At 39.8% G+C, this 60,948-nt stretch overlaps 1 protein-coding gene across 1 annotated transcript; it reads right to left on the reverse strand.

The window, feature by feature from the left end:
* Positions 1–33,257: 33,257 nt before the first annotated feature.
* Positions 33,258–41,383, reverse strand: LOC113646322 (rho-related GTP-binding protein RhoE). The gene is made up of 5 exons (XM_027152540.2): positions 40,961–41,383; positions 40,453–40,540; positions 35,900–36,009; positions 35,026–35,160; positions 33,258–34,937 (listed from the first exon to the last, which is right to left on the reverse strand). The coding sequence occupies exons 1-5, from the start codon at positions 41,096–41,098 to the stop codon at positions 34,689–34,691; spliced, it is 720 nt and encodes a 239-aa protein (XP_027008341.1). The 5' UTR covers positions 41,099–41,383; the 3' UTR covers positions 33,258–34,688.
* Between the last annotated feature and the right edge of the window lie 19,565 nt (positions 41,384–60,948).

Below are 60,948 nucleotides of genomic sequence, written 5' to 3' on the forward strand. Positions count from 1 at the left end.
TAACCTTCAACCCAGCGTCTTTTTTATTAAGGTTAATTCGAACTGTTCAAAATATTTTTGTTTGCCTGCAGGAATAAAATTTCGTTACTCGGTAGCAGTTCATCGATTTCATAAATTAACACACTACAGTTTTTTCTATACTTTCCGTAAAGGTAAAAAAAAAAAAACGATATATGCGGCGTTATCTTCATTTTAGATGTCAAAATGGGTTTCGTGGCTCTCTGTGTTTTTTTTTTTTCTGTGGGAAACGGGTCCAAATGGCTCTTTGTGTGTTTAAGGTTGCCGACCCCTGGCATAGGGCTACATAGAAATGAAAACATGGATGTTATCCTGTAATGTCTGTTCATGTGGTTTTCCCATGGATTTTAAATCCTCACCTACAGTATAATCATTCATATAATCTTTTTTTTTTTTTTTTTTGCTATTTGACCAGTTTTAACTTGCAAGGAAGTGCTTGTGAAAACATCCATGCTTTTTTTTTAATGTCTTTTGAATGTTCTGGTGCTTCTTCACGAAGGATCGTTTTTCTTCCACTACATTCTTGTCTGGAATTCCACATCTCTATTCAATGGGATGAGTGACAGATATTCCTTTGAAAGCGCACCCTTTAATGTAGCGCTGTACGTCCTGTTCCTGTCTCGGGACAAAGCCATCTTCCTTCTGCCTCAGAGCATCTATCATTCATTAAGCAGGGGTTAGACAGAGGTACAGACACTTGTACAGGTTTTCAAAGAGAATAAAATTTAATTTAAGAAACTGTCGATTGGGTATAAGCCTCACAGCACTTATGTATAGAAAACCTGAAGCGTAAAAGGCTTTAATATTGATCTGTTAGTGACTTTGAGGAAGATGAATCCTGTGGGAGAGGAGGCAGGGTGGTATGGCTGATTTATATGATTTTTTTGGCTGGCGTTGGAATCACCCTGCTGTTACTACTCGTGCCTCTCAGCTAGGTAGTATTACATCTGCCAAACCCGAACATTATTTTATTTTAATGAGACGTCGAGACCAGCTGATGCTGTTTAATTATCAACTGGAAAAAGCAGTAAATAATAACATCTGATGTTCACATGATATTTTTGCCCGAAAGGAATAAAAGGAATATTGACTCAGAGATTTCACAGAGCAAAAGAGCATAATGTTAAAGCTAATAAAAACACTACTGCTAAAAACAAGCAAGGAAATGCAATTGATTATGATAAACAACTAACCATGCTTGCCTTGTTAAAGTGCAATCCTTCATTCATTCATTCATTCATATCCGAACTATCTCGGGTCACGGGGAGCCTGTGCCTATCTCAGGCGTCATCGGGTATCGAGGCAGGATACACCCTGGACGGAGTGCCAACCCATCACAGGGCACACACACACTCTCATTCACACACACACTCACACACTACGGACAATTTCCCAGAGATGCCGATCAACCTACCATGCATGTCTTTGGACCGGTGGAGGAAACCGGAGTACCCGGAGGAAACCCACGAGGCACGGGGAAAACATGCAAACTCCACACACACAAGGCGGAGGCGGGAATCGAACCCCCAACCCTGGAGGTGTGAGGCGAACGTGCTAACCACTAATCCACCGTGCCCCCTAAAGTGCAATCGATATATCAATTTAAACTTAGTTACGCCGAGTCTCGGCCGTAGCTAATCACCGCCAGACCAAGATTCAGAATAACTACATGATAAAAAGAGTTTGTTCTACAAACACAAAATCAACATCGAATATCTGACATTTTGGACACGGAATAGATGAAGGTTATGTTTATTTTAGCTCGAAGAAACCTCACTTACTTACTGTGTTGACTAGCAGGCTAGCTACTGTAGCGCCAATTGAAATTGGCGTCCGTTTTTTTCCGTTTCATTTTCATCTGACTAGATTTCATATTTTAAGTAAAATTCATATTAATCAAAAACGTATCACTTGTCGTGTCTCCTGATGACGTCGCTAACTTTAGTGTAGTAACTGCTTAGAACTAGGACGCTGCTTGTCCAATCAAATAAGTGATAGCTGTTGAACAATAACTCTGTAGATGTCAGGGATCAGCGCAGATCCGTCAGGGATCAGCGCAGACCTATGGCCATGTGCGTTTGTGTCTGTTTGTGTCACGTGATTGACCCGTCCACGTCTGCTCCTCCCGGTCATCACACCTGTTCCCTATTGTTTGTGATTGTCCCTGTCTGTATATACGTGAGCCGCATTGCCTTAGGCAGCGCGGCTTCATTAATAATAATGTTAGTGCCCCGTGTAGTGTGGTTTATGTTTGTCTTCCTCATGTATTAAACCCCTTTCATTTGAAGCTATCCTGCGTATGGGACCTGACAGTAGACTCCTTCATTTAATTTATCTTCTACTACTTGCATGGTGTATTAGTTGAATACTTTGAGAAATTGTTTGTAGGACAAACTTAGACTTGACTCATTATGATATAAGCCACTACACTGTGTAACAGTACGGGATAAACTGGAACTCGACTCGACTCGATTGAACCGACATCAAATAAAGGTCATTAAAATTTTTTAGAAAAAAATACATGTTTAGACACATTGTTCATCATAATACAAACTCACAGTATCTTCACCACTGGCATAAATAACATCTGATTGGCCGATGCTTAGGAGATTTGGTTTTGCACTCTGTACACCGTCCCACTGGGGGAGATTTTTCACCAGTTCAGACAGTAAAGGGTCAGCTTCAGAGCACACAGCCTTCAGAGAAGAAATATTTGTTAACGTTTTTGTTTGTCAGGCTTTGCCTATTGAGTATAGGATAAACTGACATGTTCTTCCTACAGGGTCTGTCCCCATGAGGTCCAAGGCTACACACATCCCTCTGGTTGAAAATGCTGTCAACACCTAAAACCTCAGGGTTTAAAGTGACACGGAAACCAGAGACTGTAGAACACTTGCTAAAAGATTTCCAAGAACATTTCAACACAATATATTTCAAGTCATATCATCGCAAAGATGACTTCATTTTTATATCCGGAATACTGTACAGTATACTGTCAAGTTTTGAATGTTTGTGACATTGTAGTCTAAACTGTCTGGAGTGTGTCAGTGTGATTTTTCCCTGGCATGTGTTGGCACATGTCCAGAGTGTCCCCTGTTTTGTAACCCCTGGGATATGTTCAAGGTTCCGTGTGACCTTGTGTAGGATAAGCGTTACTCTTTCTAGATCTCTATTTAAGACCCTGTCTAGATCTCTATTAAATTTAAGCATGTTATATTGTACCGTGTTAACAGCATTGTGAAAAAAAAGCCCATATTTGTCTCATAATGTCTAATCTATTCTGCTGAAGCATGTTTTCGGACGTATCAGTAGGTTTCTCACAAGTCGTGGTGTCCTTATCAGCTCGATGTGACCCACCGAATACGTCTTGAATTCATGCATAAATATCGACTTTTCATATATAATTTGCTATAATTTGAAATGTAAATTGTTACATGAAATAAATTAAAATAAAAAGAATGCAAAATAGAAACATTTTCAGCAGTGTACCATTTTATATTATAATACATATTCATAATAATACATAATACATACAATACATTGATAAATGAGGCCCATTGTTGCATGGAAAGTTCCCTTAACTGTTCATAAATTGTGTCGATTTTACAAAATTATTTCTCTAAATGTTATATTTATACATAAGTCCTATTTTTCCTCGTTGAAACTGGAGCTTGTACTGCACATTTGTTCTCATTTCGTTCTCACACAAGCACAAACGCTATTAAAGCAGTCTATTGTCCATGTACATCGGCTTATAAACACCTCCTCGTTTTATACCCACAAGCTTCATTAAAGACATCTTGCTACACACATCACCAAACAGTTAATATCCTAGCAGAAAGTGCAAAATGATGGTCTTCTTTTTCTTCTTCTTCTTCTTCTTCTTCTTCTTCTTCTTCTTCTTCTTATTATTATTATTATTATTATTATTATTGTGCTTGAGTAGGAATAGCACTACTTGGAGTCCAGCGAAGGTCGAATGTGCATATTAAGAGTTTTCTAAAGTAACATGAACTTCTTTTGTTGGTTCCTGGTGATGACAATAATACAGTGTACATAGTTTTGGACCTAAATTTGATGCAGGATATTGCAACAAGACCTTCTAGAAATGCCTGAAGACTTTTACATCCTTGTTGTAACACCTTCGGCATTCTGTGTGTTTGTGTACAAAGGTGTGTTCTGTTTGTGTGCAGCTTCATGGGTGTACGTTGTTTTGCAACAACCTACAGTATGTGCATGGCTTAAATCTACAGGATTTTTGGATGAACACCACAAATCTATGGAAACTGTATTAATACCGAACTGAATCTGTTCCTGTTAAAACTTATACTTCTAGTGCGCTCGTCATGACTCGTTAATTAAACAGCAAGCTATAATGAAATAGAAATAGAAACTATAGGTGATTAATTTTAGAAAGAATAATACTTAATTTTGGGGGGCACGGTGGCTTAGTGGTTAGCACGATTCCCGCCTCCGCCTTGTGTGTGTGGAGTTTGCATGTTCTCCCCGTGCCTCGGGGGTTTCCTCCGGGTACTCCGGTTTCCTCCCCCGGTCCAAAGACATGCATGGTAGGTTGTTTGGCATCTCTGGAATATTCTCCGTAGTGTGTGAGTGTGTGTGATGGGTTGGCACTCCGTCCAGGGTGTATCCTGCCTCGATGCCCGATGACGCCTGAGATAGGCACAGGCTCCCCGTGACCCGAGAAGTCCAGATAAGCGGTAGAAAATGAATGAATGAATGAATGAATGAATCTGAAAATAATTCTATATGACTTTATAGATTTGTTTAATCTTTAGTTTAATATATACATATACTATATACAAATCACCTGATTTATTTTATGTTTATTCATTTTATCTGCTTAATTAGCTTAATTGTTGACAGGAACGTCAGGGACAATTCGCTTCCAGTCCACAAGGGGGGGTGTGATCCTGGCAGGTCTTGTCACCTGTTCGTAATCATCCCTAACGTGTTGCTCTATTTATACCTGCCCTTTTGTATCTGTCTTTCTTTGTCGTTGTTGCTTGTTTTGTTTGTGTGTTTATGTCTTGTATTCTATATCCTACATTTGGGCCTGGTTTTGTCTCTTCATTTAAGAATAGGGTTTTTTAATTTGGTCTAACTGACAAAAACTCTGACGTCCCTTAGATATAAGCTGCACTTGTATCATGCAAATGATTAAGCATTTAGAAACAAGACAGACCTTAGCTTTATATAAAGCTTTTCTTGGCTTTTCTTTCCTTTTGGTGGCTGCATTGTTTCGCGTTGTCGAAGTTGGATACCGGTCCGGAAAGAGCCTTACAAGAAATTTTATTGGTCCTAATACTGTTTAAATAGACAAATGGTTTACAAATGGACAAAGCTTCAGTGTATGTATATTGAGGCCAGGAGTACCGTGAGTACCGGTACTCAGATCGAGTTGGATTTCTGTCGATGTTTGTTTTGCTTCATATTACACACAACTCTAATTTATGCTGCAGTTAAATCAGACGGAGGTCAAAGATCACGTGCAAGTAAAATTGTGTATCTGTGTATGTGCAAGGTCATCCGTGCGTGTACCGAGCATCCATTTACGTGGACATTTAGCATAGATTTCAGAAAAATCTGTAAGCTAGTCACTGCTAGTCCTTTACTTCTGTCTGTCAACCTGATATCATTGCATTTGCTAAGAGGGCCTTCTGTAATCCTCATACATCATGAACATGACTTTAACCTCAAATACGGCAGTAAATTGTGAGTCAGAGATGGACTGCTTCCAGCAATATCAAGAATTAGAGGACTTTAATAAAATAAAATTGTATCCAGTGATCAGATTCATCTGACCAGAGAGCAGCTTTGGTAGGAAGCCTGGTGACATCATGTCTCCCGTAAATGAATTTAAATCACGATAATCTACTTAAAGAATATTGCACCGTTGACAATGTTAGATCTATTGTATCTAGTATCTTTTTCGACTGTAGGAAGGATTTTTATTTTGTTTTATTCAGTTTTCATGATGAGCACGTTTCATACCTTACCAGTTGGAGTAAAAAGAAAATCAGTTAAGGATCTCAAGTTATTTATCCATCCATCCATCCATCCATTTTCTGTACTGCTTATCCTACACAACATTGCTGGGAGTCTATCCCATGGGACTTGTTTGGGCTGTCAAATCTTCACTATGGACAGTTAAGTGCTGCCTACAACGCTTGCCTGCTAACCACAAAGCCACCATGAATAATCCTATGAGAGAAAAACAATACATATGCATAGGAAGTTGAAGCCTTACCTGAAAATTGCCCCTAATGATTCGGATAGAAATGTACAGGTAGTAGTACCACCAAGGACACATCTACTGGAATTTAAATATGAATCTTCCAGGTTAAAAATGAGAATATTGTCGTGTTTAAAAATAAGGCATAGGAGATATTTTACATTACAGACCACTGACACAGTGCTAAAGCTAATTAAAGATTCACTGCATTCACCTTCCCAATTAAGCTATATATACAGTAATACCTCGAGATACGAGTTTAATATCGTATAAAAACATACAGTAATAAAAGAGAATGTTAAAAAAATAAACTGGTTTTACTATAAAGTGGATTATTTACCTCGGAGATCAGACGACTCGAGCTAACGGAAGACGCGCACGGAGGTTGAGGGAGGAGTAAACAGACGGAGGAGTTAGGAGGAATTTTGTCTCGTACAGTACGTACACTTTCACTTCCGTTCACTTACTCGCTACTGTACACTCTTAATGTACTGTACACTTAAATGGAACTTAACTAAACTTCACTAAAATGAATGAACTTAACTGAACTTAAATGCTACAATTTCTGTTTCCTTTACATTCATTTCGCTTAATTTTCTTCATCGCTTTTCTTTTCACTTGTTTTTGCCTTTTTTGTCACTCTTTCCTCACTAACATCTGCCGGTCGTCTTAATAAAAACCGGCTCGGATGTTCGTATCTCACACGTGGTTGTTGGGGATCTTTGTTTCGGCGGCGGCGGCTCGGATGCTCGTATCTCAAAAATTTGTTCGTATCTCAAGGCAAAAATTCGAATCACAGCTCGTATCTCAAGGCAAAATTTGTATGTCAATGCGCTCGTATCTCGAGGTATCACTGTGTATATATATATATATAGTACAGAAGATACTGATGTCATAGGGCTTGAATATGGATTTGTAACGTACTATATAACTGATACTGATATAACTGATGTCCTGCCAGCAAAATGCCAAAATCATTAATAGATTGTATCGATGCTTCATAAGGTTGCCATGAAATGGAGTCTGGAGTCCTGCTGAACTTATGTCATCTAATTAATCTGACTGACGGTTATTTGGCTATTCTTTTAACCCGAGGTGGCTTCGGTGACCTTTCCAAAGTCTTGTTGTGTCTAAGTTGATTTACTTTTTTTATTTACTCCGGTCAGTTTCTAAGTAATTCGTAAGTAGCTTATAATTAATTAATAGGTACAATTACAACCCTAAATCATTATATTTCGCACTTTATATTGAAATAATATAACATACATGTAACATTTTATCCCAAGGTTGTGAATTGAAGTGTGAAATATATAATATAATATAATATATATAATATAATATAAATAAATGGTTGATACAAACCTTTAATCCAAACCCGACCCCTATCTTGTAAAACAAATGGCGCTAATTAGTTTGCCCTGTGTGGTTAGATATACACTAATTATGGCCAAAGGGATTTGAAATCATATCCACTAAAATAGATCGAGGTCAGGGAACATTTAAGGTGCATCCATGTATAAAATCTAGTGATTCGTACTTTATGGACCAGATTTTACAACATATGAGTATTTTATTAAGTAGGTGCTGCTCCCTGAGGACTTGGGCTGCTTTTAAAAGCTGCAAACAGAGAAAAGAAATAAAAAAAAATTAACAGAAAAGAAGCAGAAGGAGTGCATGATCTTTATTTGAGCTCAACCTTTATTTGACTGATTGTAATGTCACTGTGTCGTGACACTGTCAGATTCTAACTGGTGAAAATGGCAAAAGCTTTCCTTAATGTCTTTAGTAAGATGCTGGATGTCATGAAGTGTCGGAATTAATTCGTAGTGAGGTCAGAGGATTGTATGTGTGGAACTGTGAGGGCATTTGGCTCCCACCTGGCTAACCTTTACTTCCCTGGCTCTAACTCAATATTTTTCTGCAGTTCTGTCCTGTTTTCCTGTAACACACACGTCAATGTTGATCTGTCAGGTTCCATACAGTAGTTCTTATTTTAGTGCTATATTTAATATTAGACTCATATGCTTACATGTATTCATTCGAAGTACCTATTTATCATTCAGCCCATTGAAACTAGCAGAGTTAGGGATTATTGAGGTTAAGCATCGTTCAGTATGTCAAGTAAATAAACAAATAATAATTGGGATGTGCAATGAAATGTTCTGGAAAAAAAATCAAGCATGTTTTTAGTTAAATGAGTGTGTGTGTGCCCTGCGATGGGTTGGCACTCCGTTCAGGGTGTATCCTGCCTTGATGCCCGATGATGCCTGAGATAGGCACAGGCTCCCCGTGACCCGAGTACTGTAGTTCGGATAAGTGGTAGAAAATGAATGAATGAATGAAATGACTGATTTCTAGCATGTAATGTAATCTTAACCACATAAATAATTAATGCAGGTAACAGCAATAACCAAATATTTGCTGGTCTTTGACGTCCAGGTTTGTTGAACTGTTGTTTTTTTTTTAAGGAGGGGACTGAAAGAATTAGTCATCTGATATGAGGTTTTTGCTATTGTGGAACTTTATCACAGTAATGTCCCAAACAACTGGTCTAGAAACATTTTACATACACTCTATAGGTTAAATGTTGGTTTAAGTTTGTGTTGTTCTTTTTCCAGCTTGATTTACTAGCGGTTTTGTCATTAAAAGTCTAACACCATGCCAGGTTCGAGTGCCACGATGTTTCAGCTGAAAGACGTCAAAGATAGTGAACTGATTTATTTATTCGTTTAAAGGCGGGGTCACCGATTTTTGAAAGTCAATGTCTACATTTGAAATCACCAAAACAAACACACCCCTATCCCAAATGGGTCCCACCCCTGTATCGATAACTCCGCCCACACATGCATACGTAACCCGGGCGACTAACTGAAAGAAACGTGTCTTTATCATAGCTGAAGGTAAGAACGATACGATTGTAGATAAACAAACAAGCAAAAATGACACACAAGCATAATGATGTAAAGGACAAAGACATATATTAGTTCTGTGTAACAAAGCAAAACCAACGTTACTCACCTATCGAGAAGGAAAAAAGCGCCTCGGCGTCTTAAGTAAAGTCGGCCACATATTCACAGGTAGGAGTTTCCCGAGTCGATAACTCCTGAGCTAAACGCTGTTACTACACAAAACGCGGTTGTAGCTGCCTCTCTACATTACTACGATAGAAAAGAGGTGTTATTTGTGTAGTAACAGCGTTTAGCTCAGGAGTTATTGACTCGGGAAACTCCAACCTGTGAATATGTGGCCAACTTCCTGCTCCTTCAGTTCTCTCCAGCGCTGGAAAGCTGATCCTATATTAACACGTCCTACTTCTTGTCCTTATCGTAAGTCTTTCTTCTCTTTCTTTCTTTGTTTTTATCCTCCATGTCAATGTTAAAACCGCTTTCTGCTAATGTCACACATGCGCACTGAACACTCTCCGCCGCATATCGACAAGACACGCCCCTTTCTGCTCATTGGCTACACATTAGTTTTGATTTTTGTTTATTATTCGGCCCGACTCGGAGACCCTGCCTTTAATTGCATGTTTTTCTGGTGCAACTGTCACGAGCACTTTCCGTTTGCCTTTTATATTGCACAGGTTTCCTTCCTGCATTCTCCAAGTCCTGTGCTGAGATTTCCCATTCAACATGCCCGATGATCATTGTTAGCATTGTCACCAAGGCTCCTGAAGTTTTATGTAGGTTGGGCTGCCAACTGAATGTAAGTAAGAGTTTGATTGTATTTTTTTAATAGATATCAGACATCTCATTCTGTATGAAACTGCGTAGATGTAAAAAGTAAATGATGAATTACTTCCTGTAAGGGAATGACTCAGTGTAGTATAGCCAAGGAATATATAATGCACACACACACACACACACATACACTCACATGGTTGATTCATTACCAGCATTATATTCATCTTCGTCCTTGTCCTCTGAGCAAAATAGGGAGCACCTAAATCAAGAGCAAGAAAAAAGAATTAAACAGACTTTTGCTTTGTTAGTATTCCTGTTTCATCTAAAGGCAAAACTAAAGCCATTTTGTACATAAGAAAGTAAAGTCTGTTTGCTTAGAGATAAGATATGGATTGAGTGATTCTTAAGTTTGTTCCACTAGATCATTCATTCATTCATTCATTCATTCATTCATGTTCTACCGCTTATCCGAACTACCTCGGGTCACGGGGAGCCTGTGCCTGTCTCAGGCGTCATCGGGCATCGAGGCAGGATACACCCTGGACGGAGTGCCAACCCATCACAGTGCACACACACACTCTCATTCATTCATTCACACACACACACACACACTACGGGCAATTTTCCAGAGATGCCAATCAACCTACCATGCATGTCTTTGGACCGGGGGAGGAAACCGGAGTACCCGGAGGAAACCCCCGAGGCACGGGGAGAACATGCAAACTCCACACACACAAGGCGGAGACGGGAATCGAACCCCCAACCTAGGAGGTCTGAGGCGACCGTGCTAACCACTAATCCATCGTGCCCCCCCTCCACCAGACCAGTGTGGCAAAAAGAAAGCTCTTGTACTAATCTGAATCGAGGATTATCTGTACCAGGTCATAGAGCTGTGTTGGATTATAAAGCTGGCCATGAAAGCCGGAAATATTACGGAGTTATGAGTGACACAAATTCCATGATTTTATTATACTTCAGGAACAATTTTGGACACGATACTAGCTGGTAGTAATATTCCATATACTTTATTCCTGGGTATATTTCAGTGCTAATGCTGAAATGCTATAGAGTGGCACGTTTGCACGGTGGGTATCATTAATGTCTGTGCTGTGTTTCACATCTCCTCTCCATATCCATAACATTGGAGTTGGCTTTGGACCGCAACCATGACAATCAGTTTTCCACTCAAGTCTTCAACAAGACAGATTTAGTGTTAAGTTTTAGAAGGAAATATTTTTATAATCGCATCTCTAGTGTCACCAAGTTCCCTTCTGAGTCTGGTTCCTCTCAGTGTTTTTTACTCATATCATCTCAGGGACATATCATCCCATATTTTTCAGGGACTAAATATCTCAGCATTTCCCCTGAGTTCTCTGATTTCCTTCTATCACCCGAAAAAACGCACATAGTTTTATTAGCTACTATTTTAACCCTACATGGGAAAATATATGTGCACACTTTGCTCCGCAATGAACTCATGTCCCATTTATGGTGTGTTAGTGTTACTGTGATAGGATCTTCCATCACAGAAATACACTGTAGAAGAATGAGTAGAAAAATTACGTATCCTCATAATTATGATATGCTACTTTTTTTTTTACCTTTAACAAAAGCAACTAGGGGGGGCACGGAGGCTTAGTGGTTAGCACGTTCGCCTCACACCTCCGGGGGTTGGGGGTTCGATTCCCACCTCTGCCTTGTGTGTGTGGAGTTTGCGTGTTTTCCCCGTGCCTCGGGGGTTTCCTCAGGGTACTCCGGTTTCCTCCCCCGGTCCAAAGACATGCATGGTAGGTTGATTGGCATCTCTGGAAAATTGTCCGTAGTGTGTGTGTGTGTGTGTGTGTGTGAGTGAATGAGTGTGTGTGTGTGTGCCCTGCGATGGGTTGGCACTCCGTCCAGGGTGTATCCTGCCTCGATGCCCGATGACGCCTGAGATAGGCACAGGCTCCCCGTGACCCGAGGTAGTTCGGATAAGCGGTAGAACACGAATGAATGAATGAATGAATGAATGAATGAATGAATGAATGAATGAATGAATAGCAACTAGCTAGCTAGGAAATATTGGGAGCTGAGTACATCCAACTACATTTCCCAGAACACACCACAGTCTACAAAATTTTGACTAATTACTAATCACACACACACACACACACACACACACACACACACACACACACACACACACACACACACACACACACACACACACCTGTATTCAATTACATAAATAAAAGGCTTAGTTACTTACTCGCTGTGTTATAATGTTCAGTGTGTCCTTGCTAGACTTTAATAAGCTGTCTTGTCTCTCATATTTTGTACTGTATTGATTGTGGTTCAGGATTTTGTCCCATTGTTGATATTTACTAATCACCGAACCTCTGCCTTTTCTTGGATTACGGTTTTGAAAAACTATTTTGGATTTGTTTGGCTATTTCTTTATTAATCTTTCAAGCAGGACTTGCATCTGTTTTAGCAGTCCTTACCTTAACAACAAAAAAGCAATTCTATCCAGCTAGTCTATTATTATTATCGTTAGTATTATGTCTGATCAGCTTGCGTGGTAGCAGGCCAAGATGGTTATGTATGACTTTGCTCACTTGGCTATGAAAAAAACAACCAAATGTAGGATTAGTGATTCGTACATAAGTCATGCTGTGCCACTCCGTCTGGTGGAAAAGCAAATAGAGATATTTAAACACGGCACAGTTCTGTTCGATGACCTATTCCAGAATGATCTTTGTTAGCAGAAAGCCTTCAGTGTGCTCAGTTATTATCATGAAATCGGTGACATGAAGATGACATGATATAATTTGTCTCCTGGGTCTTTATTTCTGTCGGTACGATCGGAATATCGATCACGTTCCCGTGGAAGTCCTGCTTTTTTGAATCATTTTGTGAACCACACCATAAAATCAAAATAACAAAGGTAATGTTTGCATTTATATGGTTAAATCTTTATATATCCAGGTACAACAACTGAAATGAAATGAAGCCGCTTTACAACCAAAAGGAAGATATTTAAAGCTGCCACTGTCACAAATCGTCCCTTATTATGTGTGTACTGTATCTTTATTACCTGGTCTGTTTATGTACAGTATTTATTGTCTACTTTACATTTACATTTACAGCATTTGGCAGACGCCGTTATCCAGAGCGACGTACATAAGTCTCTGACATTGAATACATTAATGCTGGTTCATTAGGTTACATACTTAAGATACCATGAGTTTAAAACATTTGTTCAAAGTTACAATGAAAAAGTGTCAAAGTTGTTTTTTTTAATGCAAAAGATAAGGAAAGAAGTGCTAGTTGATGTGTTTCCTGAATAAGTAGGTCTTCCACCGCCGCTTGAAAATAGCCAGTGACTCAGCTGTCTGGACCTCTAGGGGAGGTTCATTCCACCACCTTGGTGCCAGAACAGAGAAGAGTCTTGTAGTATACTTGCCTCTTACCCTGAGAGATGGTGGAACCAGATGAGCGGTGCTGATAGATCGGAGGTTGCGCGGTGCAGTGCGAGGAGTGATGAGGGCTTTTAGGTAAGATGGAGCGGGTCCATTTTTGGCTTTGTAGGCCAGCATCAGTGTTTTGAATCGGATGCGTGCAGCTACCGGAAGCCGGTGGAGGGATCGCAGCAGCGGGGCGGTCTACTGAGTTCTAGCTGAACGTCTTTCTATCTAGGTAATGATATAGTAGAAATATAAATCTCTTTCTATCTCTCTTTCTTAAACTGTCGTGTCTGTCTTTTATAGCATAATCAGATTTCTTTTGTACCTATAATTGTGACATCATCCGAAAAATCAGCCAAAGGTTCACCACATAGATAGTAATAGTGGAGCTGGAAATCTTTATTATATAAGACTTTAACTTACTACACTAGCATCTTCCTGCAAACTGCTGTACAAAATCATATCCTGCCTATTATTTGTGTGCTTTCGTGTTCCTGAACCTTTAACAGATGTCTAATAATCGATATACGGTTTTAGACCTTTTGGTTTGACTACAAATCTGGACCAGACTGTTTAATCCATACCACAGCTCCACCGGTACAGTATTATAAAGGCTTGTGGAACATTTAAGCCCCAGATCACGTCTGCTACAAGCTGTTTTTCCTTGTAGGACTTGGCAAAAGATACTAAGCGCAGCATCAAAACACCAAACACCAGATTTGGCAGAGTTTCTACCCCCAGGCAATCTGCCTTCAGAAACATTCTGACTCATTTCCAACACAGACTCGAGACACCTCTTACAGATTTCCACTTCTGCGTCTATACTTAAACATTTTTGTGTGTTTTTTAAATCTCACCTGAGCTCCTTGAGCTTGTTATCAGTAAAATCTGGAAAGGATGTCTCAAGAAATAGACTGAAAGTGCACTTGCTGGAAGATTTGGCAGTCTTGCTGTCTATTAAGCGCTTTTGTTCTTGTATCTGTTTTATATACGGTGTGTTTTTACATTAAGAGGAGACTTTGATTGATATAGTGCTTTTTGATCAAACACTAGATAGATATTTTAGGAGCGATAAGCTGTACCATGTCTGGCAATTTAATTTAAAAATGCACGATGAAAGGAGGCTTAGTGGTTAGCCTGTTCACCTCACACCTCCAGGGTCGGGGGTTCGATTCCCGCCTCCACCTTGTGTGTGTGGAGTTTGCATGTTCTCCCCGTGCCTCGGGGGTTTCCTCCGGGTACTCCGGTTTTCTCCACCGGCCCAAAGACATGCATGGTAGGTTGATTGGCATCTCTGGAAAATTGTCCATAGTGTGTGAGTGTGTGAGTGAATGAGAGTGTGTGTGTGTGCCCTGTGATGGGTTGGCACTCCGTCCAGGGTGTATCCTGCCTCGATGCCCAATGACGCCTGAGATAGGCACAGGCTCCCCATGACCCGAGATTTGGATAAGCGGTAGAAAATGAATGAATGAATGAATGAATGAATAAATGAATGAACGATGAAATGAAAAGCTGGTGGGTCTTTGATGTAGACTGTGGCCATGTTGCTTGATTGTAAAGATTCAGACAAGATGATAATATTCTTCTGACTAATCATCTATATCCTATTATAGTCAAAAGTCAGAAATGATCAGTGTCGAATTATTGTAGCTCCCAAGATTCGTAGAGGGGGGCACGTTGGCTTAATGTTTAGCACGTCCGCCTCACACCTCCAGGGTTGGGGGTTCGATTCCCGCCTCCGCCTTGTGTGTGTGGAGTTTGCATGTTCTCCCCGTGCCTCGGGGGTTTCCTCTGGGTACTCCGGTTTCCTCCCCCGGTCCAAAGACATGCATAGTAGGTTGATTGGCATCTCTGGGTGAATGAGATTGTGTGTGTGCCCTGAGATGGGTTGGCACTCCGTCCAGGGTGTATCCTGCCTCGATGCCCGATGACGCCTGAGATAGGCACAGACTCCCCGTGACCCGAGAAGTTCGGATCACGGGAAGAAAATGAGTGAGTGAAAAATTCGTAGAATCTGTAACACACTTCGTCACACTGAAGCTGTTCTTGGGGTTATTGTAGTTTTTTTTTCCTTTAATTTATCACCAGTTTGTTGGTCCGAAGTAAGATTGAAGCTACGGTATGCCATCCAGTTCATTAGAAGGTCTTCATCACTTCCTTATCAAAGTCAATACTTGGAATGTGCATCAGTCTGCCAAACAGCTGGTGCCTCATAATGAATTAGTGTTTGAAATGGAATGCTGGATGAAGTTTAATCCAGAAATTTATATACAGAAATTAAATGTTGCGTACCAGACTCTATAGGGGGAAGTCTGAACCTGGTTAAAAATATGCAAGTGAAAGGAAAGCATTGTGAACAAGGCAAATTACGGTGCCTCGTGTGGACACTTCAGAACACAGAGACTCTATTTTCTTTTGGATTAAATGGAAATAATGTAAAATCTTAAATAGCACAGATTTGTTTTATTTCATACTCACATTTGGTGTCATATTTAATTCTTTGGGTTGTTGATCGGACGACGAGGCTCAAGCCTCACCACCCCTAATCTGTTTATAAATGCTAGTGTGTCATTTTTTAGCACAGGCTATTGGTGTATATCGTTTTGTCTTTTGAACATGAACAAAAAATACAAACGTGCAAGAAGACGGAAATGACGTGACCGCACGTGATTGTGTTTCAAGCTGTTCCTATGACTACGTGAGTTTGCAGATTGCTTTCATTATCAGTCAGCACACAGCGTCTGAGATCAAACCCGTCATGCTGCGGCTAAACCCAGCTCTCCTGCCAAAGATATCGATGCTGCAGTATATCGATAAAAAGATCAACCTACATCTGTGCTTGATTGGACCCAGACCGGCATTGTGTCCAAAAATGCGCTCTAGATATTAAAGCTTCTGCCAGCCTGCAAGTCCTGCACCACTTGCTTTTGGATGTTTGCAAAGAAGCAACATCAAGTCAAGTCAAGTCGAGTCAAGTCGAGTCAAGTCAAGAAGCTTTTATTGTCATTACAACCATATATAGCTGTTGCAGTACACAGTGACATGAGACAACGTTTCTCCAGGATCTTGGTGCTACATAAAACAAAGACAGGGCTATAAGGACATGTAAGTAGTCTTAGGTACATAAAGTGCAACTGTGCAACCTGGTGCAAACAGTGCAGGACAAGACAAACAAGACGGTGCAGGACAAAAAACAGTTCAGACATTAAGTTACAAGACAATACAAAAAGTACAAAAACTACAATACACAAAAGACAATAAACAGTAACAGAAACAGCGCCGACCGACTGGTGTATATACTGAATGTTCAAACAATATTTTGTGCAGTAAAAGAATGAACAGCAGCAGGTTCTTATCATCAGGTCCTTTGGATTATATATGGAGTTGTGCAAAAAACAGCAGATGACTGAAATATTGTATAGTATGTGCGAAATGGCTGAGATATTGTACAATATATGCAAAAACAGCAGAAAAGTGTGCAAAACAGTGTGTGTGTTTTGTGAGGGTCTGTGCAGTCCATACAGATCCGGTCGTGAGGGCCCGAATGCTTCGGTACCTTTTTCCAGACGGCAGGAGGGTGGAGAGTGTGTGTGAGGGGTGTGTGGGGTCATCGACAATGCTGTTGGCTTTGCGGATGCAGCGTGTGGTGTAAGTGACCATGATAGAGGGAAGAGAGACCCCAATGATCATCTTCGCTGTCCTGAACATGAAATTCCTTAGCCTTGTTCCTCACTGGGGGGCACGGTGGCTTAGTCGTTAGCACGTCTGCCTCATACCTCCAGGGTTGGTGGTTCGATTCCCGCCTCCACCTTGTTTGTGAGGCGAACGTGCTAACCACTAAGCCACCGTCCGTCCGTCCCCCGTCCTAAGCGTCAATTAATAAATTTAATTTAATCAGCAAATGACTGACCAGTGTGTCAGTTTGTAAATAAAGATTTATCCTAATATGATTTGCCAATACGGAAAGTGGGCGGCTGCATGGATTTGATACCTCTGCCCTAGAGTATTACGTTCTTCATCACTTGCACATCACTTGCACATCACATGCACATCACATGCACATCACATGCACATCACATGCACATCACTAGCACAATTTAGGACTAGGTGCTAGCTGTCCGTATATCATCCAATGGATATGCAACGGATATATAGCTCATCTTGACGATTAATTATGTAATAAATCTTGCCACTGGTTAGCTTTTAGTATAAAATAAAATCTAGCGGATTTGCTCGTGTTAATGTGATCTTCTCGGTCGTCATGTACTGTAAAAGCCAGAGCAGTTTCATTACTGGAGCGTGAAGTACTTTGACATCTAAGCAAACTGAAAAGAAAAGAAAAGAAAAGGCAGAGGAATTATGGGGCCTGTAGGACATTTTAAGAAAGTCAGCACTAGACAATAAACATCATCGTCCATTAAGGGCAAGTGCAGTGCTTCTTCATATGGTGTGCGGTCTGAAAGCCCTTTGAGTCACTGTTTAACCGTCACGAGGCTGACAAAAGAGGCCGAGTGCCAGCTTTATGGCATTTTAAGCCTCAAGCATGAAAGGAATGCTCTTTTTATTTATTTATTTATTTTTTTTATTTTTTTTAACTAATGGCCAGATGAATTTTCAGAGGTTTCCTTTTTTGACCCTTTATTAAGATGATATTTCAGCTGCTGGCCCTTTAATTCCAGAGAACTTTATATACACAATGATTCCCACATTTTGAGGTTTTTTTAGCCCAGACATTTGGTGGCACCAGACGTAACTGCTGTAAACATGTCTTACAAAATCCTTGTGGTACTGGGAACGAGAATAAACATCACCGATGGCAAAGACGAGCAGATACTCGAACCGGTTCGGCCGTTCGGCTATTGCCATCGCGTGTGTTAGTTTCTTTATTGCAAAAAAAAAACATGATGAGTGATGATTTGGGCCGATTGTGAATTAGTCTCCAAACTGTGACAAAATATTAGAAATGTATCCAGAAATATTGAATGATAATCAAATAGAAGAGCTCAGATGTTGTATATGACTTTTCGTTATGAGCGAATGAGCATAGTAACATTTATTAATAACACGATATCGGACATATTTTTGGGAGAACTGATTATTTTACATAGACGGAGATACGTACATTTTAGACACATGGAGACCTGCCAAATTTACTGGTGTTTTTTGTTGTGTTTGTGGATCTGAAATGTTCTTCCTCGAGTCTTCTCAGGGAGTTTTTCCTTGTTGATGCTGCTTCTGACTTGTTCTTTAGTGAAAGTGAAAGTGAAAGTGACGTGACATACGGCTAAGTATAGTGGCCCATACTCAGAATTTGTTCTCTGCATTTAGCCCATCCAAAGTGCACACACACAGCAGTGAACACACACACACACACACACACACACACACACACACACACACACACACCGTGAACACACACCCGGAGCAGTGGGCAGCCATTTATGCTGCGGGGAGCTGTTGGGGGGTATTTGGTGCATTGCTCAAGGGCACCTCAGTCGTGGCCGGCCCGAGACTCGAACCCACAACCTTTTGGTTAGAAGTCAGACTCTCTAACCATTGTTCATTAGGTATCAACAATACAAATCTATACATTAATCTAAACATCCTTCTTTGTTGCAATGTCTGTTCTTAAAAGTCTACCACACAACAGTATTGCAAAAATAAACATTTAAATAATAATTGCCCACTTGGATTAGTGAAGTAACATTCATTCATTCATTCATTTTTTACCGCTTATCCGAACTTCTCGGGTCATGGGGAGCCTGTGCCTATCTCAGGCGTTATCGGGCATCAAGGCAGGATACACCCTGGACGGAGTGCCAACCCATCACAGGGCACACACACACTCTCATTCACACACACACACACACACACACACACACACACACACTACGGACAATTTTCCATGGATGCCAATCAACCTACCATGCATGTCTTTGGACCGGGGGAGGAAACCGGAGTACCCGGAGGAAACCCCCGAGGCACGGGGAGAACATGCAAACTCCACACACACACAAGGCGGAGGTGGGAATCGAACCCCCAACCCTGGAGGTGTGAAGTGAACATGCTAACCACTAACCCACCGTGCCCCCTAGTGAAGTAACACTAAGTAATGATAGCCTTAGGCTATAGAATGTCCTTGAAAACAATTCTCCTGCCATTTAAATGCTAAATATACTGCCAATGACATGCTAACGTTCAGGAGCTCCCTTATTGTCCTGCATAACATGGTGCCATTTGAAACAGAGCAAATTAAAGGCTTGTAAAGTAAAATACCATCCTGTTTTCAGCATTTCATTACCGTATCCACTTCTAACACTAAAATAAGACAATTCAACTGTGTAAAACGTCTTAAAAACGGTGTATATGTTTACAATCCCAAAGGTTCCCAATACAATCCCTTGAATGTACCCGTAACTTGCTATGGGGTGAAAACGATTCAGCTTCATTACTTAAATTAGCTTGCTTTAATCAATTCAGACTTAATGATGAAGTTACAGTGTTCTACATCGTAGCATAACTTTTTTTTCCATTCGTGTCATTTCTGTGCACTGGCGTCCGTGGGATCTGAAGATAAAATGGTCATTGATCCATTTGAAAACCAACTCAAGCCAGCGATCAAGGCACTGAATAGACATGGAGTGTCAGCACAATTCCCATTCAATTGTCACAATATCTTCCCCAGTATCCGTATAAGTCACGGATAATGACCTCCAACAGCAGCACAGTTTGGTTCCAGTCTATAATGCGACAGGCCTTATTAATCACAGTCGACAAATCGTCAATTCGTACTCCATAGTGGTGCCTTAATTGCTTATTAAACACGCAGATAGCTGGAGCGAAACATAATTAGTCTTCCCCATGCATGGATGCATTGCAGCTGGGGGAGTGAGAAAGAGGGGATAGATATAAGTGTGGATGTTCAATCCACTGTAATTCACCCCCCACACACACACACGCTTTTCCCATCTCTCCCTAGTTCCTAAACCTACCCTGAGGGGTCTTCATTTTATAATTCTCTACCCCCCACCCCCCCCAATCCTGCCACAGCATGATACGTCTCCATGAGGCCTGAATGCTGTTTGGTCCTTCTAATAAATCTAAATAAATTATAGTCTTCAAGTGGAGCCAACTCCATGGGGGATTGTTATCTTTTGTCTTCATTTCCTTAATTTTTTTTTTTCTGTGTTCATCTTGCAACAAAGATGGATGAGACAGAGTATAGGATATTTACAGAAACCTCCAATGCAGACCCATTTTTCGAAGAGGGTTTATATTTCACGCGAACGGACCAGACGTGGCAAGCGACGCCGAACGGAGGGGTACGAACGGAGTATGAACAAATTCATCCGAGCCCCGCTTCTGCATCCACGAGAAGGGATTACGGAAAGCCGAATGAACGCGCACAGCAGGATGCGGTTGCCTGAGGTTTATCTTTCCTGGGCGAATTTCCATTTCAATGGAGAGCTGGAAAGAAGAAGACGCTGCTGTGGTGTAAAGAGTGACAGAAATAGAAGATACAAAGCTGACATCTATTTCATAAACAAATATCGACGAATGTTGCGTCTTCTAATAGCATTACGGTGATTTGCGCTGATTTTTTATACATTTATGTATATTAAGCTACTGATTTTTGACTCGGGTGGCAAACTTCATATGATAAACTTCATTTAAAGCTTGGGAACGGTCAGAAGGGACAGATCGATTAATTAATTAATTGTATATTAAGCTAATAATTGCTTGTAGCTTGAGGTGTGTAATTAGAATATCTTTAATCGTTCTGAAACGTCTCTATTATTTTTACAGAATGCATCATTTTACAGACTTTTCCGATTTTTCATGACAAATATCTCTAATCCAAATGACAAACAGTGAGTCGAAGTGTTGTCAGTGGGGGACAACCAAGGACATGCTGCCAAGGTTCTGCCCGGTAACAGTCTGGAAAATGGCCATGACTGGCATAGCAGGGGAGCAGATGGGCCGAAAGAGACCGAGAGACCTGGAGGTCAAACCTGACGGCAACATATGGGAAAAGAATCAAAAGAAAAAGCTGCATGAACGATTTTCTCAACCTTCAGACACTAAAGGAGATGAACAGGAATAAAGGAGAAGGCGATCAAACACATGATATATAATCAAAATCAGCGCCGCGTCGAGATTCAAGTGAGAATGCGTGGCACTGTGGAAAATCTTCCCATCGTACGAGAGGAGTGCGTGAACACAAACAACTCTGATTACATCATTTCACACAAAATACAACAGAACAAGGTGAACTCATTCCTGCAGCACCGATATATTTAACTCGGTTTTTTTCCCTCCACGTCGCACAAAGCCGTCTTCATCGGTTTTAATGACTTTCTCGACCGTCTTAAAATCTCCACTATATGTTATAGTATTCCGCCGTTTACTCTCCGAAGTGCCATCAAAGTGACGGCACTCAGACCTCCAGCCGCAAAGAGGCTTATATAAAACATTCAAGTCTCGGGTTCATGAACGAAAAAGTATTTTTTCTACCATTGAAAGTCAGCTCTTTAATTAATCACAAGACTGAAGGACCCAGTCGTAGCTATATATCCTTTTGGAACTTAAATGCTTCGTCTGTGTATGTCGGTGGTTCGTCCTCATTTTTCAAAGTCTCATGGATCAATGGTTTTCTCAGTAATGAGCACAACTCAGCTGTAGTATGTGGAGATATGGACTGGGTTACTACAGTAAACACTATAGTGAATACGGTATATGCAGTAAGTGAGCGGTTTGTGCAAAACTTACCATCTAATAAAGGCTTTATTTATTTAAGTGTCACATATAGATTACTTTACGGCAGAGTAAAATAATATTCTCCTTGCATAGCACAGCTTTGGAGGTTGGAGTCTGAATGCAGGTTATGCTATAGATGATCTATGGAGCGGAGACGGTGAATCCTAGCAGAGATCAACAAGCCAGAGCCTTAACCACTTGATCTACCACCAACCAAACAAAAAGTTTCTCCCACGACCCCATTTGTAAATCAAGTGACCCCACGTAGGGTTGTAAATCCCTGGTAAGGAAGTTAGTGGTCTGACCCATTCACTACAACCACCCGAGCAAATAACTGGGCTATTTCCTAAGCTGATTAAGATCACACGTGCTAGCTTCAATGGACAATGCAGAAGCTCTAGAGATAAGATCAATGTAGTAAATACACTGTTGGCCTTACACATGGTATAGACAGGAGGCACGACATACAGTATGATGCAGTGGGTCACCTTTAGATACTCTTGATTCGTGCTTTATGTCTTGGGTAGTAAGGTTTAAAACGACGCGACAGTAGACAGAGGGAGGAAGAGAGGAAAAATGCTTGTGCAAGATCACATTTAGACGGCTGGATTCACTGAAAAAGCGGAGGCATCCTGAGACCGTTCGTATAAACATGCGGTCAATGGTGGGCTGGTTATCCTCTATGTACTGTAACTGAAACAATGGAGCTTGATAACATCAGTGGCTCCTGAGAACACTGAGTATTGTTTACCGTTTCACCTCAAACACAGAGATTCCCATCCCATCTTCCAGAGGTCTTCCAGAGGTCTTCTATGCTCTTTCGCTACACATAAAGTATATGACAATTGGTTTGTGGCCATAGATCTACATGATTCACACCTTCACACCCATTACACTCTTAACACTTTACTCATATCAGCATATTTTTTGGGCATCAGTTGTTTCACAATCTAATCCAATGCAATGCAATGTACAGTAGGTACAGTAGTTCTTCTGCTTCCACACAAGCAGAACTATGAGGCTCTGTTTGGCGCTCGCAGGAAAGACGGGCAGCCATCTTGTGCCCCTTTTCCACCGAGGCAGTTCGAGTGCAGGTTCGGAGCCTAATTTAGAACCAATTCTTTCTGTTTCGACCGCCAAAGCACCGCCTCCGAACCAGGAAAAGTGTTTCTTAAGTAGCACCAAAACGTTACTGGTCTAGACTTAAGAACCGCTTGCGTCAGGAGCTGTGGGCGGGGCTACCGTTAGCGCGTTTGATAATGTACCTTAAGTATAATAATGTTTAATACATTTTTACTTTACCGCGATATGATACATTATCAGCACACATGATAGTAGGTAGCTACATGCTAAGGCTAATTTTTTTCTGTGTTAATGATAAAATAACGTTATGTACTTTATCGATCACAACCTCCGTTTATACAGATTACACAGAGCCGCACGTACACGTTTTATTCGCCGCGTTTGGATGCCGATGTGTATACAAATGTAGCCATGAGCATTAACAGTAAAGCAACATCCGCCATTGTTGATGCGTTTGTGTTTGTCGCTGCTGCGCTAACGTTGCTGTGTAACGTGACACGTATACAGTGAAGTCACACTCGGCGCTGTGATGCTCTCTAGCCGGTGGAAAGGCAAACCGGTTCTTAGAAGGTTCGCCAGTGGAACCAACTTTGAACCAGCACCAGTGCTAGCTCTGAACCAGCACCCGAGTCTTTCCGGTGGAAAAGAGGCATAAGTGGCCATCTTTTATAGACGACCCATTTGGTCATAGTCGTAGTCATAACTGATGACTGCTTTGACATTTGTATCTGCAGGTAAACGAGCACACGGAAATCTCCACTCATACAGTGCAGTGGTGGCTCAAGTGTTCAAGGCTCTGAGCACCAGCGCAGTGCTGGTTAAGGGCCATGTTCAAGGACCCATCAATGGCAGTCACTGATGGATCCTCGAACAAGGTCCTTAACCCTCTGTGCTCCAGTAGCGCTGTATCACGGCTAACTCTACACCCTTGACTCTAACCTCCGACGTTGGGTTATTTCACTGTGCTGTAATGTACATGTGACAAAATAAAGGCTTCTATTCTATACCAAAGTAAAACACCCTGTATGTGTACTTTAGTAAAACCTGCATAATAATGAACTATATGTTTGTTTGTAACTAGATTTCATTATAAAGTAAATGCATTTCATATTATAGCCAATCATATATAGTACATTTCTCTCCATATCTCTCTTTCTCACATTTCTTGAAGACGTAATTAAAGTGGGCTGTGTACCAGACTGATGCAATGTGTTCCTGTCATTCTGGTAGCCCTTGCATGGAAAATGCAGTCCAGACTAATTAGAGTAAAGTCTATACATACAGCACACACACACACACACACACACACACACACACACACACACACACAAGTGGTAATTACTATGCAGTGAAATTCAGCCTCAAATCCCTCATCACAGAAGTGAAGGTCAGAACACAAAGTGAATCATTTATTCAGCATCATGTGGCCATTTTATGGATGGAGTTGAAGACTCGAAGCCCAGATTTAATAAGCTTGTAAACATGCACTTGTCAGTCAGTGAAAAGCTTTTTTAAGCGTTGCGTTCGCCATTTTAGCTGCATCTCATACTTGGAATATACAATATATAAATATTCATGTTCGGTGTAGAAACACTGAATTAGAATCGCAGGTTTATGAACCCGGCTGTGCCTTTTTTCTTCCAGATCAGATGAAGGATGAGTCATTTAACAGGTGCACAGCTTTATTTAATTAAAGCAGCATGTCTAAATATAGCTCTTATAAATATAACCATCTGCCTGTTATGATGGCCGTACAGTACGGCAGCCCGCGGCGTTACCTTTGATTTTGTGCAGCTGTTTATTAGTGAAAATAATGGGAATCTTGATGATCACGTTAATCAATGTTTCTTGAACTGTGTATGCATGATTATGTAAATCCTGCGGGGTTTAATTGTTTAATTGTTTAATTGTTCATGATCCTTGGGACCGTTCCATGAGATCACATTAACGTAGATTCCTGAAGCCGAAACCCAAATTCCAAACCTAATTCTCTCCCAATGTGTCTTCTGATATCTGTCCCAGGTTCATCAGACGCTCGGATCCAGTAAAGAAATCTTTGACTCATGACTCAGACTCGAACCAAAGTATGAAGCTGATGATGCTAATTAATATTCATTCATTTTCTACCACTTATCCGAACTTCTCGGGTCACGGGGAGCCTGTGCCTATCTCAGGTGTCATTGGGCATCGAGGCAGGATACACCCTGGACGGAGTGCCAACCCATCACAGGGCACACACACACTCTCATTCACTCACACACACTCACACACTACGGACAATTTTCCAGAGATGCCAATCTACCTACCATGCATGTCTTTGGACCGGGGGAGGAAACCCCCGAGGCACAGGGGGGGAACATGCAAACTCAACACACACAAGGCGGAGGTGGGAATCGAACCCCCAACCCTGGAGGTGTGAGCGAACGTGCTAACCACTAAGCCACCGTGCCTCCCTTGCTAATTAATATGAACTAGCTTATCCGAGTTAAAGGATGTGATTTTATATGTATTGTTCTGTCAGGTGGCTCAAACATCCTTTCAAGACCTGTGAAATGGAGATCAGTGACCCCACCGCAATGGGTCAAGGCCAAAAAGGTTAATCTATATGGGTCAGTCATATTTTATCCCCTCTCCTGCTACAGTATTAAATCCATAAAACCATGTCCTGGATGACCAGAACAAAGCATGACCTTTTATTTATATCCCAAAGTCACCTTGTGTTGTGGGGAATGGTTGATAATTACACAGCGAGATGTTTTAATGGAGTAATAAGGCAGGGATGTTTATGCAGAAATGCACAGTAAAAGATAGCGATTTGTTCTTATTTAGAATGAACGAAGCTTTTGTTCAGGTTGGTAGAAGGTTTCCGTCAACGGTGCATCAATGCAAGACCCTGATTTGATGTGAGGTTCAATTGTTAATGAACAACAAAGATGGAATGAGAGAATAACAAAACCATCAGTAGATTTTTAGTACAACATTTCTAGTGTGGTGGATTGGGGGAACGTGGTGAGGGGTGTTCGTGTCTGCTCGGGTCCCTGTGGGTTTTTACTTTTTACTAGTTTTCTACTTTTTCATGATTTGGTATCTAAAATACTTTAAAAATCTCAACGTGGCATATGATTTTAATTCACTTTAAAAGAAAATAGAGCAAAAAATTCACCATGAAAGACATATAAATATATTAATTATATAATAGATTTATTGTAACATTTAAATCATTTACTGTGTTGGTAAAATTATTTAAAGACGTTACAGTTACATGACTAAAAACCAAAGGAATATTCCTGATATCACTGATTTACTAGTCTAGAGAAAAGGATGACAATGACAGACTTGTTTTTATAAAAAAAATAATAAGGTGGTGTCAGGAGGAGTGTTTAAACAAAATCTCTATTTCTATTAAATCTCTAAAAAGTTCTATTTAGCTTTCCTTTGTTCTGTACAGCTAATTCCATTTTTTATCTATATTTATTTCTATTTTCATTTTTTTCCTGTACAGCTAAATCTATTTTTTTTTATTTCTCCTTTTTTTCTGTACAATTAATTCCATTTTCTTAATTTTTTTATTTTGTTTTGGGTTTATTGTTTTTTTTCTATTTTCCTTTGTTCTGAACGGCTAATTCCATTTTATTTTGATTTTATACATTTTTATTTCCATTTAGTTTTCCTTTCATCTGAACAGCTAATTCCATTTTATTTTATTTTATATTATTTTATTTTATTTTGGCTTTTATAAAAATTTCTATTTAGTTTTCCTTTGTTCTTTCCTGCAAAAAATCCCATTTTTAATCTATATTTATTTCAATGTTCTTTTTTTCTCTGTACAGCTAATTCTATTTTTTTTATTTCTCCTTTTTTTCTGTACAATTAATTCCATTTTCTTAATTTTTTTATTTTGTTTTGGGTTTATTTTTTTTTCTATTTTCCTTTGTTCTGTACGGCTAATTCCATTTTATTTTGATTTTATACATTTTTATTTCCATTTAGTTTTCCTTTCATCTGTACAGCTAATTCCATTTTATTTTTTTCATTTATTTATTTTTTATTTTGGCTTTTATAAAAATTTCTAATTAGTTTTCCTTTGTTCTTTCCTGCAAAAAAAAAATCCATTTTTAAATTAAAAATTTTTTCAATTTTCTTTTTTTCTCTGAACAGCTAATTCCATTTTATTTTATTTTATTTCATTTTATTTTGGCTTTTATAAAAATTTCTATTTAGTTTTCCTTTGTTCTTTCCTGCAAAAAATCCCATTTTTAATCTATATTTATTTCAATTTTCTTTTTTTTGTACAGCTAATTCTATTTTATTGTATTTTATTTTATGTTTAAATTCCATTTTTGACTTTTTTTTTTTAACTCATCGCTATTTTTATGATGTGGACAGTCGAAAAAAAAAAAACTTTCACCGCATGTCACAGTACATTTTTTAATAAGTGCAATTCATCTAGGAATAATATTTTAATTAAACGAATAAAAAGATTTACTCCATTTGTAAATCGTTTGACTTCGCATGGGAGTCGTTAGAGAATTATTTTTTTTTTGCTTAGTGCTGTATTTCACTAATGTCATGAGAATGTTGGTAATAAAATAATAGTCTTGCAATGAATCATAAAGATATCCTTTAGCTCATTTTCACTCTAACCAAAACTGCCAAGGCCACAAATCCACATCTGGACCGTATCACAGTTATGATTTCATACATAAGTCTCCTCAGTTGTGATGCAGTTGAGATCCACACCAGTGGAACATTCCCACAGTCCAAACAAACTGACACCGTTTTCTAATTGCTTAATTACTGCTGAAAGATTTTTTTCCTTTTAAACTACAGTTACTGTTTCAAACAAGATTCTCGGGTTGGATAAAAACGGCCCGAGACGACCATCATGCTGTGGTCCGAATCCCCTGAGAAGTCCTAAACATCTGGAAAATGAAACAATGCTGCAGGAGATTATATTAAAAAGGAGTCAAAGTTAAAAAACTGAAGTAGAACACTTTGGTGTTGTCCTGGTGTTTATCTGGAGACACAGGGCTCTAACATAATTCTATATGCCAGAACTTCTAGTACAGCTTCTTTCTCAGGTTTGACTGACAGGACACACAGTGGCTTATATTCACCCAAGGTGACCAGGACGTCCATATAGCACTCTGAGAAACAATTTATCTGTGAAAAAGAGAGAGAGAGAGAGAGAGAGAGAGAGAGAGAGAGAGAGAGAGAGAGAGAGAGAGAGAGGGAGATTTTTTCTGCCATACGTCAATGCAGGAAATCATTACCTTTCACAGCTGTACGTTTAGAAACATGTCTGTTAAGTTGGACACCAAACTAAGACTCTTGTATAATATCTGCTGATTAATTACGGATCATACCGACATTAAGCCTCGATGTCTTACTTTCTTTCATGAAATTTACTATCTAAAGTCCACGGCCCATATCCATAAAGACTACAGATACAACAACGTTTATCTTAGAGAGAAGGCGGGGCTTAACCTGTTACTAGGTGACTTTCTTTTGAAGACTGTGATTGGTTGTCTAATAAAGAAAAAATTGGAGAGTTTTTAAAATCCGGTCTATTATAAACCTTCACTTTGTCTCTGTTTTAAAATATTAGAGACTATATGGTGTAGGGATTATGTTGGTGACCGATCGTATTAGAGATGTTCTAACATCTGTATGTTATAAAGGTAATAAATGTAAATGTTAACATCTCAGACACCGAGCAGAAATGTCATAGAGACAAACGGGAGATATTTCAGAGATATTAAGAGTCTCTCTAAATGACATGATGATGTCTGAGATGTGATCTGTAATCTGATCGGTCACAAAAATAATCCCTACACGATCTGATCTGTATCGTCTTATTAACTCGCTCTCATTATTAAATATTGTATACGACACATTTCTTCTCCCTCTTCACCTTTCAGCCATTTTCTCCTCTGATAAAGAAACTCTTCATCCTCTTAAAAGTCCTCCTCACTACTAATAACACTTTCTGACCTTATGAGCTCTTTTAAGGGTTAAGATGCTTTAGGAAGAACTTTTATCTTTACTACGATCTGCTCTTTCATTTTAAATGGAAATTTTTTTGGAATTTCATCACGGAGAAACTCTACGCACTAAGAATCTTCATGAATATCGGCCTTGAATTATAGTGATGAAATGGACAATAACTTAAAAAAATTATGAAATTGTAATGTTGCATAAAGTGATAAATATTCTGCATTCACATACTTTTAAACGACAAAAAGGTTCATCGTCATTAATTAGTGACTTAGTGGTTAGCACGTTCGACTCACACCAATCGGGGTTGGGGGTTCGATTCCCGCCTCCGCCTTGTGTGTGTGGAGTTTGCATGTTCTCCCCGTGCCTCGGGGGTTTCCTCCGGGTACTCCGGTTTCCTCCCCCGATCCAAAGACGCATGGTAGGTTGATTGACATCTCTGGGAAATTGTCCGTAGTGTGTGAGTGTGTGTGTGAATGAGAGTGTGTGTGTGCCCTGTGATGGGTTGGCACTCCGTCCAGGGTGTATCCTGCCTCCATGCTCGATGACACCTGACATAGGCACAGGCTCCCCGTGACCAGAGAAGCTCGGATAAGCGGTAGAAAATGAATGAATGATTATTACTCTTTAATACTCTATAGTAAGCCAAAACATAATAGTTTAGCCTTCACCCTCCCTCCTTGTGATAGTGGCAATCTAGACAGTGGAAAATCGTTGGACATGTGGACCATAGCTACGATAAAGTATGATGACGGGTTGAGTTGTGGATGTGTGTCTTGCTGATGTTATGCGTCACTGTGCTCTTTCTTCTACAGGTTAAATCGAAGGCTTTCAGAATAATAACCTTTCACAGAATATATGTGGAACCACAAAATAATGAATACAATTTCCATTGCTTATGGAAATATATATATATAAACTACTACATACATATTCATGGATCATTTGAAGCATCTTGAGTTTAATGATAATCTTTTTCCCAGAGTTGAACTGAGTCAAATTTAGCTCGCTATTATCTGCCTTTTATTATCTATGATAATTAACTGACTTGTCCCAACACGCATACCACAGCAGCACCGAACGCACGGCGGGATTCAGTGGTCGAGAAGAAACTGAGAAATTAAGAATTTAACGGTTCATATAATGGTCACGTCTTGGTCTACGTCTTTGTAGATGTTAGAATCAGGTTATCGTGTATTACAGCATACACACTCACTAGCTAGAGATGCTACTGCTTGACATCTACCACCCTGGGAGACAGAAGGCTACCATTTGTTCTTGTGACACATTCTGAAATCCAGCCATCATATGTTCTCTGTCACAGGACAGCTGAACCATCTAACGGCTGCTTTCATCTGTTGGTTTGTGTCACTTTTTCCACCAAGACAAAGACAGTTGCCTCACTTGGGGACCTCCCATGGACCTCCCACATCTAGATAAGTACCGAAGTGTACTGAAGTGTACAGAATCGTTTGATAGGAGCAGAGGCATTATTTGATTCTGTAAATCAGGCAAATGGTAATACATCAGAGGTATAAGTCTTTGTGAACCAAACAAAAAGGAGAAGATAAAACCATTTATTTTTTATTCCCAAAGGTCACATGTAAATTTGCCCTAAAGTGTCTGCGATTGAGGAAACCTGCTTACCCGTTAGCCAATCAGACATCTTTCGATGCGAGACAAGCATATGTTCGGATGGTGACGAGCTGCAGAAAGGCCATCATGGAGAAGATATAGAAGGGGGGCTGGAAATTTTCAACATAATGGATCAAATTCCACGGGAGCCGTCATGCACCGTGTCACACTTTGTTTATGGAAATCGTTTGGAAGGAAGGTGGCTGGAAATAGGCGAGTAAGGGAGAGTGATTGCGCAATGATAAACCCAGAGACTGGTCTAGTCTGGGTAACTCAACAAAGTCCCTTATTCTCCTTCAATAGACCAAATAAATGGAATACGGGCGAAAATCGAGATAAGCCTGGAATTGTAGATATCTTTTATTGCTAAGCATTGCTAAGGTTCACAAAGACACACAAAATACCATTTACGTCTGACTCATTCAGCCATAAACGTGTATACAGAGGGAATTATTTAGCTTTTAGCTTGGTTAGCTTTCTCATATGATAAAATAGTACAGACCTCAATCAGAGATGTTTGTGAATAGCTCTGGACAGCTGTGGGTGTAATCCTTCAAGGCCTTGAATATTATTCAGACAATGCAAACAAAACATTAGCGAGGCATGAAATTTTTCCATCTCGAACGTCAGCAGCAGTCCGCTCACAGTAAATCAGCCTGCATGCCAGAGTTAATAGAGGCGTTTTATTTCCAGCGTGACTTTAAAAGCCACCGTTTGCGTCTGATGACCCTAATTTAAATCATCCATCACACCACAGACTCGGTTTTTTTTTTTTCACTCTTATGTTTACAAAATTCAAGACATGGAATTGAGAAGCTGTTCATATCCATTACTAGCGGAGTTGAGCGCAAGACGGATACCGCTTTACCGTGGAAACGGCAAAGCGTGAAATGCTTTCTATTTAACTGCAGATTAAGCTGACGAAAAGCACTCATAATATTTGGGATTGATTAATTACAAATGATGCCTGTGTAGATGTGGGATTTACGGTGGATTTTTACGCTCGGGATTGTGAGCGCTCGCGCTATATTAAAAGAAATTCATCTTTAAAGATTTTTTAAATAATACATCAGTTGTTATTGTTGCCAACTCGAACAATAATCGTGATCCGTTTCGTTTATTTATCCGACAGTAAAAAGAAAAAAAATAGCACAGGACGAATCGTACTATACACTGCATTTTATTAAAAAAAAATGTAATAAATATTGCAGAAACATACCATAGAGACATACAAATGGATTCCAACATTCAAAATGTAAAAGGCTGACACGCTACAGCTAACACTGGATATCGGAAATCATGGCATAAACCTGCAAGCTGAATAAAAATTCCCAGGAGGACTGCGAGGCACCTGTCTGAACGAAGGTTAGGCCATCCATAAAAATATTCGTGTTTACCGTGACCCGACCGACCCAATTATTTATTTATTTATTTTTGCTTTAAGTCCGACCGACTTGCCGGTTGTAAATTTGCGTTAAGACCGACCTTTTTTTATTTACTCTTCAAACACTAATACAAAAGCAATAAAATAATAATAATTATTATATTTTAGTATTGTACTGTATATATATAAATCGCCTAGGCCTACATACAAACGAAGGCTACGTTCTTTCTTTTTAAATAAAAACCCGTGACATCATCTATGTTTACACTATTGGTTAACGGATGTCACACTACGGCCTGTGCGTTCGCTTCGTCTCACACACTCATTCACTGTCAGGGTCGACGGTTCGCGCTCGGTAATGATGGCTGCGACTGCAGTAAACAAAATGTTCGCGGTCACCGTTCAAACAAATTTGTTTGTGATCTATATAGGCAAGATCTATATTAGGGCAAGTCGTGGCCTAATGGTTAGAGAGTCTGACTTGTAATCCTAAGGTTGTGGGTTCGATATATGTCTCCTAGCATTCCTTCTCACCATATTCCTGAAGTGGGGGGTGTAGTAGCCTAATAGTTAGAGAGTTTGACTCCTAGCCCTATGGTTGTGGGTTCGAGTCTCGGACCGGCCACGACTGAGGTGCCCTTGAGCAAGGCACCGAACCCCCCAACTGCTCCCCGGGTGCTGCAGCATAAATGGCTGCCCACTGCTCCGGGTGTGTATTCACGGAGTGTGTGTATTCATGCTGTGTGTGTGTTCACTGCTGTGTGTGTGCGCACTTTGAATGGGTTAAATGCAGAGAACGAATTCTGAGTATGGGTCACCGTACTTAGCCGTATGTCACTTCACTTCACTTCATATAGCCTGCCTCAAAATGAGGTTTGCGATGATGCGCCCAAAGGCACGGGTTGAAGACCCAGTCAGTGACGTCACGATATGCTAATTTGTTTAAAAACAAATGATTACCAACGTAATCACCATCAACAAAATTGTACTTTATTTTATACATTGAAACTTGAAAAAAAATATATATATAGACCTACCTACTTACTGACCCTTTTTTTTTTTTTTTTTTTTTTTACTGTTACTGCAAACCAAAATATTTTTAAGGATGGCCTTATTTAAGGTAGTGACCGATACGTTGGGAAATAATCCCTTAGCTAGGTTGTGTTCCAGTTTGATACTGGGTCTACTGGTGCTTCAGGCTGTATGAGCATCGCTTTCAACGTGGACTAAGGATGTACTTGAATATTCCGTTCCCCTGACACTAGTCGAGTAGGTTTCTTCAAGGGGATATATATATATATATATACATATATACGGATTTCTTCAGGCTAGCCATTTTTCAAATTGCCAAAATGGGCCAAAGTCAGCATATTGCATAGCTGAGATGATTCTCTTACAGGAAATTCCAAACACTGATGGATTAGGCAGAGGTATTAAAAGGCTCTCAGGCAATACTTAAAACCCAGGCCATGAAAAGCTTGGGTACACCAACACACAAAGACAGCGAGGCACTGGAGTTGGACACAGTACTAAAGTTGGTTCCACAAGATCCAGTCACTCATAGAGATATGCTCATCAAGCCAAGCCAGAACTATCACCAATAATATATCAAACACTTAAGACTGCACATAAAGCATAACAGTTTAAACAGGAAACCCTGACACTAGAACACACACGCTTGACTTCGACGCTTCTTTGGCTTTTTCTAAAAAGAAAGAAGAGAAACACAAGCACTAAGGTTCTGAGGTTAGCATCACCACGAAGACAGAACCGCTGGAAAGCTCAGGCAGACTCCTGTTGTTTCCAGATCTACAAAGTATCGAGACTTTGACTGACACACATCCAATTCTCATCTGGACAAATCATCAAGGCAAGAAGATGGGGAAAAAAAATGGAAAGACAACCGAATAAGAAGCCAGGTTTTATCCACAGTGTTAGTCACATCATTAACTCTGTTAAGTGCCTTGATTTTGTCTTCTGTGGGAAAATTCCACAGCAGCTCGTTAGCAGTGTGAATGTGGCTTTCCTTCAAACATTTCCATTCCTTTTTTAAAAAGTACCAAAGAAAATCAACAACAACAAACACAATCAGCATTCACCATAAAGTTCCTTGACCTGTATTTCAAATATGTCTCAAAAATCAAGTCCTCCAGCAATTCTCCGTGTAGATTATTCAGAACTTCCTTCCCAATCTTCAAGAACCGGGATTCTTTTGTATTAGCATAGATGTCTTTCCAACACCTGGTGCTTTTCTGGTGCTGTGGTACGTTTGATTTTGGTTAGCTTATTTCAGGTGGGGCAGAATAGACAGATGCAGAAGGACATAAAGTGCAAAGACATCGTCCTGCATCCCTCGCTGCTTCATACAGTATGAGTAGTTGTACCGATATCCTTGTGATTTGTTTTGACACCCGTCGATGTTCTCCAGATCTTCACATCACTGTGCAGCTCTTGGCCTTATCTTTACGCATGTCCGAGTTTACTGACTCCAGATAGGGTCTACTGGGCATGTGCGAGGTCCTCTTTGTGGCTCTGGATGACTTCTGGCGTTTCACATTCTTATTGTTCTTGTTGACACAGGCCAAGGTTGCGACGTGGAAAATGTCCCTCACGCTGTTCTCCGACTGCAGAGCGGAACACTCGATGTAAGGAGCCGAGATTTGCTTGGCCATGTTTGATCCCTACATGAAGATATAACAGATATTCAATCACCGGTCGCCATTTTTCTTACACTCTTTCTTAAAGGATGAACACATCTGAAGTACTCACCTGATCATATGATACAGGAGTTTGCCTGTGATTTGAAAGTTCCACCAAGGTGCTGAGATCTGTGCGCAGGTCTGACTTGCATCCTACTAACAGCATTTTAGTATTGGGGCAAAATTCTTGGATCTCTCCTTTCCACTAGAAAAAAAAATCAATTATTTAAAATCATTCTTAATCAGATGTAATGGACAGAGAGGTAGCCAGAGTTATATGACTAAAGTATATTCAATGTTCCTCTACAAACATTGAGGAACATCAATTCAACCATCTTCTCATTTTAATACACTATTGTTTCTATAGTAACAACTCAATTCGCAATTGATGTTCTAATGTTTTCTGTAAAGAGATGTTTTTGTTATATTTCTGGAAGGAGTCTCCAGTGTCGGTGCTTTGTATCAGTTTGCTTGCTTTGTAACAATTCGTGCTAATCCATGCTAATACAGTACAGTTCTAAGAGGTGTCATTTGTTAATAAGCTAAATTTGGTAATCATGATGTCACGGCATGGTGTTACTCCATTCCACATCACTTATGTAAAGCACACAGAGAAGTGTCAACGACAACACAGGTCAAAGGTCACGGGGCACTCGACCCCACAAAGACTTCATATCTCTCGTACCAAAACGTACAAACACAGCCTCATTAACCTATCACTCTTTGTCCTCGTGTGAGCAAGCAGGAATCAAAGCAAAGCACCCAGACCTCCCACACATTCTCTTTCAGCTCCGTATGACCTCTCATTTGACCCTGCGAAGTCTAGACTCTCTCCCATAAACCACTTGACTCAGTAAAACCAAAACAATCCAAATGACCGACTGTGTGAACCTGCTTCACTGAAACGATCTAAACCACAAATTAAAGCTCTAGTCATTACAGACCTTCTTTAACACGCTGTCCAAGGTTTCTGGTCGGCTGATGTCGAAGCAGACGAGGACCGCATCCGAGTCGGGGTAGGACAAGGGTCGCACGTTGTCGTAGTACGGAGATCCTGTAAAAACAAAGGTTAAAAACACAGAAAAATCAATAGTACGCAATGCTACATCTTATACTGTAGGTTAGTCCAATTTAAATTCAACTATAGTCAGCTATTTTAAAGTTACCGACGATCTCATATTCTTTCTCGTAGGAAGACGTTCCTACAGTTCAATCGAGGATCCAGCCAGAGCGAGGATTATTAAATGTAGGTTGTTTTAGACGTTGTTGTGAGAAAACACAGCAGTACAACTGGGAACACCAGATCTTTCTTATTTTGTGGTAAGCCTTTTGACGTTATTGGGGTTTACCACATAACAGCAAAGATGGCAGACATATGGGTTGGTTGACTTCTAGAGAGGTTTTTTTTTTTCCAGTGCAAAATGAACAAGGTTTGTTTTTATATATTAGTAAAAGGGATCGATGTGGAGGAGGTTTAACTCTATCTTTCCACCTCTACCATTAAAAAGGTAGTGTATAGTCTGCAATCTTAAGATCATCAAGAATAACAGTCTGCTTTTTTTTTTTTTTAGCAAGACAGCCAAAGAAAAAAGTACAAAACACTTTCATTTAAATAGATTTGATGAGAAACACACAAACAAACACATGACATAGATGGGAAACAAACAACCGTGTTTTTGTTTGTCAGACCGAAAAAATGTTGTTGTTTTTTTTTTTTTTCCTCAACACATCAGGAATAGCGATCAAACCCGAAATGTCATTACCATACTCATAAATTCAAACCACCGACATGCAAAGAACACCGCTGTCACCGTTCAGTTTCCTGAGACAGTCCACAAATACTCCAGTCTCGGAAGCGTCTGCACTCCGTGGTTTTCTAGGTCACAATTAAGACTGGCAAGACACTCTGTTTGCCTGATGTCTGGAAACTCGAGGTCTGAAAGTAGGAACGTCGTTCCGTTGAAAGGAATCTGTGGAATTTGTCTTTTTTTTTTTTCCATTCAGATGGAAGACCACGTCCAATCCGTCGACTCCGAACGTCGACGATGTACGGCTCTGAAATCTGGTGTCAACTTTTGGGAACTTTGATTATTTAAGTATGAGGTAATTTTCAGGAAACAAAACCCTCAATAAAAAAAAATAATAATAAAAAACCTTCAATAAAGCCTTGCTTAAATGCCTTGAGAAAAAAAATCTAAGACTAATCCCAAGCCACTCTGATCTATTCATTATTCAAGCCACTGTATCCAACAACAATAGTAGGTTTGTCTTGGCTCAGACACAAAATGGACACAATATGTAGTCGAAATTTTTTATACCGATCCAGAGCGTATCCTGCCGTTGAATTCATTTATGCTACTATTCAGACAACAACAACAACAACAACAAGATGGCCGTCACATAAAGCTATCTATTGGTTTTGTAAACAAAGTGAACCAAATGTATTGTAAACACCAGACCACCCACAACTACCTCCTGAATGGATCTACCTTCTTTGTCTTTCCATGGAAACAATGGCTTCTCATGAGCACATGTAATGTTTCAACCTAGACTGTCAACCCACAATCACCTCATGTTTCCACAACAAACAGAGAACACATTCCGTCTTTGCCTTCCTGTGGTCAAGTCGAGGCACATCACGACCTTACGTGATTGAGATCACACCTATTTTGTTCAGAGCAGGAATCCCTGGAACCCTTTCACACTCCACCCCCATTCCTCTAACCCATAATGCACTGGTGTCTTTCACTGTGGGTTTCTCAACAATATCCTCTCGAGAAGTTTGGCGCACTCCAGGAGAATCCCTCAACAAAGTGGGTTAAGCAATAGGAATGTCTTTGGAATAGGAACCCCCTCAAGAGAGTGCTCAAAGGCTTGGAAAAAAACAACGCCAGTGGGTTTGAATAGCGCTAAAATTAGCCAGCAGCTTGCCTTTTGTTCCAGCCTACTTTCAAATTAGTGGATCCTAAATACTGTTTCCAATCTTTCTCAACATACTACATTATTACCACCAGTACATAGGGCACTTTCACATTTAGAACTTCCAAAAATATATTTGTTTATATCTCTCAAATGCTAATTTTCACGAATTTAACACAAATCAAATCAAATCAAATTTTATTTGTCACATACACATACATACACGGTACGATATGCAGCAAAATGCTTTATGTTACTGACTGGTCTAAGAATAAATAAATAAATAAATAAATAAATAAATAAATAAATAAATAAATAAATAAAAAAGCAAAAAAATAAAATTAGAATAAAATAATAAGAAATTATAAATTATATACGAAAACTACATTAAAAAAATATATAAAAATATGAAATATATGGAGAATATGAAGAAATAATATATATACATATACAGTACATAAATGTGTATGGTTTTTAAAGATTGTCCTTAAAGTGAAAATATACTTATTTTCAGTGTATTCACAAAAAAAAAAAAAAATCATACTCTTTTCTAACAAATCCATAGATTTCCCTTTGTCTGCACAAAACAATTAAATTTCAGATTTTTTTATTCTTTTATTTTGGCACAGACATTAAAAGCCATTTTGCTGCATGTGTATGATTATGTATACATGTGTATGATTATGTATACATGTGTATGATTATGTATACATGTGTATGATTATGTATACATGTGTATGATTATGTATGCAACTAATAAAATTTGTATTTCAATTATTAAAAAAAAAAAAAAACAGCTAATTTGAATGACGACAAGTTTTCTCCGTAGTGTTTTGGAGGTTTTTTCTTATAATAACCTATATAATAATATAATATAATAAACGGATGGATGGAGTTGTGTTATGTTAGACGGCTGTGATTATGTAACACTTTAGATAGGAGTGCTTCACCAATTTGGGGCACTTAGATGCCCAAAATCTCTCTACAATAGACAGACTAAGAACATTGTCTGTCTTTATGGACTGTCAGGCCTTCCCACTCTCTGATGACCCTCTCGCTATCCATCACCATTTGTTCCACTGACAGTTAACCTCAGCTTAACCATGTTTGGCACGAACGCAGCATCTTATCCTCTAGGACATTCTTCATCTAGAAGAATCCTGAATCCTGAAGTCTCTTACTACACTTCTTTCTTTTCTATCTATTTAGCTAGTTGACTAAGCTTACTGTTCAGTGTGTTTACTTCAAAAGCTAACGGTTCGTGACTTCCTGTAACAAAAGAAAACACATAAACATGCAGCTCTTAAGCCGTTTCATGGAGATTTAAAATATTCTCATATTCTCAGTCAAAGTAGAAGCTCCATAGGCAGCATCCTATCAGACAGAAAGGACGTCCTGTATCACTCTGTGACTCTAATTCTTGTTTATCTGATGCTTACTGTGCCTTTGACAAAAGCTAAGTCACAGTCTTAGTCACACAGAGATGTTCTATCAGAAAATAACATAGAGTGACTTCATATTAGCAAATTTCCATCAAAGCAAACTAGTCTGGATCCTAAAGTGTTGCCCGTTTCTAATCTTTCAGACTGCCTTGACATGTGTACATTTTTATTGCGTTCACACCATCCATGTTTGTGGCCACGATCGATCCGCTTAGCTGCCCTCTGTGTTACTGAAATCAGCTGGGAAAAGAAGCAGGAGGTCAAACCCAGGCAGCATTCTCATGCCCCCTCCTCCAGCCCATAACGGCTGATGTTAGCAGACAGCTGGCAGTGTCAGTCTATGGGGAGAGATATGCTCCGGAGTGTAATCACCTCCAGACTGCAAGCTCCGAAGCATGTGCCGTTAACTGTAGCTAATTGTGTGATCTATAGGCGGTAGAGCCGTATCTCAGACAGTCGATGGAGTCTCTTAGACCACAGACTGATGGATTTACAGTATACGCAACTCTTCAAAAATCCATGACGCAAACAATAAGACATGTGATTTATGGTATTTTATGAACCCAAGACCTGGAGCGGATTTTAAGCTAAAAAAAACAACAAATCATTTACATATCTCGTGCTATTATATAAGCATTTTTTTAGGCAAAGAAGCTCCCTGCCCTGAGGAATTATCACTGTCCTAATCTGCATCGTAGGCATTCCAGAGAGCAGAGTCCCTGCATGCCTCTGCTAAATGAGCTCAGTTCTTCAGGCTAGCTCAGCATCTCGTATGACCCTGAAGCATTCACATTTCGCAGCACCTAGCAAGCAAGGTTCTGGTCATTCATCATACAAAGTCCTTGAGAATTTCCCTCCTTTTCCTTTTCACTCAGCGCTACTGTAGGTTTCAATTCTACACTAATTCTACACACTAATCTTCTGAACTCTTTAAAACTCAGCAGTAAGTTGGAATGTAAAGGAGTTCAATGACCGACGCCGAGAGCTTCCAAAAACATTATAACAAGCGTCAGACCGACGCGACAGACAGACGAAGCACAGATTTATATAAATATATATTTCCGTATATAGATTACGTATAGAACCTGATTATTATTTCAGGGCAGTGAGCAAATGTAAAAATATTGCATTCTTACCTGATGTGTCCCACAAACTGAGCTCGATCCTTTGTGAATCGATCTCAAAGCTGGCTGTATAGTTCTCAAATACTGTCGGCACATAATTCTGCATGGAAACGAACAATTAGAAATTAGAGTTAGAAATACAGAGGTAGTTTAATTCTAATGTATATAAATAACATTAAAATTGTATTTTTATTTGTTTTATTAGTTCACGAAAGGTTCCAAATAAACCCCAATGCCAACAATACCTTTGTATCTTTAGTACTAAAAAAAGTGCATGCTGGCTTTTCAGTAGTTATTCTGTACTGAAGATGATCTCGGAGGTAATAACATAAAGTAGGGGTAGATTGTAAGGTACAAAGCATTAAAAAGTACCCATTTGCTACCATTTATTTCTGAATTTATTGTGAACGACTGGAACAACTTTGCATCTATTGGTTCCAGTCTTCCTGTCAAACTATATTCACTACAATGCAGAAGAAAGGGAGTTAAAAAAAAAAAAAAGCATGCAGAAGATCATTACCTCTGGAAAGCAGTCTTTGGCGAAGACATGGAGCAGTGCTGTTTTGCCGCACTGACTGTCCCCAATCACTACTATCTTACACTTAACACTCTGATTTGGGTCCATTCCAGACATCAGGCTCGAGTTACTGTCCTTCATGGATCTATGCGATAGTCCTAAATGGTATGGAGGTCACAATGAAGTCCAGACAAAAGCACAGCATCCCCCGATCACTTGATCCCGTTTTTACAAACCCTACTCCTGTGCTGCAGCCTGTTCAGCGTCCCTCATGCCATGTGAAAGCAGTGAGCAGCCGCATGCCTTCCTTACACACACACACACACACACACCCCCAGAGTCTGCCCTCCTTTTTCTCCCTTTCACTACCACAAATTGCCTGTTTATACACACGCACAGAAAGAGCGCCCTCGATTGCCAACAATCATTTCCAGCACCCTTTTTTTATGGGAACCTGATCGCTTGAAAAGAAACTGATGAGCAAAATTACCTTCTTTTCTAATCTCTAGCAAAGAGGGTAATGACTGGAAATTAATAACAGGGAAAGCCAGATGGGAAGTCCAGAATAAAAAGAAATCATGCTTTTATATGATGTAATAGTTTAAGTATTTATTTCCAAAAATAAACGTATTCATTCATTTATTTATCTTCAGTAAGAACCAATCCAGTAAAGATGGGAAGCCAGTTTACTGTATTGCACACACACACACACACACACACACACACACACACACACACACACACACACACACACACACACACACACACACACACACACTGTCCTTTATACAAATTACAAGCAAATTACAGCAGCCAGTGTGACAGTACTTTGTATAACATATGTGTCTTAATGTATTAGAGTCAAGGATTTAATACACAGTAATGAGCTAAATCTGATGCTAAGGGAAACTCTGTGAGATGTGAAGCGACATCTCAGCCCACTTCATAGTGCCACCGTAAGCATTTATCTGTATGTAATTGACCCCCAGTCATTTCCCCAGTCATGGTCGTATCCCTGAGTGCTGTATTACTTTTAGGTTTACTTCCTTTCAGTGTTTATCCAGACGTCGATTTCTAGACGTTTAATCGATTAAATATTGCACTTGGTATTGTTGACTCATCAGAATTTACCGGTTCAAAAGTTTGTCCAAATATTAATTACAGAAAAGTTTTTTTTAATTACACAGTAACCAAGAAATTCAGCCGATTCATATGAAAAAAAAAATCTAGCTGATGTCTAGCACCCAGGGTTTCTGTAATAGGCCCCAGATCACGATAGCCACAACCATCCTGATCATGATGAATTACTGATGATGGATGAACGTATGAACATAAATGAAATGCTTTGTGTCCAGCTATAACCATATGAATCACAATTAAACCTCTTGACATTGATTTGAATGACGGTTACAGTAAGACGCGACGAGTTCATTAGCTTTGCCTCGTGGCTGTTCTACAGAGGAGTTACATAATGAGAGATCGGCTCGTCGCCTTGCATCAGCCGTGTGTTTTACCGCAGCACGTCATTGTATCTTCACTACGAAACCTGCCATTAACACAAACTACTTATTTTAATGCTGACGATCTATGAAGCAGCGGTCAAGATAATGAATGTTTCCGCTATAACCCGATCAAAGGTTCCCAGACCTTTCACGACTTAATAACGGACACAGGAGAAGAACAGGGAATTGATTCGCCAGCGAAACCTCTCATGGATCACATTGATTTGTTTTGCTTGAATGGTAGCTGTCTTCAATAACGGTTAGCACGACAGCCAAATAGAGTAACAGGATAAAAGACTCTTGATGCGGTACCCATCCCCCTCGAAGGGTAAAAAATGCTGCTCTTCGATTGTTCTGCTGTCCTTCTTCAGGACAAAACCACAGTATATACTGTACTGTACACACGATATATTAGGTGCCGTGTCCCTTTGTGTCTGGTTTCGAAGAATTATTGATATCCGTTGCGCTTCGGAAAATATCATTTGAAACGATGAATATAGACTGATGAATATAAATAGACATATATGAAGAAAGATACTTCTACAGAAATACATATTATAGAGAACCTTAATATTATAATAATATTTTAATTATGTCAAATTGTGTTTTATATATAAGATATAAATTTTAAACTTTTGTTCTGTCAAATGTTAAACAGACTCCAAGGCAGAAGTGACAATGTGACACACACACACACACACACACACACACACACACACACACACACACACACACACACACACACACACACACACACACACACACCATGCCCTTCCTGCCAGTGAGAGCAGATGGACATTTGAATGAAAGATTGAAGCTGCACAAAAGAAGGAGAAAAAAAAGGCAGATGGGGTTGAAAAAGAAGTAAAGAATGGTCTAGTTAAGAAACAGATGATTCCCGGGAAAGCAGGTGGGAAAGTTTGCATTCATGGAATATGAATCTGCATTTGTTATTTCTAAGAATCAATCATTTTCCTAAGTGACCCGGCATGCAATATATGAGGGAGGAACATCACACCGTCCCATGGAATGCCTCAACCTGGCTAAATATGGAGTTAGAGGGAGATGATGAAGCAAGACTCTGGCAGATGTAGCTAGGGAGTTGTAGGACTTTGTCCCTGGCACAAAGTCACCGTGGATTCCAATTGCTATTCATCATCTGTAAAGAGAATTATCCCTGACTCTGATTCACCTTTCATGGAAAACACTGCAACTCCTGTATTCCACGTCGGTACAACGTTAATCATATGCAAGAATGTATTTCTAAACGTATTCGAATCTCGTAATGCGAGTGTGAAAACAGGAAAGCTACGTAGTAATAATGCCAAAAAAGAGAACATGGAGTAGTTTGGCAGTCGTCATGCGGTTTGCTGTGCTTCACAGATGGGAATTTCCTGTGCCCAGGGATGTAACTATGGCGACAGTCTGTTTTTGTTTTGGCCTTAAAAAGAAAAAGACTAAAAAAAAAAAAAAAGAAAGAAAAGAAAGTTTAAACCCCACAAGTTGCTCAGAATGCCTCGGAGACGTTACATAGTTTTTTTAAACCATCCACCAGCAACCTCGGATTAAAGGAGGATGAACGGTTTAAAATACACACTTAGAAGACTAAGAGTTGTTGGTTTCCCTAAAGACCCACAGAGAAGGAAACTGAGCAGAAAACACCTCCGCATCGCTATCGAATACCGAGTGTTTTAACATGATTTAGACAGACGTACGTTTGTCTCGAAGGTAGCGGTACTGTACGTGTGCGTCTGATGTGAGTCGTGTCTGATTATGATGATGAGTTTCAGCTAAATCAGTGTGAGGACTAAAAGGACTAAAATAATCAATAGATCTAAATAATAAAATATATATTGTGTATATACCGTGATTTTATATTCAAATTAACGTTTATATTTTAAGTATTTTATATGAAAAAGTATTATTATAAAATTATAAAATAGATATTGTGTGTATATACTGTAGCCTATATTATTATAAAATATAATTATACAATTATTTTATATTCAAATAAATATTTATATTTTAAATATTTTATATGACAATTATTTTACATGAAAAAAATATTATAAAATTATAAAATATATATTGTATATTATTATAAAAATAAGGGGGGCACGGTGGCTTAGTGGTTAGCACGTTCGCCTCACACCTCTAGGGTTAGGGGTTTGATTCCCGCCTCTGCCTTGTGTGTGTGGAGTTTGCATGTTCTACCCGTGCCTCGGGGGTTTCCTCCGGGTACTCCGGTTTCCTCCCCCGGTCCAAAGACATGCATGGTAGGTTGATTGGCATCTCTGGGAAATTGTCCGTAGTGTGTGTGTGTGTGTGTGTGTGAATGAGAGTGTGTGTGTGTGCCCTGTGATGGGTTGGCACTCCATCCAGGGTGTATCCTGCCTCGATGCCCGATGACGCCTGAGATAGGCACAGGCTCCCCGTGACCCGAGAAGTTCGGATAAGCGGTAGAAAATGAATGAATGAAGGAATGAATGTTGTGTATATACTGTATATTATATTAGGTCTCTATTCTTTTTATATATTTGCATTTCTTTCTCTTTGTTGCTGTAACAGAGAAATTTCCCCATTGTGGGACAAATAAAGGTATATTTTGTCTTATCTTATCTTATCTTATCTTATCTTAAAATAGGCATTACTAGTGGATAAGAAAAAGACACTCTGGGCTTTAAGAATTTGCATGTTTCATAAGTATTTCTGTTTATATTTAGACTACTAGGGGGAATATATTGGATTAAATAAACAAATCAATAGTTAATGTAATCTAAAGTAATTTAGGCTTGTAGTGAGAGAACAAAAATCAACAAATCTTAATCTTTCCATGTTTAACCCTATCGGAAACGACGAGAAGAGAAAGTGTCGTATAGGCGCCATGACTGTGTTATATTTCTAACTTGACATTCAGTTTAGAAATGATCTCACTCTCAGCCAGCTGCCTGCGGTGTATATTTAGCATAGCGGGTGATTACTAAGCTGTGTTCCTTCTCCATGAAAACAATGAACATAACCTTTGTTTGTTTGAAGGTCACATGTTGTGAGGCAACAAAACCGTAGATGATGTCTGCCGTATGCAAGCTGCCTTAAGAGCCCGAAATGAAACAAGCGCTTATTTGTGCCAAAGTGGCAAGATGAATAATTACAGCTTTATCCGTTTCTAGGAAAATAAAGGAGCTAAGAGCTTTTGTTAGACGGATCTAGAGTTCGTGCACTCTGGTACGTAGACCTGTAAATGCCACGGGCTCATTGTTATGCTGGGAAAACGTCACCTCGAAGGCTGTGATCTGGAACGAGTGTGAAAGGGAATGACATTTATAAGACATGTACAGAATGATTGCTAGAAAAGCGTTGAATACGTGGTCAGTCGGGTCCAGAAGAATATTTTGGATCAGCACACACGTGTCGTACTGTTATCTGAGACCCAGATGGTGTGAACACACAATGTATGTGAACGTGTAATCACCATGCCAACTCCTGAGATGTTAGATCATACATTCCCAGAATGGTAGTGTCTGGACTCATGGGGCATCGGGTCCGATTTCAGGATTCTTCATGAATAGTTCACATAAACAGACCTTATTAACAGAAATTGATTATCAATGCGAATGAATTTTGTAGTTTAGATCTCTGGCATTATTATTGGATGAAACCAATCATTTCTTCCCCTTAAGATCTGTCAAGGGACAAGATTCTGTCCATTTAATTACTAACAATCAACATGCCATTTCTAGAAGGCTAAACACCAAGTCATGCTATTTTTCTCTCTCCATCTGGTGCCAAAGGTGCTGGAGGGGTTGTGATTTCCTCCTCTTCTTCCTCCTCCTCCTCTTTCTAATCCTCCTCGTCCTGCTAGCAGTAAGATAATCACATGCATTCTGATGCGGTCTGTTCGCACAAGGCTACAATTACCCCCTGCCTCTAGACGGCACTTAGAGCCGACAGCACGAGCCCACCAAATGGCTGCGGCAGCCACAGCAATGCATTACACACTCTACACTCTTCAGTCAAAATAATGGCCGCATTTACAGGGTTGTTATGTCTGGAAATCTTACGTTTTTTGTTTTTTTTTTGGTTCAATACTGTTCACTACTTGTAATTAAAAGTGAACCAGTGGAGAAAAATGTAGAAGCGTATGTACACCGAAGGCTTAGGTATGACCATTTCATAAAGCTTTTTTCGGGGTACGTTGTTTTGTCGTCAAAACCATACAGTATTTGAGTGGCATTTCACTGGATGCTGATTTGCATGTTACTTATATCGCTTGACCGTTCCCTTCAGCGATCCATCTCTTTCCAAAGCCATTTGGGCAACAATCCATCTAATCCACATTTGCTGCAGAGATATTGGCCCGATGTCCTCTAAAGAAAATCTCTATTAATCAGAGACTGTTTTCATATCGGGGGCACGGTGGCTTGGTGGTTAGCACGTTTGCCTCACACCTCCAGGGTTGCGGGTTCGATTCCCACCTCCACCTTGTGTGTGTGGAGTTTGCATGTTCTCCCTGTGCCTCGGGGGTTTCCTCCGGGTACTCCGGTTTCCTCCCCGGTCCAAAGACATGCATGGTAGGTTGTTTGGCATCTCTGGGAAATTGTCCGTATTGTTTGAGTGTGTGAGTGTCTGAGTGAATGAGAGTGTGTGTGTGTGTGTGCCCTGTGATGGGTTGGCACTCCATCCAGGGTGTATCCTGCCTCGATGCCCGATGACGCCTGAGATAGGCACAGGCTCCTTGTGACCCGAGAAGTTCGGATGCGCGGTAGAAAATGAATGAATGAATGATTTCATATCTACTGTAGCATATAAAAGTTAGCCTGTGCCTTTGGGGGATTTAATGAAGTGCTTCAGTCCATATGTTATTGGAATTTCAAGCTTTGTATCTAACCGTTCACTCAAGTATCCCTTGCATTCACACATTTAATGTTTACCTCGGCATATGATCAAATTCTATGCAGTAGAATTAATAAACGCAATGGGGTATGTTGTGTTTTCTTGGAGATCTTGATTTGTATGACGCGCTGATCATCAGACTGAGACTTAGACTCTTACTCCAACATCAACCTTGAGAAATAATAATAGTCATTTATTAGTCATGTCTGTAAGATATCCCGATCTTGCAAAAGCATCTTGACAAACATTACCAAAATCTTTGAAACAAGAGTTTTCCCGTCAGCTCAGCGTAAGACCTCGTTCCATCACGGAAGCTTACATGACGTTCACCACTTTTTTTTTCTTTCTCTCCACACGTGTTTCTATTTATCTTGACCGTAACCTGTAGACCAAGTCAGAAGGATACTGAATACTGCAACAAAGAATACCACAGACCGGAGTAAAAGACACTGACACAGATATGTTCTAGCAACATATTTCCATGACAGATGCTTTTTATTCAGAATATAAAGAGATGAAAGGATCAAGAAAAAATACATTTTCTATGTTACTTATGATCTAAAGCAGAATGTGAGTGGAACGTAGACGGTGTCCGCCAAAATGTCCGATTGCATGAATAAATCGTTTCTAGATTTGTTGTTGTTGATCTTCGGTTGCTCCCTGCTCAGAGTCGCCACAGTGGTTCATCTGGTCCTCGTATTTGATTTGGCACACGATTTTTACGCCGAATGCCTTTCCTGATGCAGCCCTCCCATTTTATCTGGGCTTCGGACCGGCACTAAGAGTTAACCCTTCAGTCGCTGGGTTGGATCCCTGCCATACTAGTCTAAAAGTACTGTTTTCTTAGTAGGATGAATTTTCTCTCTATTTATACTCTCTATTTTCCCGGCATTTCAATCCATGTGATATTAGAGTTAAGTTTGGAGGTCCTTCAAGAAGGTGTAGTCTCAACTGATCCGTATTGTTCCTTTTTTTTATTTTTATTTTTTTAAATCTTATCAATAAATACCACAGATGGTGTGAAGTGCTTCAGGAATTGTTATCATGACTCCATTCAGGGTTTTCCTCTCTCTGTTTCCTCTCTATGTTGCCCGAGGCTCTTTGTTCATGTTCACTGGGTTGCAGACAGAACTGAGGTGATATTTCAAACCAGTGAAGGTAGGTGGCCTTTCATCATCCTAAAGAGAGGGAAAAGATGCAGACTTGGGGGGAAGGGAGAGACGAAGAGAGGGAAACGAACGAGAAGTGCAATTTTTCAAAAATCCACGGATTCGTCAAAAGCAATCGGATCACGTTTTAAACCGTGCTTTAAGCTACGGTGTATTTCATTAACAGTGTTAGAGCTCGATAGTAAATCATCATCTCAGCACAGAAGTTAAATCTGTTTGAGTTATGCAGAGCCTTTGACGTACCTCTAGAACGAACTGCAGATAAAACGGCGGGATAACGGAGAACGATGTGGGATCACCTGGGCCGCCGCTTTAATTGGCTCTTTGCTGTGGGGAGATTTCGACTCTGTAGAGACACCATCTCCCAGTGAGACTGTCTCCATCCCATAATTATTCATCGGGCATAGGGTACAGATGCTGCTGTGTCTTAATGGTCTGCCAATGCAAAATAAATAAATAAATAATAATAATAATGCTGTCTAATTGCATATGTATATAACACCGTATACTCTATATACCTAAGAAGCAGTGACACACACGTGATTTCCAGTTACATAAAACTCGATATTAATCATTAAAAATCATATGCAGATTTGCTAATTTCAAAGAGACCTTTGTATTGACATCGGACTTGGCTAAGTAATGGCCGGCTCCCTCCCCTGGCGTCATGATAGATGTGCCACTTAACCAGCAGAACAAAGAGACAAAGCTTTTCAGATATGTCGCCTCATTCGTTCTGTCGCCTTTACACGAGCTGCTCATTAAATTCTAATTAAAACGAGTGACAATTAGGCCGTCTGTACACGACAGAGTCGTAAAATGTCACCTCGCCGCTATATTATGGTCTGTTCAGAGCCTGAGATATTGCAAATAACTGGAAGACTGGAACATCGACAATGACTGTGCGATTGTAAAATATGTATCATAATATCATAAGGGGTATCCGAGTCAGACTGAACGGTGTATTAACTAGTTCTCCCTCAAACTTGTTGACCGCCCGTGGCGACAGGAAATAAGACATTACTCAAACTGTCATGTCATAATTGAATGTCAAATCTCCCAGAGGGACCTCCCACACGTGAAATAACACACGACCTAAAGTCTAGCATGGTTGGCTTTTTCCACACTCCATTCGGTGACTTATAGGCTGAAGGATATCACTAATGTTGCACAAAACATAACAAAACCATGTTAAGGAACAGACTCGGTTATGTTTAGTCATACAGAAATGTACCAGAGATCATGGGATGCTAATTCTTGTATCCAAGCAACCAGCTGGGAATCTCATGCAAGAAAGTCGTGATCGTAGAAGCCCACAGATCAAGAAGATATGGACAAGGTGAATAGTATTCTAATCATAGAGTATACAGTAATATAAGAGGCAAACCTAGAGAGCGTGGGAACGACGCAGCGTACTGTATAATTATTTAGAGATTGTATAATACCTTCAGAAAATAACACACCAAATGTAAGCAGACGTGTGAACGTATCGTGTTCAAGGGTTACATTTAAGTGAGTAGGCACAAGGGAGTGGAGCTCCTACACCGTCAGGTAGACCTAAACCCTGCTATTATATTTTGGATGGAGTCATGAATAATGAGCATTATAAAGGTTCTGTAATATAATTTCACACTATTATTAGCGAAATGCTTTCGAATCAGTGGAAAGTGTAATTATTCCAAAGCATTTGACAGACAATTCTTGTATGATTTTGATGCTAAAATACGAGATAAATACTAGATTTATTACAAACTTCATTACATTCCCATTACATCACATCGAGCAAGTCTTAATCTTCTTACCCCAAGCGTTTTGCCGTTTCTTTTTTTAGTTCTGCATTGTTTTATATATCTCTGTGTTTTAGGTAGCATCATGATCCTGCACCGTGTGTATATAAATGAACGGGCAATAAGAGCTTCTTGGCTTGACGTGAAATAGGAGACACGCTTTTATACACACGACATCGTTTACACACATCACAGACAACACGACACAATCAGCAGCTTTATCTTTATATCTTGTGCCTGTAAGCAGAAATTGGTAGAGGTGGAAATACTACACACAAAGTAATGCTATAATGCTAACAAACCCTAAATAGGTATAAGAGTCTATACATAGAAGATGACTTTGAAGGAAGAAAGAAAGAAAGAAAGAAAGAAAGAAAGAAAGAAAGAAAGAAAGAAAGAAAGAAAGAAAGAAAGAAAGAAAGAAAGAAAGAAAGAAAGAAAGAAGGAAAAAAAATTTGATAAAGCTAGTCAAGGGAAGATATTTTTCAACTAGATTTGTACAGTTCGTCACAACAAACTTTGATGTTGGCTTTGACGAGGCAAGTATTTGCAAAGGCCGGTGCTTTTTGGTGGCAAGTGGATATAAGGGTCAGTGTTACTTTTGGAGGCAAGTAGACATAAAGCTAGTGAAATCTAGTGCTAGGGTGCCAAAACATTCGGTGGCAAGTGGAGACGAGTGTCTGACGTCATCCGAAAACCTGTGAAGCAATTTCCCTCCTTGGGCTGAGTGTTTTGATATGCCACATGCCCATGTTGTGCAAATTATTTATTTTCATGTGACATCTCGTTACCTCACGTGACGTCATCAGAATACATGTGAGGAAATTCCTCTCATTGTTCTGAGTGTTTTGATATGTCACATGTCCATGTTGTAAAAAGTTTTTTGATTCTGCATATTTTGAAGGCGGGGCTTCGGGACAAGGAGCTGGTCGAGTTTGGTGTAGATAGTTCGAGTTGTAAACCTCCAAAGTTTATAATGGGTGTCTATGGTAAAAAAAGAGGCCATTTTGAGACCCGGTACTCGGAAGTACCGGTACTCGGATCGCTTAGAAAAGTAACAGCAACAAACTTCAGACCTGGGTCTACAATATATCCGAATTTGGTTCATGTGGCTCAAAAGCCCTAGAGTTACTCTTGATAAATCTTTGTCTAAGCTTAAATAGGAAAACAGAATGTCGGCGTCTACAAAGCGCCATAATTAAGGTAAGCTCTAAAAGATTGACGCCTGCGTTTCTTTCACAGCGTATCTGCGTTTTTCCAATTTAAAACCTGTTAGATTTCCAAAAATAAAAGACGATGTCTTGCCAATAATGATGTAAAACACTACCACCAAGTTTCGAGTATCAAGTTTATTGTCGTGTAAAAAAAAATGCATCAAGAAGCATCAACACACGATAAGATTCTTGTGGCGTCCTCGTGTTGTACTCCTGCTCAGACAGGGCAAACCTAATAAGTAAAAAAAACATTAAAATAAAACAATGTATGCAATCATAACATGACATAGTGGGAATTAGATATTGTACATTCGGTACTAGAAATTATTAGCATAATATAGCGAGCATAAATAGTGACGTCCTTAAACGGTGCATACTGTACACCGTATACGGTCAAGGTATGGAGTGTTAGTACTAGTGGTGGTGTTATCGGTTGGAGTTCAGTATTCTGATGGAAGCTACTGTATCGTTTAGCCTGCTGGTGTGGGATATGATGCATGATGGAGAAAACAAATGATTCATAAGAACAATAAATCACAAGCATGAGTTTATTTTAAATGCTCCTTGAATGATCCTAAGACTGAACAAATGTGATATTTGATTTATTCATGAAGTAGATATGGGGGGCACGGTGACTTAGTGTGGGATGTGGTAGCTCTGTGGTTAAGGCATTCGACTACTGATCGGTAGGTCATTGGTTCGAATCCTAGGTCCACCAAGTTGCCAAGTTTATAACCCTAAATTGCTCAGGTGTATAAAATGAAAAAAAAAAAAAAGTAAGTCACTCTGGATAAGAGTGTCTGCTAAATGCTGTAAATGGAAATGTAAAATGTAGTGGTTAGCACGTTCGCCTCACACCTCCAGGGTTGGGGGTTCTATTCCCGCCTCTATTCCGGGTACTACGGTTTCCTATTCCGGGTACTCCGGTTTCCTCCCTGGGTCCAAAGACATGCATGGTAGGTTGTTTGGCATCTCTGGGAAATTGTCCGTAGTGTGTGTGTGTGTGTGAGTGAATGAGTGTGTGTGTGCCCTGCGATGGGTTGGCACTCCGTCCAGGGTGTATCCTGCCTCGATGCCCCGATGACGCCCGAGGTAGTTCTGGATAAGCGGTAGAGAAAGAATGAATGAATGAATGAATGAAGTAGACATCATGCTTTTTAACAGTTTTATAGGTCAGCATTTTCTGCCAGACAAGATGCGCTTCCAGTTATCACTAACATCATTCCTTCAGTTCTTTCTCCTCCATTCCTTTATTCTTTCTCTTTAATTATTTTAAGAAGTAAAATAAATAAATAAATAAATAAATAAATAAATGCAGCTACACACGTTACAGAGCCCCCCCAGAACGTCCATCGTCTTGAAGACCGGTCGACTCTTTGTCCACGTCCAGACGTTTGTACCTTATCGTCACCATAGCAACGATTAAACATGATACAGTACAGGTCTCTGTTTCTACAGAATCCTTAACGTATCAGACGAAACACTTATTTAATCACATTTAAAGTAGATTAATTAGTACTACTGATCGTACGGTCTAATTTTAATAAGAAGATTAATAGCCGTTTTATCTCCTTGACCTTCAGTGAGGAAACTGTCCTTGGGGGCTAACGTTCATGATCTTCTCACACTCCTCCTTCCAATCATGCATAAACTGTTGTCATGTTTTGAATGACTAGAGACATCAGTCACTGACACCACTTTCCATGCATGATAAATTCATGAGCTGAATAGAATAGCTTCATACATTTTGGATGTTGGATGTGTAGCTGAGTGATCTACATGAGCGTTGGAGAGATGGTGTTGGTGATTAATCATGTGTACCATTTAAACTGCTCTTTTTTTGGTGTAAATGAACTTCAGTAGGTGTAGAATGTTGCAGATGCTGACTGAGGGGTTGTGGGTTTGTGTAACTGTCGCTGCAATCGGTATATAAACTGTTTGCTTGTCTTGTTCATGTGAAGGTTTTGTACGCTCAGAGTTTTAATTATCGCTCGTAGCCCATATCTTGTCTTCTGAATATTGCTTTAGATAGATCCAAGAAAAGGTTTTTGTATTGATGTAAAAGAAGAAGCATTTCGTTCGCCTCACACCTCCAGGGTTGGGGGTTCGATTCCCACCTCCGCCTTGTGTGTGTGGAGTTTGCATGCTCTCCCCATGCCTCGGGGGTTTCCTCCGGGTACTCCGGTTTCCTCCCCTGGTCCAAAGACATGCATGGTAGGTTGATTGGCATCTCTGGAAAATTGTCCGTAGTGTGTGTGTGTGTGTGTGTGTGTGTGTGTGTGTGTGAGTGAATGAGAGTGTGTGTGTGCCCTGTGATGGGTTGGCACTCCGTCCAGGGTGTATCCTGCCTCGATGCCCGATGACGCCTGAGATAGGCACAGGCTTCCGGTAACCCGAGGTAGTTCGGATAAGCGGTAGAAGACGAATGAACGTTTATATTCAGTGCTACAGAAAACATTTTATAGACTAAAGAAGGTTTTTCTTCTACAAAGAATCTTCTGTGCAATAAAAACATTGAGTTTTGTTAAAACATGGGTGCATCTTGTGACCATTTAAGACTCTTTATTTTTTAAGAGTGTATAAATTTCTTAAATAATAATTTCCATTTCTTCTGGTTAGCTCAACAGGAATAAAAATAAATTTATATCTGGATATCTTTAAAGCTGTTTTGTGACAACGTCCATTGTTAAAAGAAGGATATAAATAAAATCGAGTTGAATTTTTAAAGATCTGCAGAAAGAACCCGAACATTGTCTTTACTGCGTATTCTTAGGATGGCAGGACAATGGTGTTGGTATACATTTGACAGCGAGAGTATACTCAGACTTCAAAACACATTGTTTCGACATGTCCTCGGTTTCAACGTAGAAATTAAGGCATGATGGATGGTTTGGAGGAAAAAAGAAGCTCTGGTGGAAAACAAAAGACCCATATGAACGAAGAAGGGGTTTGGAAGAGGATTTGTCTGCATGGCTTGGCTCAGGAGAGAGAGAGAGAGCGAGAGAGAGAGAGAGAGAGAGAGAGAGAGCTTGGCATCAACTGAGTTGTTGCAAAATCCAGGCATTTACATGGAAAACAGGATGTTGCTCCTTCGGTTAAAACAATTTACTGGAATGTTTTGGCCCACTAACATGCAGATTGGGAATCACAGTGATAATGCACCTCAGTCTTTGGAAAGCTGGCTAAATGGAAAACTGGCAATGACTAAATGTTCTTCTCCAACATTTTTCCGAATCAGACACAAACACACTGCTTCGACAGCCGTTTCTCCCGGGAATATATTTGCAGGATGGGTTAAGATTATGTAAACCGGTTCTGGTTTGCTTTAGACAGGTACGTTGGATTACATTTTGTAGGAGCTCTCAAGTATAAAGCTCATGCCATGGTAGTTCAGACTGCCATTGACCCATGGTCATTCGTGTCACTGGATCTTTTACTGGTTGTCTCAATAATCTTAGAGGTTAGAGGGACAGAGCGGGTAGGACGGTTTAGAGATAAGGTGAAAGTGTTGAGCTTGAGATGGTTTGGACACGGACAGAGGATGGATTTGGGGTATATTAGGAGAAATAATGCTTGGGATGGAGCTGCCAGAAGAAGGCCATGGAGGAGGTTTATGGACGCGGTGAGGGAAGACATGCAGGTGGTTGGTGTGACAAAGGAAGATGTCGTGGACAGGTGGAGATGGAGAAAAATGATCTGCTGTGGTGACCCCTAACGGGAGCAGCCGAAGAAAAAGAAGAAGAAGAGGAAACCTCTGCTGTGCCACTTGAGAGCCTTAAATAAAATACCACAAATGTGAGTCGGAACGTGCACTTCATGCATTCATTCATTCATTTATTTTCTACCGCTTATCCGAACTTCTCAGGTGTCATCGGGCATCGAGGCAGGATACACCCTGGACGGCGTGCCAACCCATCGCAGGGCACACACACACACTCTCATTCACTCACACACACACTCACACTACGGACAATTTTCCAGAGATGCCTATCAACCTACCATGCATGTCTTTGGACCGGGGGAGGAAACCGGAGTACCCGGAGGAAACCCCCGAGGCACGAGGAGAACATGCAAACTCCACACACACAAGGTGGAGGCGGGAATCGAACCCCCAACCCTGTAGGTGTGAGGCGATCGTGCTAACCACTAAGCCACCGTGCCCCCTGGAACATGTACTTGTAAGGTCTAAATAAAAATGGTACAAGTTGCACATTATTGTGGTATATGGTATGAGCATAGAAAGTAGTTTTTTACACCATTCTTATCGCTCTTTCTATCAGTTAAGATCGGTTGAGTTTCTTTCTCCCATTTTCCCAACTTTGCAGGAATGTTTGCAGCAATCTGTTGTGCAGATGCAGACATTTAACTGCTCGTGTTAGCTTTTACAATAACACCGGAATGCTTTGATCCAGGAGCTATTAGCGAGTCCGTAAATGTGTTTTGCTTTTATTTATTTTAATTTTTTTAGCAATGGTGCTGTAAATAAAATGCTAGCCTGATGGGGGACTGGAACTTTTTTACTCATGACCTTTAACAAATAAACAAGTCATTTCCAGCCACAAGATGATCACTATTTTTTTTTTTTACTCCTGTCTGCGAATATCGCTTAATTCCATCAGCTGTCAACTGAGTTCCACAGAGGCTTAAAATCTCTACCACACACAAGATATCAGAACCGGAGATGGACTATAATAAGAATGTACGTTTGTGTAAACGTTTGCTCAGTTGTGGTTAAGCCACGTCGAAAAATCGTACTTATTAAAACCTTCATGGTGAAACCTTCTTTTCGGGTATAAAAGAACACACACACAGTCATCTACAATCCAATTTTATCTGCCATTTCAGTTTCTCATAATACGGGCTCAAACCGGAGGATATTATAGCATCGTCATGCCAACCATATGCTTTTCATTAATGTGCTGCATTACACATTGTCCATTATAAGCAAAGGGTATTTTTTTAACAGTTTCTCATGTATACAGTCACTGGGCACAGAGTTTTGTAAGTTTTTTTTACATTGGCATATTTTGGAGTCTGCCTTTGGTCATTAGCCTAGCTGCCCTGAGCTGTAATTGTTCAGACATACTCTCCATATTGTGTAATGTTTCCACCAAACAATGCTGAAGTCTCTACTTGTAATTTGTCCTTTGCATGTGATCTGAAAGCTTTGTGTTTTTTTTTCTTGTTATACGTAGAATAAAGTGAAGCAAAAAAAAAATACAGCTTCTTAATAATTTGGTCTTTTTTTTTTTTTTTTAATAAACAAAACAAAATATTTCGACATTTTCATCACCAGTCCCATGTTTCTAAACCGCTTCTAATCTGTGTACATGTTAAAACATCCCTCAAGACTGGACAAGGTCCAAATCTTGGCCTGGGTTCATTCATCCGACAGACTTTATCGGCCTTTAATCAAGAGGACAGCACCATTTCCCCTCCAAACGGCCGTGAGCTTTTATGAGGAAAGCGGATATTAATTGTTGGCTGCCTTTCTGGAAAATATTCCCTTTGCCTGTGGAGTCATTGACACATGAATGTTTTGCAGGGAACCGTAGAAGGCAGAGAGAAAAAAAATCTCTCCCGGGGCTTGAAATTGTGCCAAAAACTAGGCATAAATGCTTACTTAGAGCTTGGTACCGGTAGAACATGATATCTGTTGTGTTTTTACTATAAAAGCATATAAAACAATTGGGCAATATAGTAAATATGGCTGGATGAGTGATGCAATGAGGTTTGCATTTGCCCCATTGTGAACATACCTAAGAAAAATGACAAAGAATCAGATTTATCTAATAATACAATCTCCGTTGACCTGAAATTCCTTAAACTGTGACATCACCAAAAAATCTCCACAGGCACGGTTTTGAGCAGATATATATTGAGGTCATACTACACATCAGCAGACAGAATCATATCTTCAGATTCACAGAAATGAGCCCCAAACGTTCTGGAACTGAGATCTACCAAAGTGTGGAAGAAAGGATCTGCTCACGATCCACAACAACAGAGTTCATGAGTGAGGCATGGTGGAGGTAGAGTCATGGCTTAGGTTGCTGGAACGTTCTCCCTAATCTTTATCGACGATGGAAGTCATGATGGTAGAAGAACAATGAATTCAAATGTTTACAGGAAAACATCGCTGGGCACACACACTCTCATTCACTCACACACTCACACACTATGGACAATTTTCCATGGATGCCAATCAACCTACCATGCATGTCTTTGGACCGGCGGAGGAAACCGGAGTACCCGAAGGAAACCCCCGAGGCACGGGGAGAACATGCAAACTCCACACACACAAGGCGGAGGTGGGAATTGAACCCTGACCCTGGAGGTGTGAGGCGAACGTGCTACCCACTAAGCCACCGTGAGCCCCTTACAGGAAAACATATCCAATCTAATTAGGAAGAACTTCACAATGCAGAAAGACAATGACCCCAAACACACGACATAACGAAGGACTTGAAAAAACATTCAAAAAACATGCAACAACTGAAATAGGTGAAAAACGAAAGCAGCAATTTGGTGACAAACAGGTTGCCAAATTGATGCATTTATAAGCATGGAATTTGCAACCAAAATTAAGTGTTTTTCCTTCCAAGTTACTCTGACTATCTGTTCCGATACTTGTTTTTCTGTGCGGTCTGACTCCATAGGTGTCACGTTTTTAAGGTGTTCACCACAATATCATTAATTGAAAGGTAATGAAGGAAATTTTGAAATAATTTTTTTTTCTATCTCAAACCCAAATGTTTTCAGTCTATTGCAAAAAAAAAAAAAAAAAATTGGTCTACCCATTCCAGTACTTTCAGAAAGGACTGTATAGAGCATTACTGTCTGTTCCCTAGCATGAGCAAAATGAACAAAAAATAGAAATGACCTCGCAGCTGTTTTCAGAACACGGCTCACAACACGACATTACAGACACGAGGAGCTACAGTATTAGTGAAGCTGCAATCGCAACCCTGCTGTAACCGTTCGACGTACATGAACCTATTATCAACTGAGTTAACATTTCACTATGTCCGTTTAGTATCCCTGTCCATTCCGTTCTATCGTATCGTCCTCACGGTACGAGGAATGCATCTGTGCGTCGCGTGGGAACGTCTGGAGCCTTGACTCGGGTTTCATGCGTCTCGTAAAAAACTCCACCGTGTGGATTTATTATAGAGAGGTTTAACTTCTATACAATCGTACTGTAGGCTTGCTGTCAGTGCCAGGAAATTTTACTCTGTTTAATTAAACCCTCAACACGTACACACTTACAGTACACACACAGGTCTAGGGCCTAAATGAATGTTATGTTGGATGTTCATGATCGTATTCGGCATTATATGAGAGCTGAAATACAAATAATTCTTTTTTTTTTTAATCATAAAACTTGTCATCGTTTGCTTATTTTTAATAGAACATGTCGGTTATTTCGCATATATTCCGTTTAAAAATCTAACACGCAGAATTATCTGAAGCCGGATCATCGATGATTTATGAACACGGGTTTCTTCTACTGTACTAAAGACAATCCTGATGACTCAATCACTGACTTGATCGAGTTAGAATATAAGGAATATTATGTAATATCACTTCAAATGATGCAAGCAGGAGAAAAAAAAATACAGCTTATAAGATGTTTTACAAACGGATGCAGTTAAATTCTCCATTAAATTCTCTGTTCAGAAAGTGTCGGCTGTGTTTGTTTAATAAAGAAAAACTTCTGACGCTTCTAGATGTTCTGATTCATGGTGGGTAAAGGAACCATCCCATCTGGTCACTGATTCTTTTCCCATAACACCAAAGCCATTTCACGTTTTATCCCATACTCGTTTTTAGAAAATGATATCATTTCCTGTTGCTGTTGGAATTCTTTGCACTTTCGCTGCTGAATTGTTTACAGTGTAAAAGTATAAAGGTCACGTCGACACGACCGCCCACGCGGCGAGTTCACCCACGTTCTCTCGACGTCGACCGGAGAAACGAATAACAAACACGGAGCTTTAAGATTTATTATTCGGAGCAGATACGCATCAGACTAATTCGCATGAATTAAGCCAACATAAATGTAACACACAGAGTGACCTACAGCACAACAGGAATCGCACGATATCCTTTTAAAACCTCAACACGCATAAATGAACTTAAATAACAGACACAAACTTTATTACGGATTATAAGCGGAGAACCTTTTAGGTCGGAACGTCTCTAGAAATCTGCATCTTAACGCACACTTAGACAAGCCAAGCCTTGGGCTATGTAACTCGCTAACAATGATATAATATTCCATCGTATCCCTTATAATATGATAATATTCCCTTGTATCCTTTCATTGCTTTGATTCTTTCCCATGTTGACATGATTGCATCAAATCCAGGATTTGTTGCAGAACCTTTAAGCGATACGTCCTGCACATCGGATTATCTGATATTCTTTCAACGTTACAAGGTTTGCAAGAATTTCTCCTAATGCAGCATTATTTTATTAAATAATTAATAAAAGTCAAATCAAGAAGTTTTTTGTTGGGTTTTTTGTTTTTATCTAAGAATTGCAAAATAACATTTATTTTTAAAAGTAGATTGTATTCATATGTATAATTTTTAAGTCGGTAGAGATACTGCATTCGTTTTTTTAACCACCATACATACACACATGCATACACACATACACACACACCCATACACACATGCATACATATACACATACACACATATACACATACACACACCCATACACACATGCATACATATACATATATACATACACACACACACACACACACATATACACACATACACACATGCATACACATACATATATACATACACACACACACACTCACATACATATACATACATATAGACACACACACACACCCATACACACATGCATACATATACATATATACATATACACACCCATACACACATGCATACATGAACATATATACACACACACACACCCATACACACATGCATACATGTACATATATACACACACATACACACACATACACACACCCATACACACATGCATACATGTACATATATACATATACACACACATACACACACCCATACACACATGCATACATGTACATATATACATATACACACCCATACACACATGCATACATGAACATATATACATACACACACATACACACTCCCATACACACATGCATACACATACATATATACATACACACACACACACACACACACACACACATGCATACACATACATATACATATACATAAACATACACACATTCATATACATAAACATACACACACTTATACATATACAAACACATACACACATACACAAGCACACACACGATGGCGGTAGCTTAGTAGTTGAGGCATTAGATCACATTGTCCATTAGTGGGCCCTTGAGCAAGGCCCTTAACCACAAATTGCACAGTTGTA

The sequence above is a fragment of the Tachysurus fulvidraco genome, chromosome 6 (assembly GCF_022655615.1).
Source record: "Tachysurus fulvidraco isolate hzauxx_2018 chromosome 6, HZAU_PFXX_2.0, whole genome shotgun sequence".
NCBI lineage: Eukaryota > Metazoa > Chordata > Actinopteri > Siluriformes > Bagridae > Tachysurus > Tachysurus fulvidraco.

Coding starts and splice junctions, on each gene's coding strand:
- LOC113646322 (XM_027152540.2), bottom strand. CDS start 41,098: ATGAAGGACAGTAACTCGAGCCTGATGTCTGGAATGGACCCAAATCAG. Junction 35,161..35,899: donor TGGACAGCGTGTTAAAGAAG/GTCTGTAATGAC, acceptor TTTTTTTTCTAG/TGGAAAGGAGAGATCCAAGA. Junction 34,938..35,025: donor CTCCTGTATCATATGATCAG/GTGAGTACTTCA, acceptor ATCTTCATGTAG/GGATCAAACATGGCCAAGCA.